The sequence below is a fragment of the Triticum dicoccoides genome, chromosome 1B (genome assembly GCF_002162155.2).
Source record: "Triticum dicoccoides isolate Atlit2015 ecotype Zavitan chromosome 1B, WEW_v2.0, whole genome shotgun sequence".
In the NCBI taxonomy this organism is placed as follows: Eukaryota; Viridiplantae; Streptophyta; class Magnoliopsida; order Poales; family Poaceae; genus Triticum; species Triticum dicoccoides.
Window position 1 is genome coordinate 134633106 of NC_041381.1, and position 72089 is coordinate 134705194.

Below are 72089 nucleotides of genomic sequence, written 5' to 3' on the forward strand. Positions count from 1 at the left end.
CCTCTAGTTGACTAGCTCGTTGATCAACAGATAGTCATGGTTTCCTGACTATGGACATTGGATGTTATTGATAACGGGATCACATCATTAGGAGAATGGTGTGATGGACAAGACCCAATCCTAAGCGTAGCACAAAGATCGTGTAGTTCGTTTTGCTAGAGCTTTTCCAAATGTCAAGTATCATTTCCTTAGACCATGAGATTGTGCAACTCCCGGATACCGTAGGAGTGCTTTGGGTGTGCCAAACGTCACAACGTAACTGGGTGACTATAAAGGTGAAGGAAATATGCCCTAGAGGCAATAATAAAGTTATTATTTATTTCCTTATATCATGATAAATGTTTATTATTCATGCTAGAATTGTATTAACCGGAAACATAATACATGTGTGAATACATAGACAAACAGAGTGTCACTAGTATGCCTCTACTAGACTAGCTCGTTAATCAAAGATGGTTATGTTTCCTAGCCATGAACAAAGAGTTGTTATTTGATTAATGAGGTCACATCATTGATTGAATGATCTGATTGACATGACCCATTCTATTAGCTTAGCACCCGATCGTTTAGTATGTTGCTATTGCTTTCTTCATGACTTATACATGTTCCTATGACTATGAGATTATGCAACTCCCGTTTACCGGAGGAACACTTTGGGTACTACCAAACGTCACAACGTAACTGGGTGATTATAAAGGAGTACTACAGGTGTCTCCAATGGTCGATGTTGGGTTGGCGTATTTCGAGATTAGGATTTGTCACTCCGATTGTCGGAGAGGTATCTCTGGGCCCTCTCGGTAATACACATCACATAAGCCTTGCAAGCATTACAACTAATATGTTAGTTGTGAGATGATGTATTACGGAACGAGTAAAGAGACTTGTCGGTAACGAGATTGAACTAGGTATTGGATACCGACGATCGAATCTCGGGCAAGTAACATACCGATGACAAAGGGAACAATGTATGTTGTTATGCGGTCTGACCGATAAAGATCTTCGTAGAATATGTAGGAGCCAATATGGGCATCCAGGTCCCGCTATTGGTTATTGACCAGAGACGTGTCTCGGTCATGTCTACATTGTTCTCGAACCCGTAGGGTCCGCACGCTTAAGGTTACGATGACAGTTATATTATGAGTTTATGCATTTTGATGTACCGAAGGTTGTTCGGAGTCCCGGATGTGATCACGGACATGACGAGGAGTCTCGAAATGGTCGAGACGTAAAGATTGATATATTGGAAGCCTATATTTGGATATCGGAAGTGTTCCGGGTGAAATCGGGATTTTACCGGAATACCGGGAGGGTTACCGGAACCCCCCGGGAGCTATTTGGGCCATAGTGGGCCTTAGTGGAAAAGAGAAGGGGCTGCCCTAGATGGGCTGCGCGCCCCCCCTTCCCCTAGTCCTATTAGGACTAGGAGAGGTGGCCGGTGAAGGAAATATGCCCTAGAGACAATAATAAAGTTATTATTTATTTCCTTATTTCATGATAAATGTTTATTATTCATGCTAGAATTGTATTAACCGGAAACATAATACATGTGTGAATACATAGACAAACAAAGTGTCACTAGTATGCCTCTACTTGACTAGCTCGTTAATCAAAGATGGTTATGTTTCCTAACCATGAACAATGAGTTGTTATTTGATTAACGAGGTCACATCATTAGTAGAATGATCTGATTGACATGACCCATTCCATTAGCTTAGCACCCGATCGTTTAGTATGTTGCTATTGCTTTCTTCATGACTTATACATGTTCCTATGACTATGAGATTATGCAACTCCCGTTTACCGGAGGAACACTTTGGGTACTACCAAACGTCACAACGTAACTGGGTGATTATAAAGGAGTACTACAGGTGTCTCCAATAGTCGATGTTGGGTTGGCGTATTTCGAGATTAGGATTTGTCACTCCGATTGTCGGAGAGGTATCTCTGGGCCCTCTCGGTAATACACATCACATAAGCCTTGCAAGCATTACAACTAATATGTTAGTTGTGAGATGATGTATTACGGAACGAGTAAAGAGACTTGCCGGTAACGAGATTGAACTAGGTATTGGATACCGACGATCGAATCTCGGGCAAGTAACATACCGATGACAAAGGGAACAACGTATGTTGTTATGCGGTCTGACTGATAAAGATCTTCGTAGAATATGTAGGAGCCAATATGGGCATCCAGGTCCCGCTATTGGTTATTGACCAGAGACGTGTCTCGGTCATGTCTACATTGTTCTCGAACCCGTAGGGTCCGCACGCTTAAGGTTACGATGACAGTTATATTATGAGTTTATGCATTTTGATGTACCGAAGGTTGTTCGGAGTCCCGGATGTGATCACGGACATGACGAGGAGTCTCGAAATGGTCGAGACATAAACATTGATATATTGGAAGCCTATGTTTGGACATCGAAAGTGTTCCGGGTGAAATCGGGATTTTACCGGGTTACCGGGAGGTTACCGGAACCCCCCCGGAGCCATATGGGCCATCATGGGCCTTAGTGGAAAGAAGAAAGGGGCAGACCAAAGGGGCTGCGCGCCTCCCCCCTTCCCCTAGTCCTATTAGGACTAGGAGAGGTGGCCGGCCACCCCTCTCCCTCTTTCCCCCTTGGGAATCCTAGTTGGAATAGGATTGGGGGGGGGAGTCCTACTCCCGGTAGGAGTAGGACTCCTCCTGCGCCTCTCTCTCTTGGCCGGCGCCCCCTCCCCCCTTGGCTCCTTTATATACTGAGGTAGAGGCACCCCATAGACACATAAGTTGACACAAGTTGATCCACGTGATCGATTCCTTAGCCGTGTGCGGTGCCCCCTGCCACCATATTCCTCGATAATACTGTAGCGGAGTTTAGGCGAAGCCCTGCTGCTGTAGTTCATCAAGATCGTCACCACGCCGTCGTGCTGACGAAACTCTTCCCCGACACTTTGCTGGATCGGAGTCCGGGGATCGTCATCGAGCTGAACGTGTGCTCGAACTCGGAGGTGCCGTAGTTTCGGTGCTTGATCGGTTGGATCGAGAAGACGTACGACTACTTCCTCTATGTTGTGTCATCGCTTCCGCAGTCGGTCTGCGTTGGGTACGTAGACAATACTCTCCCCTCGTTGCTATGCATCACATGATCTTGCGTGTGCATAGGAAATTTTTTGAAATTACTACGAAACCCAACAGTGGCATTAGAGCCTAGGTTATTTATGTTGATGTTATATGCACGAGTAGAACACAAGTGAGTTGTGGACGATACAAGTCATATTGCCTACCAGCATGTCATACTTTGGTTCGGCGGTATTGTTGGACGAGACGACCCGGACCAACCTTACGCGTACGCTTACGCGAGACCGGTTCCCTCGACGTGCTTTGCACAGAGATGGCTTGCGGGCGACTGTCTCTCCAACTTTAGTTGAACCAAGTATGGCTACGCCCGGTCCTTGCGAAGGTTAAAACGGAGTCTATTTGACAAACTATTGTTGTGGTTTTGATGCGTAGGTGAGATTGGTTCTTACTTAAGCCCGTAGCAGCCACGTAAAACATGCAACAACAAAGTAGAGGACGTCTAACTTGTTTTTGCAGGGCATGTTGTGATGTGATATGGTCAAAGCATGATGCTGAATTTTATTGTATGAGATGATCATGTTTTGTAACCGAGTTATCGGCAACTGGCAGGAGCCATATGGTTGTCGCTTTATTGTATGCAATGCAATCGCGATGTAATGCTTTACTTTATTACTAAACGGTAGTGATAGTCGTGGAAGCATAAGATTGGCGAGACGACAACGATGCTATGGAGATCACAAGCACAAGATGATGATGACCATATCATATCACTTATATTGATTGCATGTGATGTTTATCTTTTTATGCATCTTATCTTGTTTTGATTGACGGTAGCATTATAAGATGATCTCTCACTAAAATTATCAAGAAGTGTTCTCCCTGAGTATGCACCGTTGCCAAAGTTCGTCGTGCCCAGACACCACGTGATGATCGGGTGTGATAAGCTCTACGTCCATCTACAACGGGTGCAAGCCAGTTTTGCACACGCAGAATACTCAGGTTAAACTTGACGAGCCTAGCATATGCAGATATGGCCTCGGAACACGGAGACCGAAAGGTCGAGCGTGAATCATATAGTAGATATGATCAACATAACGATGTTCACCATTGAAAACTACTCCATCTCACGTGATGATCGGTCATGGTTTAGTTGATTTGGATCACGTAATCACTTAGAGGATTAGAGGGATGTCTATCTAAGTGGGAGTTCTTAAGTAATATGATTAATTGAACTCAAATTTATCATGAACTTAGTCCTGGTAGTATTTTGCAAATTATGTTGTAGATCAATAGCTCGTGTTGTTGCTTCCCTGTGTTTATTTTGATATGATCCTAGAGAAAATTGTGTTGAAAGATGTTAGTAGCAATGATGCGGATTGGATCCGTGATCTGAGGTTTATCCTCATTGCTGCACAGAAGAATTATGTCCTTGATGCACCGCTAGGTGACAGACCTATTGCAGGAGCAGATGCAGACGTTATGAACGTTTGGCTAGCTCAATATGATGACTACTTGATAGTTTAGTGCACCATGCTTAATGGCTTAGAATCGGGACTTCAAAGACGTTTTGAACGTCATGGAACATATGAGATGTTCCAGGAGTTGAAGTTAATATTTCAAGCAAATACCCGAGTTGAGAGATATGAAGTCTCCAACAAGTTCTATAGCTAAAAGATGGAGGAGAATCGCTCAATTAGTGAGCATGTGCCCAGATTGTCTGGGTACTATAATCGCTTGAATCAAGTGGGAGTTAATCTTCCAGATAAGATAGTGATTGACAGAATTCTCTAGTCACCATCACCAAGTTAGTAGAACTTCGTGATGAACTATAATATGCAAGGGATGACAAAAGTAATTTCCAAGCTCTTCGTGATGCTGAAATCAACGAAGGTAGAAATCAAGAAAAACATCAAGTGTTGATGGTTGACAAGATCACTAGTTTCAAGAAAAGGGCAAAGGGAAGAAGGGGAACTTCAAGAAGAACGGCAAGCAAGTTGCTGCTCAAGTGAAGAAGCCCAAGTCTAGTCCTAAGCCTGAAACTAAGTGCTTGTACTGCAAAGGGACTGGTCACTGAAAACGGAACCACCCCAAGTGATTGGCGGATAAGAAGGATGGCAAAGTGAACATAAGTATATTTGATATACATGTTATTGATGTGTACTTTACTAGTGTTTATAGCAACCCCTCAGTATTTGATACTAGTTCAGTTGCTAAGATTAGTAACTCGAAACGGGAATTGCAGAATAAACAGAGACTAGTTAAGGGTGAAGTGACGATGTGTGTTGGAAGTGGTTCCAAGATTGATATGATCATCGTCGCACACTCCCTATACTTTCGGGATTAGTGTTGAACCTGAATAAGTGTTATTTGGTGTTTGCGTTGAGCATGAATATGATTTGATCATGTTTATTGTAATACGGTTATTCATTTAAGTAAGAGAATAAATTGTTGTTCTGTTTACATGAATAAAACCTTATATGGTTACACACCCAATGAAAATAGTTTGTTGGATCTCGATCGTAGTGATACACATAATCATAATATTGAGACCAAAAGATGCAAAGTTAATAATGATAGTGCAACTTATTTGAAGCACTGCCGTTTAGGTCATATTGGTGTAAAGCGCATGAAGAAACTACATGATGATGGGCTTTTGGAATCACTTGATTATGAATCAGTTGATACTTGCGAACCATGCCTCATGGGCAAGATGACTAAGACTCTGTTCTTTGGAACAATGGAGCGAGCAAAAGATTTGTTGGAAATCATACATACTGATGTATGTGGACCGATGAATATTGAGGCTCGCGACAGGTATCATTATTTTCTGATCTTCACAGATGATTTGAGCAGATATGAGTATATCTACTTGATGAAACATAAGTCTGAAACATTTGAAAAGTTCAAAGAATTTCAGAGTGAAGTGGAAAATCATCGTGACAAGAAAATAAAAGTTTCTATGATCTGATCGCGGAGACAAATATTTGAGTTACGAGTTTGGTCTTCAATTAAAACAATGTGGAATAGTTTCACAAACTCATGCCACCTGGAACACCACAGCATAATGGTGTGTCTGAACGTCATAACCGTACTTTATTGGATATAGTACAACCTATGATGTTTCTTACCGACTTACCACTATCGTTTTGGGGTTATGCATTAAAGACAGCTGCATTCACGTTAAATAGGGCACCATCAAAATCCGTTGAGACGACGCCTTATGAACTGTGGTTTGGCAAGAAACCAAAGTTGTCGTTTCTTAAAGTTTGGGGCTGCGATGCTTATGTGAAAAAGTTTCATCCTGATAAGCTCAAACCCAAATCGGAGAAATATGTCTTCATAGGATACCCAAAGGAGACTATTGGGTACACCTTCTATCACAAATCCGAAGGCAAGACTTTTGTTGCTAAATTCAGAGTTTTTCTAGAGAAGGAGTTTCTCTCGAAAGAAGTGAGTGGGAGGAAAGTAGAAAACTTGATAAGGTAATTGTACCTTCTCCTTTATTGGAAAGTAGTTCATCACAAAATCTGTTCTTGTGACTACTACACCAATTAGTGAGGAAGCTAATGATGATGATCATGTAACTTCAGATCAAGTTACTACCGAATCTCGTAAGTAAACCAGAGTGAGATCCGCACCAGCGTGGTACAGTAATCCTGTTCTGGAAGTCATGTTACTAGACCATGACGAACTTGCGAACTATGAGGAAGCGATGATGAGCCCAGATTCCGCGAAATGGTTTGAGGCCATGAAATCTGAGATATGATCCATGTATGAGAACAAAGTATGGACTTTGATGGATTTGCCCGATGATCAGCAAGCCATAGAAAATAAATGGATCTTCAAGAGGAAGACGGACGCTGATAGTAGTGTTACTATCTACAAAGCTAGAATTGTCGCAAAAGGTTTTCGACAAGTTCAAGGTGTTGACTACGATGAGAGCTTCTCACTCGTATCTATGCTTGAGTCTGTCCGAATCATGTTAGTAATTGCCGCATTTTATGAAATCTGGCAAACGGATAAACAAAACTGTATTCCTTAATGGATTTATTAAAGAAGAGTTGTATATGATGCAACCAGAAGGTTTTGTCAATCCGAAAGGTGCTAACAAAATGTGCAAACTCCAGCGATCCATCTGTGGACTGGTGCAAGCATCTCGGAGTTGGAATATACGCTTTGATAAGTTGATCAAAGCATATAGTTTTATACAGACTTGCGGTGAAGCCTGTATTTACGAAAAAGTGAGTGGGAGCACTACAGCATTTCTGATAAGTATATGTGAATGACATATTGTTGATCAGAAATAATGTAGAATTATTCTGTAAAGCATAAAGGAGTGTTTGAAAGGAGTTTTTCAAAGAAAGACTTCGGTAAAGCTGCTTACATATTGAGCTTCAAGATCTATAGAGATAGATCAAGACGCTTGATAAATTTTTTCAATGAGTACATACCTTGACAAGATTTTGAAGTAGTTCAAAATGGAGCAGTCAAAGAAAGAGTTCTTGCCTGTATTACAAGGTGTGAAGTTGAGTAAAGACTCAAAGCCCGACCACGGCAGAAGATAGAAAGAGAATGAAAGTCATTCCCTATGCCTTGGCCATAGGTTCTATAAAATATGTCATGCTGTATACCAGATCTATTGTATACCCTGCATTGATTTGGCAAGGGAGTACAATAGTGATCTAGGAGTAAATCACTGGACAGCGGTCAGAATTATCCTTAGTGAAATAAGGATATGTTTCTCAATTATGGACGTGACAAAAAGGTTCGTCGTAAAGGGTTACGTCGATGCAAGCTTTTGACACTGATCCAGATGAATCTATAGTCTCAATCTGGATACATATTGAAAGTGGGAGCAATTAGCTAGAGTAGCTCCGTGTAGAGCAATGTAGACATAGAACTTGCAAAATACTTACGGATCTGAATGTGACAGACCCGTTGACTAAAAATTATCTCACAAGCAAAACATGATCACACCTTAGTACTCTTTGGGTGTTAATCACATAGCAATGTGAAATAGATTACTGAATCTGGTAACCCTTTGGGCGTTGGTCACATGGCGATGTGAACTATGGGTGTTAATCACATGATGATGTGAACTATCGATGTTAATCACATGGTGATGTGATCTAGATTATTGACTCTAGTGCAAGTGGGAGACTGAAGGAAATATGCCCTAGAGGCAATAATAAAGTTATTATTTATTTCCTTATATCATGATAAATGTTTATTATTCATGCTAGAATTGTATTAATCGGAAACATAATACATGTGTGAATACATAGACAAACAGAGTGTCACTAGTATGCCTCTACTAGACTAGCTCGTTAATCAAAGATGGTTATGTTTCCTAGCCATGAACAAAGAGTTGTTATTTGATTAATGAGGTCACATCATTGATTGAATGATCTGATTGACATGACCCATTCTATTAGCTTAGCACCCGATCGTTTAGTATGTTGCTATTGCTTTCTTCATGACTTATACATGTTCCTATGACTATGAGATTATGCAACTCCCGTTTACCGGAGGAACACTTTGGGTACTACCAAACGTCACAACGTAACTGGGTGATTATAAAGGAGTACTACAGGTGTCTCCAATGGTCGATGTTGGGTTGGCGTATTTTGAGATTAGGATTTGTCACTCCGATTGTCGGAGAGGTATCTCTGGGCCCTCTCGGTAATACACATCACATAAGCCTTGCAAGCATTACAACTAATATGTTAGTTGTGAGATGATGTATTACGGAACGAGTAAAGAGACTTGCCAGTAACGAGATTGAACTAGGTATTGGATACCGACGATCGAATCTCGGGCAAGTAACATACCGATGATAAAGGGAACAACGTATGTTGTTATGCGGTCTGACCGATAAAGATCTTCGTAGAATATGTAGGAGCCAATATGGGCATCCAGGTCCCGCTATTGGTTATTGACCACAGACGTGTCTCGGTCATGTCTACATTGTTCTCGAACCCGTAGGGTCCGCACGCTTAAGGTTACGATGACAGTTATATTATGAGTTTATGCATTTTGATGTACCGAAGGTTGTTCGGAGTCCCGGATGTGATCACGGACATGACGAGGAGTCTCGAAATGGTCGAGACATAAACATTGATATATTGGAAGCCTATGTTTGGACATCGAAAGTGTTCCGGGTGAAATCGGGATTTTACCGGGTTACCGGGAGGTTACCGGAACCCCCCCGGAGCCATATGGGCCATCATGGGCCTTAGTGGAAAGATGAAAGGAGCAGCCCAAAGGGGCTGCACGCCTCCCCCCTTCCCCTAGTCCTATTAGGACTAGGAGAGGTGGCCGGCCACCCCTCTCCCTCTTTCCCCCTTGGGAATCCTAGTTGGAATAGGATTGGGGGGGGGGGGAGTCCTACTCCCGGTAGGAGTAGGACTCCTCCTGCGCCTCTCTCTCTTGGCCGGCGCCCCCTCCCCCCTTGGCTCCTTTATATACTGAGGTAGAGGCACCCCATAGACACATAAGTTGACACAAGTTGATCCACGTGATCGATTCCTTAGCCGTGTGCGGTGCCCCCTGCCACCATATTCCTCGATAATACTGTAGCGGAGTTTAGGCGAAGCCCTGCTGCTGTAGTTCATCAAGATCGTCACCACGCCGTCGTGCTGACGAAACTCTTCCCCGACACTTTGCTGGATCGGAGTCCGGGGATCGTCATCGAGCTGAACGTGTGCTCGAACTCGGAGGTGCCGTAGTTTCGGTGCTTGATCGGTTGGATCGAGAAGACGTACGACTACTTCCTCTACGTTGTGTCATTGCTTCCGCAGTCGGTCTGCGTTGGGTACGTAGACAATACTCTCCCCTCATTGCTATGCATCACATGATCTTGCGTGTGCGTAGGAAAATTTTTGAAATTACTACGAAACCCAACAAAAGGTGCACTACGGGTATCTCCGAAAGTGTCTGTTGGGTTGGCACGAATCGAGACTGGGATTAGTCACTCCGTATGACGGAGAGGTATCTCTGGGCCCACTCGGTAATGCATCATCATAATGAGTTCAATGTGACCAAGTGTCTGGTCATGGTATCATGCATTACGGTATGAGTAAAGTGACTTGCCGGTAACGAGATTAAATGAGGTATTGGGATACCGACCATCGAATCTCGGGCAAGTAACGTACCGATTGACAAAGGGAATTGTATACGAGATTGATTGAATCCTCGACATCGTGGTTCATTCGATGAGATCATCGAGGAGCATGTGGGAGCCAACATGGGTATCCAAATCCCGATGTTGGTTATTGACCGGAGAGTCGTCTCGGTCATGTCTGCATGTCTCCCGAACTCGTAGGGTCTACACACTTAATGTTCGGTGACGCTAGGGTTGTTGAGATATTAGTATGCGGTAACCCGAAAGTTGTTCGGAGTCCGGATGAGATCCGGGATGTCACGAGGAGTTCCGGAATGGTACGGAGGTGAAGATTTATATATAGGAAGTCCAGTTTCGGCCATCGAGAAAGTTTCGGGGGTCACCGGTATTGTACCGGGACCACCGGAAGGGTCCCGGTGGTCCATCGGGTGGGGCCACCTATCCCAGAGGGCCCCATGGGCTGAAGTGGGAGGGGAACCAGCCCCTGGTGGGCTGGTGCGCCCCCCTTGGGCCTTCCCCTGCGCCTAGGGTTGGAAACCCTAGGGGTGGGGGCGCCCCACTTGGCTTGGGGGGCAAGCCACCCCCCTTGGCCGCCACCCCCCATCTAGATGGGATCTAGAGGGGCCGGCGCCCCCCTGGACCCCTATATAAAGAGGGGGGAGGGAGGGCTGCGCACCGTAGCCCCTGGCGCCTCCCTGTCCCTCCCGTGACACCTCTCCCTCTCGGTGTGCTTGGCGAAGCCCTGCCGAGATCGCTGCTGCATCCATCACCACACCGTCATGCTGCTGGATCTCCATCAACCTCTCCTTCCCCCTTGCTAGATCAAGAAGGAGGAGACGTCTTCCCAACCGTATGTGTGTTGAATGCGGAGGTGTCGTCCGTTCGGCGGTAGGATCTCCGGTGATTTGGATCACGACGAGTACGACTCCCTCAACCCCGTTCTCTTGAATGCTTCCGCACGCAATCTACAAGGGTATGTAGATGCACTCCTCTCTCTCGTTGCTAGATGACTCCATAAATTGATCTTGGTGAAGCGTAGAATTTTTTTATTTTCTGCAACGTCCCCCAACAGTGGCATCATGAGCTAGGTCTATGCGTAGTTTCTATGCACGAGTAGAACACAAGTTGTTGTGGGCGTTGATTTTGTTCAATATGCTTACCGTTACTAGTCCAATCTTGTTTCGACGGTATTGTGGGATGAAGCGGCCCAGACCGACCTTACACGTACACTTACGTGAGACAGGTTCCATCGACTGACATGCACTTGTTGCATAAGGTGGCTAGCGGGTGCCAGTCTCTCCCACTTTAGTCAGATCAGATTCGATGAAAAGGGTCCTTATGAAGGGTAAATAGCAATTGGCATATCATGTTGTGGTTTTTGCATAGGTAAGAAACGTTCTTGCTAGAAACCCATAGCAACCACGTAAAACATGCAAACAACAATTAGAGGACGTCTAACTTGTTTTTGCAGGGTATGCTATGTGATGTGATATGGCCAAAAATAATGTGATGAATGATATGTGATGTATGAGATTGATCATGTTCTTGTAATAGGAATCACGACTTGCATGTCGATGAGTATGACAACCAGCAGGAGCCATAGGAGTTGTCTTAATTTATTGAATGACCTGCGTGTCATTGAACAACGCCATGTAATTACTTTACTTTATTGCTAAACCGTTAGCCATAGTAGTAGAAGTAATAGTTGGCGAGACAACTTCATGGAGACACGATGATGGAGATCATGATGATGGACATCATGGTGTCATGCCGGTGACGATGATGATCATGGAGCCCCGAAGATGGAGATCAAAAGGAGCAAAATGATATTGGCCATATCATGTCACTTTTTGATTGCATGTGATGTTTATCATGTTTATGCATCTTATTTGCTTAGAACGACGGTAGTAAATAAGATGATCCCTCATTAAAATTTCAAGAAAGTGTTCCCCCTAACTGTGCACCGTTGCGAAAGTTCGTTTTTTGAAGCACCACGTGATGATCGGGTGTGATAGATTCTAACGTTCACATACAACGAGTGTAAGCCAAATTTACACACACGAAACACTTAGGTTGACTTGACGAGCCTAGCATGTACAGACATGGCCTCGGAACACAAGAGACCGAAAGGTCGAGCATGAGTCGTATGGTAGATACGATCAACATGAAGATGTTCACCGATGATGACTAGTCCGTCTCACGTGATGATCGGACACGGCCTAGTTGACTCAGATCATGTAATCACTTAGATGACTAGAGGGATGTCTATCTGAGTGGGAGTTCATAAGATGAACTTAATTATCCTAAACATAGTCAAAAGGTTTTTGCAAATTATGTCGTAGCTCGCGTTTTAGTTCTACTGTTTTAGATATGTTCCTAGAGAAAATTTAGTTGAAAGTTGATAGTAGCAATTATGCGGACTGGGTCCAAAAACTGAGGATTGTCTTCAATGCTGCATAGAAGGCTTATGTCCTTAATGCACTGCTCGGTGTGCTGAACCTCAAACGTCGTCTGTGGATGTTGCGAACATTTGACATACACGTTTTGATAACTACGTGATAGTTCATTAATGTTAAACGGTTTAGAATTGAGGCACCGAAGACGATTTCGAAACGTCGCGGAACATATGAGATGTTTCGAGGGCTGAAATTGGGATTTCAGGCTCGTGCCCACGTCAAGAGGTATAAGACCTCCGACGATTTTCTTAGCCTGCAAACTAAGGGAGAAAAGCTCAATCGTTGAGCTTGTGCTCAGATTGTCTGAGTACAACAATCACTTGAATCGAGTGGGAGTTGATCTTCCAGATGAGATAGTGATGTTTCTCCAAAGTCATTGCCACCAAGCTGCTAGAGCTTTGTGATGAACTATAACATATCAGGGATAGATATGATGATCCTTGAAATATTCACGATGTTTGACACCGCGAAAGTAGAAATCAAGAAGGAGAATCAATTGTTGATGGTTAGTGAAACCACTAGTTTCAAGAAGGGCAAGGGCAAGAAGGGATACTTCATGAAACGGCAAATCAGCTGCTGCTCTAGTGAAGAAACCCAAGGTTGAACCCAAACCTGAGACTAAGTGCTTCTGTAATAAGGGGAACAGTCACTGGAGCAGAATTACCCTAGATACTTGGTAGATAAGAAGGCAGGCAAGGTCGACAGAAGTATATTGGATATACATTATATTAATGTGTACTCTACTAGTACTCCTAGTAGCACCATGGTAATCGATATCGGTTCGGTTGCTAAGTGTTAGTAACTCGAAATAAAAGGCTACGGAATAAACGGAGACTAACTAAAGGCAAGGTGACAATATGTGTTGGAAGTATTTCCAAGGTTGATGTGATCAAACATCGCACGCTCCCTCTACCATCGGGATCAGTGTTAAACCTAAATAATTGTTATTTGGTGTTTGCGTTGAGCATAGACATGATTGGATTATGTCTATCGCAATACGGTTATTCATTTAAGGAGAATAATGGTTACTCTGTTTATTTGAATAATACCTTCAATGGTCTTGCACCTAAAATGAATGGTTTATTGAATCTCGATCGTAGTAATACACATGTTCATGCCAAAAGATATAAGATAGTAATGATAGTACCACCTACTTGTGGCACTGCCATGTAAGTCATATTGGTATAAAACGCATGAAGAAGCTCCATGTTGATGGATCTTTGGACTCACTCGGTTTTTTGAAAAGTTTGAGACATGCGAACCATGCCTATTGGTATGTAAGCATGAAGAAACTCCATGCAGATGGATCGTTTGGACTCACTTGATTTTGAATCACTTGAGACATACAAATCATACGACATGGGCAAGATGACTGAAAAGCCTCGTTTTCAGTAAGATGGAACAAGAAAGAAACTTGTTGGAAGTAACACATTTTGATGTGTGCAATCCAATTAGTGCTGAGGCATGCAATGGATATTGTTATGTTCTTACTTCACAGATGATTTGAGTAGATGTTGAGTATATTTACTTGATGAAACACAAGTCTGAATTATTGAAAGGTTCAAGTAATTTCAGAGTGAAGTTGAAGATCTTCGTGACAAGAGGATAAAATGTCTATGATATGATCATAGAGATGAATATCTGAGTTACGAGTTTGGTACACAGTTGAGACATTGTGGAAATTGTTTCACAACAAACACCGCCTAGAACACCATAGTGTGATGGTGTGTCCGAACATCATAGATGCACCCTATTGAATATGGGGCATACCATGATGTCTCTTATTGAATTAACACTATCATTCATGGGTTAGGCATTAGAGACAACCGCATTCACTTTAAATAGGGCACCACGTAATTCCGTTGAGATGACACCGTATGAACTATAGTTTAGAGAAACCTAAGTTGTCGTTTCTTAAAAGTTTGGGGCTGCGACGCTTACGTGAAAAATTTTCAGGCTGATAAGCTCGAACCCAAAGCGGATAAATGCATATTCATAGGACACCCAAAATAGTTGGGTATACCTCCAGTCTCAGTTCCGGAAGCAAAAGGGATTGTTTCTAGAATCAGGTCCTTTCTCGAGGAAAAGTTTCTCTCGAAAGAATTGAGTGGGAGGAAGATAGAACTTGATGAGGTTGTCGAACCCTCACTTCAATCGGAGAGTAGTGCAACACAGAAAGATGTTTCTGTGGAATCTACGACTATTGAAGAGGAAACTAATGATAGTGATCATGAAGCTTCGTATCAAGTTGCTATCGAACCTCGTAGGTCGACAAGGATACGTACTACTCCTGAGTGGTATGGTGATCCTGTCTTAGAGGTCATGTTGTTGGACAACAATGAACCTACAATCTATGGAGAAGCGATGGTGGGCCCATATTCCGACAAATGGTTAGAAGCCATGAAATCCGAGATAGGATCCATGTATCAGAACAAAGCATGGACTTTGGTGGACTTGCCCGATGATCGGCAAGCCATTGAGATAAATGGATCTTTAAGAAGAAGACATACGTGGATGGTAATGTCACCGTCGATGAAGCTCGACTTGTGGCGAAGAGTTTTTCACAAGTTCAAGGAGTTGACTACGATGATATTTTCTCATCTGGTAGCGATGCTTAAGTCCGTTGGAATCATGTTAGCATTAGCTGCATTTATGAAATCTGGCAGATGGATGTCAAAACAAGTTTCCTTACCAGTTTTTGTAAGGAAAGGTTGTATGTGATAAAATCAGAAAGGTTTTGTCGATCCTAAGGATGCTAAAAGGTATGCTAGCTCCAGCAATCCTTCCATGGACTAGAGCAAGCATCTCGGAGTCAGAATATACGCTTTGATGGAGTGATCAAAGTTTTTGGGTTTATACAAAGTTTGTTAGAAACTTGTATTTACAATAAAGTGAGTGGGAGCACTACAACATTTCTGATAAGTATATGTGAATGACATATTGTTGATCCGAAATGACGTAAAATTTCTGGAAAGCATAAAGGGTTGTTTGAAAGGAGTGTTTCAAAGGAAGACCTGGATAAAGCTGCTTACATATTGGGCATCAAGATCTATAGAGATAGATCAAGACGCCTGATGATACTTTCAAAAGAACACACACCTTTGACATGATTTTGAAGGAGTTCAAAATAGATCAGTCAAAGAAGGAGTTCTTACCTGAGTTATAAGGTGTGAAGTGGAGTAAGACTCAAAGCTTGACCGCGGCAGAAGAAAGAGGAAGGACGAAGGTCGTCCCCTATGCTTTTGTCATAGGCTCTATATGATATGCCATGCTGAGTACCGCACCTGATGTGTGCCTTGCCACATGTCTGGCAAGAGGGTACAAAGGTGATCCAGGAGTGGATCACTAGATAGCAGTCCAAATTATCCTTAGAGGAATAAGGAAATGTTTCTCGGTTATTGAGGGAGTTCCGGACTAGGGGGTGTCCGGATAGCCGAACTATCATCATCGGCCGGACTCCAAGACTATGAAGATACAAGATTGAAGACTTCGTCCCATGTCCGGATGGGACTTTCCTTGGCGTGGAAGGCAAGCTTGGCGATACGGATATGTAGATCTCCTACCATTGTAACCGACTTTGTGTAACCCTAGCCCTCTCTGGTGTCTATATAAACTAGATGGCTTTAGTCCATAGGACGGACAACAATCATACCATAGGCTAGCTTCTAGGGTTTAGCCTCCTTGATCTCGTGGTAGATCTACTCTTGTAACCCACATCATCAATATTAATCAAGCAGGACGTAGGGTTTTACCTCCATCAAGAGGGCCCGAACCTGGGTAAAAACATCGTGTCCCTCGTCTCCTCTTACCATCCGCCTAGACGCACAGTTCAGGACCCCCTACCCGAGATCCGCCAGTTTTGACACCGACATTGGTGCTTTCATTGAGTTCCTCTGTGTCGTCACCGATAGGCTCGATGGCTTCTTCGATCATCAACGATGATACAGTCCAGGGTGAGACCTTCCTCCCCGGACAGATCTTCGTATTCGGCGGCTTCGCACTGCGGGCCAATTTGCTTGGCTAGCTGGAGCAGATCGAAGGCTACGCCCCTGGCCGTCAGGTCAGATTTGGAAGTTTGAACTTCACGGCTGACATCCGCGGGGACTTGATCCTCGACGGATTCGAGCCACAGCCGAGCGTGCCGTACTGTCACGATGGGCATGATTTAGCTCTGCAGCCGGATAGTACCCTGGAGGCCGCACTCGAACCCGCTCCGATCTTCGACTCGGAGCCGGCTGCGCAGACCAAGGATGGATGGCTAGACACCACCTCGGGGGCTGCAACCTCTGCGGCGATAGAGCCGAACACCGATCTTGTCCCCCATGAAGCTCGTGACTCAGAGGTGCCGGACTCCTTGCCGGACTCCGAACCTCCCGCGCCCCCTCCAGTCGAATCCTATTGGGCGCCGATCATGGAGTTCACCACGGCGGACATCTTTCAACACTCACCTTTTGGCGACATCTTGAGTTCGCTAAAGTACCTCTCGTTATCAGGAGAGGCCTGGCCGGACTGCGGCTAGGACGGTTGGGAAGCGGACGACGAAGAGATTCAGAGCCCACCCACCACCCACTTGGTAGCCACTGTCGACGACCTAACCGACATGCTAGATTACGACTCTGAGGACATCGACGGTATGGACGACGATGCCGGAGACGACCAAGAACCAGCGCCTAACGGGCGCAGGAGCCACCCCATCCCACAAGGTATGCATGGTGGACACACCAAAAGGAAGCGACAATGAGGAAAAACGGGACGTGGCGAAGGACAACTCCCCCAACAGACAAACAAAGCGGCGACGCAAGCGCCGCCCGAAGACCGGCATCGACAAAAACGGTACCCATATGGACCCGGCCCTAGAGCAGGGCGAAGCAGTGGACGACGCACATGTCAACAAGCATCCAGCCAGACATGAACCGGACAAGCAACCCATCCCCGGCGAAGATGATCTCACATCACCAGAGCATACGAATCTCCATAATAGGCTCGTCTCCACTGCAAGAAGTTTGAAGAAGCAAAAGCGGAAGCTCAAAACAGCGGAAGACACACTCAGAATGAGATGGAGCAAAGTACTCAACACCGCAGATAAATATGGCACTAGTCACCACACAAAGAGCTACCCGAAGCGCAAGCTGTTGCCCGAATTTGACGAGGAGGCCTTCGAGCCCCTGCAGTAAAAAAATAAAGGGGCCGCCTGGCCGGATAGACGATCAGATGACAGGCCAAGAGCAACACGGGGCGCCACACACAAGCCGGCACATGATCAGCATAAAGATCTTCAGAAAAAGGATAACCCGGCCAGGTCTATCTATGGGCCAAAAAAGAAGAATCCAGGAAGTAACACAACCAGCCGAGCATTTGAAGACAATGGCACACCCAAATACAGGGGCGCCGCACACCCACTATGTTTTACCGACGAGGTACTGGATCATGGATTTCCAGCGGGATTTAAACCCATAAACATAGAGGCATACGACGGAACAACAGACCCCGGAGTCTGGATTGAGGATTATATCCTACACATACATATGGCAAGAGGAGACGATCTCCATGCCATAAAATACCTACCCCTCAAGCTCAAAGGGCCGGCTCGACATTGGCTTAAAAGCCTCCCAGAAAATACGATTGGAAGTTGGGAAGAGCTTGAGGATGCGTTTCGAGCAAATTTTCAGGGGACTTATGTTCGGCCTCCGGATGGCAGACGATTTAAGCCACATAACTCAACAGCCCGGAGAATCAGCACGCAAATTCTGGAACAGGTTCCTCACTAAAAAGAACCAAATAGTCGACTGTCCGGACGCTGAAGCCTTAGCAGCCTTTAAACACAACGTCCGAGACGAATGGCTCGCCAGACACCTCGGCCAGGAAAAACCAAGAACAATGGCCGCACTAACAAGCCTCATGACACGCTTTTGCGCAGGGGAAGACAGCTGGCTGGCTAGATGCAACACCAGCGACCCGAGTACATCCGAAATCAGGGATGGAAATGGGAAATCACGATGCAGAAAAGATCAGCGCCGGAATAAGGAAAATGGCCCAAATAGTACGGTTGTCAACGCCAGATTCGAAAGCTCTCGGCCGAACAACAAAACACTGCCCCTCAAGGACAACAGTGACGAGCTATCCAACCTAAACAAGATTCTGGACAGACTGTGCCAAATACGTGGTACCTCCGGAAAGCCTGCAAACCATACCCACAGAGATTGTTGGGTCTTCAAGCAGTCCGGCCGACTTAACGCCGAACACAAGGGGCTCGACACACCAAGTGAAAGTGACGAAACCAAAAAGCAGCGCTCTGGAAACCAAAAGACTTTCCCACTAGAAGTCAAAACAGTGAACTCACTTCACGTGATAACACGCAGCGCGGCACCTGCCATACCAGGACACCGTCCGCAGACTGGGGACAGAACCCACCAAAATTTCGCTATAGCAGCACTTCCTTCAAAGGAGTGACGCCAGGCCTCTTCAGCCAATTTTACAGGCTCTGTACCACTAGAGGTTGTGTTCGGTTCATCCGACAACGTCCGTCGCGAAAAGCTCGCTCTCCATCGCCCCATTTAACAGTAGCCCTTAAGCACTACTGGGGCATGCAGCTTTCGCGCGCTTTAATGCAATACCACATTACGCGTCTCTTACGCTTAAAAATGCCCGGTCCACGTGGCATATTCTTAAAACTCCAGATGTCTCTCGACCACGGAGAATGTGTGGCTGCCTAGACAGCCACACATTATTCCGACCTTGCAGGTCAAAGCCCCTACAAACAGGTCATTTAGACCTCGGATATGGTTAGACGAGTCCGGCAAGGGGCTTCCCATCCGCATACCCCCCCCCTTTTTTTAGGGGGCCACGCGCAGAAATGATGAAAGCCAATAAAGCTCAACTTTCTTCATCCTCCAAATTATAATCTATTTTGATACACTTTTTGCACGATATTTCTTAGAAACTAAGTCCTTCTCTTTTACAGATGAAGCACGTGCTACACCCGTCCAGGATACAGCACAACAGAGACACAGGCGCAGCCGTGCAGTAGGGACCCGTTGCAAGGATTCTTTTCAGATTAAGACCCTGCGTAAACCTTTCTCACTGTCTCTTGTTGATACACATCCCCTGGTTTCCTACCAGAGCCGAGGAGGAGGCTGGCGTTTTGGCATCGGCCGCGTTAGAAGTTCCCGCCTATACTTGGACACTAGGGGCTTAGGGCTTTATTCTGCCCAATATTATAAAGACCGAACATCTCGGGGAGTGTTCGGCGTCTCGAGTTAGGCCTTATGTGCATCAGCTCCGAATCATGTCTTTGGTCAAATGTTGGGTTTGCCCGGCTCCTGTGTTTTGTTGCCTTACGTTCCGTATCATCGGCTAACGCAGCACCAGGAGAACTACTATGATTGTGCCCCGGTTCGGCCGGGAGAGCACCTCAGTAGAGAAAGCCGAAAACTGACTGTCATGATATAGCGAGAGACTGGTCAACCACTCGATCGACCATTGGAATGTTTAGAATTCCTCCGCTTTGACGAAGGACCGCTTCTCGGTCAGGCACATACGCGCCCCAAGTTCGGAGAAGCGCGGTGCCATCAGGGGCTATATAGTAGCCCCACATTCGAGCTCCTATGGCTAGGTGAAAGTGATAAAGCATTATAGTCCAGTTGCCTAGTTTGCTATGCTATCACCTCCTTAAAAGGACCAAGACATTGGATTAAGTGTGAAAAAGCGTTTTTCTTTTTGCAAACACCCCCGCACCATGTGCGTGGGGGCTGAAGCCAAAGACTGCCATCTTTCAGATTATACATACATATACGGCCGCACAGTAGATAGTTCAATACTTGAACACACAAGTATAAAAAGTCATTGCATTATAAACATGATCTTAGAAATCATACATGTCATTCAAACATAACATCTTTCGAGCACTGCGACTCTATTATACGAGCGCCCTGCAGGACTTCCTCAAAGTAATGCTCGGTGGGGAATCGGCTTTTGTCCGAACCCCGGGATGCAACAGCGGTGGCATCCATCTCCGCCCAGTATGTTTTACCACGGGCAAGAGCCATCCGCGCACCTTCTATGCATGCCGACCGCTTCATCGCCTTAATATGCGGCACTGCCCCAAGGAATTGCTGCAACAAGCCAAAATAACTCTTCGGCTTGGGCCTTTTCGGCCACAGATGAGTTACCACATCCGTCATGGCCGGTCCGGACAATCTATTCAGCTCATCCCACTCAACCAGCCGATCACTCAACGGAAGTGGACGCTCCGGACTATGGAATTGAGACCAAAAAAGCTCTTCCATTTCATGATCCTCCTGGCTTCGAAAGTGCACGACTGCGTCAGCCGCACTCGCCGCCAAGTCCAGATAAGGATCCTCCGCACCGTACAATCGGCACAGCTGAGCATACTTCGGATCTGTGAACTTCCTACGCAGCATAAAGGGCTTTCCAGCCACAATGTCTCTGACCTGACGCAGTTCCTCCTTCATAGCCCGCATTGCACTACGGGCATCCTTGGCTTCGGAATCGGCCTTCTTCAGGTCCTCTTGCTCCGCTCGGCGTTCTCCTTTAAGAACCTCCAGGCGGTCGGTAGCAACTTTTAATTTCATGGCCATTCCGGCCATCTCCTCCCTGCTTCGGCAGTGAGCAGCCTTCTCGGCTTCTAGCTCTTCCACTGCCTTCAAGGCAGCCGCCTCGCTTTTTCTGGGTTGCTCCTTGGCCCGAGCAAGCTCTGCTCGAAGGTCTTCCACAGCAGCAGCACCATCTGCATCAAGCATACAACTTGTAAGGAATGAGCATCAGCTCCCTTACTAAGCGACCGCGGCGCAATCACATACCTTGTGACTCATCAAGTCGTTTATTGACCAGCGAGATGTCCGCATCAGCAGCGTCGAGTTGCTTCTTCAGCTCGACGAATCCATCCGTCCGGCTAGCCACTGAACGTTCCGCCACCTGTATAGGAAAGGCGACAGTTAATAACTGCATGATCCTAGGCACGCTGCTGTTTTCGATAGCATACCAAGTCTCAGGGGCTACTATACAGGGCGCACTTCATGTGCAAAACTGTCAACAGGTATGTCATTTTTTGCGTACCTCAAATCCCGTCAGTAAACTTCCGACGGCCTCATACAACCCGCTTTCGGCGGACGAGATCCTCTCAATCACATTACCCATTAATGTGCAGTGATCTTCTGAGATGGACGCCCTCTTAAGCAAATCCTGCAGCTCCACCGGCCGTACTCCAATGGGTGCCGAACTCTCCGGCCCCGCCGGACTCGGGGAGACCCTCCACGACGACACCTCAGGGTCGTCCGCCCGTGCGATGGGGCGGCAGATGGAGGCGTTTCGCTCTCCATCATCTCTGGACGAAGGTCTCCCGAAGATGAGCTGTGCTGAGATGGGCTGAGATCCGAACTACAAGGTAAAAACTTCGGTTACCTTTAGACATTAAGCAGGGGTGTCTAATAATTATAAAATCCCCATTTTTACTTACGGCTCGTTAGAGGGCTGATTCCTCCAAGGAGACAGTACGGCCGGGGCGCTTTCTGGTGCAGGACCTTCCGGTACAGATTTCTTTCCCCGCTTTGAGGCCTTGGCCTCCGGGTCTTCGGAAGCGTTCCGTTTCTCCCCTGGAAGGAGGGACTCTCGATTCCTCCCTTACTAAACGCCTCCTTGGCAGAGGTGACAATTTCCCCATGCCCCCCTTCGCCCTCATTTGAAGGTGCAACCTCCAACATTTTGATTAACACGGGATCCTGCATGGTCTCAGGGAGGGGGGCCGGACACCGTATCAGTTTTGCTTGCGCTATCCACTCCTGTTCAGGGATAGCTGGTTAAAAGGCGAGCTCACGATAAATAAATGGATGGTGTGTCTGGACACAGGGTTACTTACTTGAGTATCCGGGCGATTGCAGCTTAGACCAGCGTCCTCGGTTAATTCCGGATGCGTCTCTTGCGATCCGAAGAACAGTTTATACATCTCCATGGGAGTCAAACCCATGAAGTGTTGAAGAGCTCGCGGCCCCTCCGGATTAAATTCCCACAGGCGGAGGGGGCGACGTTTGCAGGGAAGTAGGCGCCGGATCAACATGACCTGCACCACCGCGACCAGATTGATCTCCCTTTCTTGGAGGACTCGAATCCGGTCCTGCAATAGGGGGACGTCTTTGGGCGACCCCCAGTCACGCCCCTTGTTGACCCAAGACGTCAGCTGCTGTGGAGGGCCCGAGCGAAAGACGGGCGGCGGCTTCTGCCTGCTGCCCCGGGGAGCGGTGATATAAAACCACTCCTGTTGCCACAAGCCGAGCTCCTCTTGGAAGGAGCCCTTGGGCCATGGAGCTCCGACCCTCTTGCTTATAACCGCCCCGCCGCACTCTGCCTGATGCCCCTCAATCATCTTCGGCTCCACGTTGAAGGTTTTGAGCCATAAGCCGAAGTGAGGGGTAGTGCGGAGGAAGGCTTCACAAACGACAATGAATGATGAGATATGGAGGATGGACTTCGGAGCCAGGTCGTGGAATTCCAGCCCATAGTAAAACATGAGCCCCCTCATGAAGGGATCCATCGGGAAGCCTAAACCCCGACGGAAGTGAGACATGAACACGACGATCTCGCCAGGCTCGGGAGTTGGGATAACTTGCCCTCGGGCAGGCAGCCTATGCAAAATCTCATAGGTTAAATACCTGGCATCTCTCAGCTTTAGCACGTCCTCCTCCGTGACGGAGGAGGGCATCCACCGGCCTTGTAGATCAGGACCGGACATTGTCGAGGATCGAAGGTACCTGAATTTGGAGCCCTGGGTGTTGGAACTCAGGGAGAGGGGCGGATTCGATAGAAGATTGAATAAAAAGAACGGGCCTTGGTCTCATTATAAAGAGGAAGAATACCAAGAGCCGTCCCCATGACCGTTTGGAACCCGCCTTCGATGGAGGGGGCGTGGCAACGGACGCGGTTGGGTTACCCACATCCGTATTGATGGGAATCCCGAATAAGGGGAGCACGATCTCTGCTTCGACAGGACGTGCCAAGGAAACCGCTTAGCTAAACGCGCTGAGGTGGTACAATAAAAACGTTTCAAATAAAGGCTTGGTTGTGGTGTGACATCACGCCATGGAATACGTCAGCAGATTGAACTTGTGTGAATATTATTCTCTCTATGGTGGTATGTGGAAATTATTTTGCAGAGCCGGACACTATCCTGGTGTTCGCAATCTTCTATAAATTATTCGGAGGAGGAACCCGCCTTGCAATGCCGAAGACAATATGCGCGTTAGACTAATCGTCATTGAAGCCTGGTTCAGGGGCTACTGAGGGAGTTCCGGACTAGGGGGTGTCCGGATAGCCGAACTATCATCATCGGTCGGACTCCAAGACTATGAAGATACAAGATTGAAGGCTTCGTCCCATGTCCGGATGGGACTTTCCTTGGCGTGGAAGGCAAGCTTGGCGATACGGATATGTAGATCTCCTACCATTGTAACCGACTCTGTGTAACCCTAGCCCTCTCCGGTGTCTATATAAACCGGATGGCTTTAGTCCATAGGACAGACAACAATCATACCATAGGCTAGCTTCTAGGGTTTAGCCTCCTTGATCTCGTGGTAGATCTACTCTTGTAACCCACATCATCAATATTAATCAAGCAGGACGTAGGGTTTTACCTCCATCAAGAGGGCCCGAACCTGGGTAAAAACATCGTGTCCCTCATCTCCTGTTACCATCCGCCTAGACGCACAGTTTGGGACCCCCTACCCGAGATCCGCCGGTTTTGACACCGACAGTTATGGAGGTGATAAAGAGTTCGACGTAAAGAGTTACGTCGATGCAAGCTTAACACCTATCCGGATAGCTATGAGTAGAGATACCGGATACATATAATGGAGCAACAATTTGGAATAGCTCCAAGTGGAACGTGCTAGCAGCATCTACGATATGACATAAGGTTTTGCAAAATACATAGGGATCTGAATGTTGCAGACCCGTTGACTACAACCTCTCTCACAAGCATAACATGATCAAACCCAGAACTCATTGAGTGTTAATCACATAGTGATGTGAACTAGATTGTTGACTCTAGTAAACTCTTTGGATGTTAGTCACATGGCGATGTGACCTGTGAGTGTTAATCACATGGTGATGTGAACTAGATTATTGACTCTAGTGCAAGTGGGAGACTGTTGGAAATATGCCCTAGAGGCAATAATAAATTGGTTATTATTATATTTCCTTGTTCATGATAATTGTCTATTGTTCATGCTATAATTGTGTTATCCAGAAATCGTAATACATGTGTCAATATATATAGACCACAACACGTCCCTAGTGAGCCTCTAGTTGACTAGCTCGTTGATCAACACATAGTCATGGTTTCCTGACTATGGACATTGGATGTTATTGATAACGGGATCACATCATTAGGAGAATGATGTGATGGACAAGACCCAATCCTAAGCGTAGCACAAAGATCGTGTAGTTCGTTTTGCTAGAGCTTTTCCAAATGTCAAGTATCATTTCCTTAGACCATGAGATTGTGCAACTCCCGGATACCGTAGGAGTGCTTTGGGTGTGCCAAACGTCACAACGTAACTGGGTGACTATAAAGGTGCACTACGGGTATCTCCGAAAGTGTCTGTTGGGTTGGCACGAATCGAGACTGGGATTTGTCACTCCGTATGACGGAGAGGTATCTCTGGGCCCACTCGGTAATGCATCATCATAATGAGCTCATGTGACCAAGTGTCTGGTCACGGGATCATGCATTACAGTACGAGTAAAGTGACTTGCCGGTAACGAGATTAAACGAGGTATTGGGATACCGACGATCGAATCTCGGGCAAGTAACGTACCGATTGACAAAGGGAATTGTATACGGGACTGATTGAATCCTCGACATCGTGGTTCATCCGATGAGATCATCGAGGAGCATGTGGGAGCCAACATGGGTATCCAGATCCCGTTGTTGGTTATTGACCGAAGAGTCGTCTCGGTCATGTCTGCATGTCTCCCGAACCCGTAGGGTCTACACACTTAAGGTTCGGTGACGCTAGGGTTGTTGAGATATTAGTATGCGGTAACCCTAAAGTTGTTCGGAGTCCCGGATGAGACCCCGGACGTCACGAGGAGTTCCGGAATGGTCCGGAGGTGAAGATTTATATATAGGAAGTCCAGTTTCGGCCATCGGGAAAGTTTCGGGGGTCACCGGTATTGTACCGGGACCACCGGAAGGGTCCCGGGGTTCCACCGGGTGGGGCCACCTATCCCGGGGGGCCCCATGGGCTGAAGTGGGAGGGGAACCAGCCCTTGGTGGGATGGTGCGCCCCCCTTGGGCCTTCCCCTGCGCCTAGGGTTGGAAACCCTAGGGGTGGGGGCGTCCCACTTGGCTTGGGGGGCAAGCCACCCCCTTGGCCGCCGCCCCCCCATCTAGATGGGATCTAGAGGGGCCGACGCCCCTCCTGGACCCCTATATAAAGAGGGGAGAGGGAGGGCTGCGCACCCTAGCCCCCGGCGCCTCCCTCTCCCTCCCGTGACACCTCTCCCTCCCGCTGTGCTTGGCGAAGCCCTGCCGAGATCGCTGCTGCATCCATCACCACGCTGTCGTGCTACTGGATCTCCATCAACATCTCCTTCCCCCTTGTTCTATCAAGAAGGAGGAGACTTCTTCCCAATCGTACGTGTGTTGAACGTGGAGGTGCCGTCCATTCGGCACTAGGATCTCCGGTGATTTGGATCACGACGAGTACGACTCCCTCAACCCCGTTCTCTTGAACGCTTCCGCGCGCGATCTACAAGGGTATGTAGATGCACTCCTCTCTCTCGTTGCTAGATGACTCCATAGATTGATCTTGGTGAAGCATAAATTTTTTTTATTTTCTGCAACGTTCCCCAACAATGGGCACTCCCCTTGGCAACTGCCAAGCTTGGGGGAGGTGCCCCGGTATCGTATCACCATCACACTCCTATCTTTACCATTTTATTTAGTTCGATCCTTTTAGTAGTATCTTGATCTAGTAGATTGAAGTTTTGATATCAAGTAGTTTTGAGTTTTGCTTTGTGATCTATTTTTGTAGTCGAGTCAGTGAGCTATCTATAATAAAGATTAGTGTTGAGTCAAGGGCTTTTCTATGTTGCTATGATCTTGAGGAAGTAGAAAGAATAAAAGAGTTCATATTGATCTTATGGTTAGTGATGACTTCACACATAGAAAGTATGAGGCATAAAAATTGTTGAGAGTTGATAAACGTAGTTTTGGTCATCGTTGCAATTAATAGGAAGTGATAAGGAAAGAGAGGTTCACATATAAATATATTATCTTGGACACCTTTTATGATTGGGAGCACTCATTAAGTATGACATTCTAAAAGAGTTGACGTTGGACAAGGAAGACAACGTAATGGTTTATGTCTTCTCACATCTCAGTTAAGGTATATTGTCATTGACCTTCCAAACATGTTGAGCTTGCCTTTCCCCCTCATGCTAGCCAAATTCCTTGCACCAAGTAGAGATACTACTTGTGCTTCCATATATCCTTCAACCCAGTTTTTCCATGAGAGTCCACCATACCTACCTATGGATTGAGTAAGATCCTTCAAGTAAGTTGTCATGTTGCAGGCAATAAAAATTGCTATCTAAATATGTATGACTTATTAGTGCAGAGAAAATAAGCTTTGTACGATCTTGTTGTGGAAGTGATAAAAGCGATGGACTGCATAATAAAGGTCCACATACAAGGGGCAATATAAAGTAATGTTCTTTTGCATTAAGATTTTGTGCATCTAACCCTAAACGCACATGACAACCTCTGCTTCCCTCTGCGAAGGACCTATCTTTTACTTTATGTTTTTACTTTATGCTTGAGTCAAGGTGATCCTCACCTTTCCCTTTTTCATTTTATCCTTTAGCAAGCTCCTCGTGTTTGAAAGATCATGATATATATGTATCCAATTGGATGTAAGTTAGCATGGGCTATTATTGTTGACATCACCTAAAGGTGAATACATTGGGAGGCAACACAATAAGCCCCTATCTTTCTCAGTGTCCGGCTGAAACTCCATAACCACAAGTATTGCGTGAATGTTAGCAATTATAGAAGACTACAAGATAGTTGAGTATGTGAACTTGTTGAAAAGCTCTATTGTTGACTCTTTCTGATGTTATGATAAATTGCAATTGCTTCAATGACTGAGATTATAGTTTGCTAGTTCTCAATGAAGTTTTTGAACCATACTTGACATTGTGAATTGATTGTTACTTGAGCATAAGAAATCATATGATAAAATCTATATATGTTGCTCTTATAAGAATGATCATGATGCCCTCATGTCTGTATTTTATTTTTATCGACACCTCTATCTCTAAACATGTGGACATATTTTTCGATATCGGCTTCCGCTTGAGGACAAGCGAGGTCTAAGCTTGGGGGAGTTGATACGTCCATTTTGCATCATGCTTTTATATCAATATTTATTGCATTATGGGCTGTTATTACACATTATATCTCAATACTTATGGCTATTCTCTCTTATTTTACAAGGTTTACCATGAAGAGGGAGAATGCCGACAACTGGAATTCTGGCTGGAAAAGGAGCAAACATTGGAAACCTATTCTGCACTGCTCCAAAAATCCTGAAACTCCACGAAACCTATTTCTGAAATTAATAAGAATTATTGAGCGGAAGAAATACACCAGGGGGCCCACACCCTGTCCATGAGGGTGGGGGCGCCCCCCCCCCTCTGGGCGTGCCCTTCTGTCTCCTGGGCCCCCTGGTGGCCCCCCGGTGTCCATCTTCTGCTATATGAGGGCTCTTACCCTGGAAAAAATTGTGGGCAAGCTTACGGGACAAAACTCCGCCGCCACAAGGCGGAACCTTGGCAGAACCAATCTAGGGCTCCGGTGGAGCTGTTCTGCCGGGGACACTTCCCTCCGAGAGGGGGAAATCATCACCATCATCATCACCAACTATCCTCTCATTGGGAGGGGGTCAATCTCCATCAACATCTTCACCAGCACCATCTCCTCTCAAAACCCTAGTTCATCTCTTGTATCCAAACCACAAATTGGTACCTGTGGGTTGCTAGTAGTGTTGATTACTCCTTGTAGTTGATGCTAATTGGTTTACTTGGTGGAAGATCATATGTTCAGATCCTTAATGCATATTATTACTCCTCTGATTATGAACATGAATATGCTTTGTGAGTAGTTCCGTTTGTTCCTGAGGACATGGCTGAAGTCTTGCTATTAGTAGTCATGTGAATTTGGTATTCGCTCAATATTTTGATGAGATGTATGTTGTCTTTTCCTCTAGTGGTGTTATGTGAACGTCAACTACATGACACTTCACCATTATTTGGGCCTAGAGGAAGGCATGGGGAAGTAATAAGTAGATGATGGGTTGCTAGAGTGACAGAAGCTTAAACCCTAGTTTATGCGTTGCTTCGTTAGGGGCTGATTTGGATCCATATGTTTAATGATGCGGTTAGGTTTACTTTAATACTTCTTTTGTAGTTGCGGACACTTGGAATAGGAGTTACTCATAAGTGGGATGCTTGTCCAAGTAAGGGCAATACCCAAGCACCGGTCCACCCACATATCAAATTATTAAAGTACCGAACACGAATCATATGAACGTGATGAAAACTAGCTTGATGATAATTCCCATGTGTCCTCGGGAGCTCCTTTCTCATTATTAGAAATTGTCCAAGCTTATCCTTTGCTACATAAAGGATTGGGCCACCTTGCTGCACTTTATTTACTTCATTTACTTGTTGCTCGTTACTATTTATCTTATCACAAAACTATCTATTACCCATAATTTCAGTGCTTGCAGAGAAAACCTTACTGAAAATTGCTTATCATTTCCTTCTGCTCCTTGTTGGGTTCGACACTCTTACTTATCGAAAGGACTATGATAGATCCCCTACACTTGTGGGTCATCAGGGGCCAAGGCTCGGAGCCCCCTGGCCCCAGTGTCGGCATCGGCAGCCAGAGCGGGCGGCGCGTTGTCCGCCATGAGGGCAAAGCGCGGTGTTGATGGAGAGCGGGTTGACGGAAGGGAGAGCTCTGGCGTACCCCTACCTGGCGCGCCAAATGTCGGATATCGGGTTCCGGCAAAACCCTTAAGGTTCGAACTCTGGGGTACGCACGAAGATCTTTCCCCTGCCGATCCACGTCCCAATGCCTCGCTAAGAATCTAAGCTACCCGATGAACAACACAAGGGACACAAGGTTTATACTGGTTCGGGCCACCGTTGTGGTGTAATACCCTAATCCAGTGTGTGGTGTTGTGGATTGCCTCAGGGGCTGATGATGAACAGTACAGAGGAAGAACAGCCTCGTGAGAGGTGTTCTTGGGCTGGTGCGATGCTCCACTTGTTGGAAATATGCCCTAGAGGCAATAATAAAAGTATTATTATATTTCATTGTTCATGATAATTGTCTTTTATTCATGCTATAACTGTATTATCCGGAAATCGTAATACACGTGTGAATACATAGACCTCAATATGTCCCTAGTGAGCCTCTAGTTGATTAGCTCGTTGTGATCAACAGATAGTCATGGTTTCCTGACTATGGACATTGGATGTCGTTGATAACGGGATCACATCATTAGGAGAATGATGTGATGGACAAGACCCAATCCTAAGCATAGCATAAAAGATCGTGTAGTTCGTTTTGCTAGAGCTTTGCAAGTGTCAAGTATCTCTTCCTTCGACCATGAGATCGTGTAACTCCCGGATACCGTAAGAGTGCCTTGGGTGTATCAAACGTCACAACGTAACTGGGTGACTATAAAGGTGCATTACAGGTATCTCCGAAAGTAGCTGTTGGGTTGACACGGATCGAGACTGGGATTTGTCACTCCGTATGACGGAGAGGTATCTCTGGGCCCACTCGGTAATGCATCATCATATTGAGCTCAATGTGACCAAGGTGTTGGACACGGGATCATGCATTATGGTACGAGTAAAGTGACTTGCCGGTAACGAGACTGAACAAGGTATTGGGATACCGACGATCGAGTCTCGGGCAAGTAACGTACCGATTGACAAAGGGAATTGCATACAAGGTTTGATCGAATCCTCGACATAGTGGTTCATCCGATGACAACATCGAGGAGCATGTGGGAGCCATCATGGGTATCCAGATTCCGCTGATGGTTATTGACTGAGAGCGTCTCGATCATGTCTGCATGTCTCCCGAACCCGTAGGGTCTACACACTTAAGGTTCGGTGACGCTAGGGTTATGAACATATGGATATGCAGAAACCCGAATGTTGTTCGGAGTCCCGGATGAGATCCCGGACGTCACGAGGAGTTCCGGAATGGTCCGGAGGTAAAGAATTATATATAGGAAGTGCTATTTCGGGCATCGGGACAAGTTTCGGGGTTATCGGTATTGTACCGGGACCACCGGAAGGGTCCCGGGGGTCCACCGGGTGGAGCCACCTGTCCGGGGGGGCCACATGGGCTGTAGGGGGTGCGCCTTGGCCATCATGGGCCAAGGGAACCAGCCCCTATAGGCCCATGCGCCTAGGGTTTCCCCCTAGGAGGAGTCCTAGTGGTGGAAGGCACCCCTAGGTGCCTTGGGGGGGAGGGAAACCTCCCCTAGGCCGCCGCCCCCCCTAGTAGATCTCATCTACTAGGGCCGGCGCCCCCCCCTTGGCACCCCTATATATAGTGGGGGAGAGGAGGGACTTCACACACCAGCCCCTGGCGCCTCCTCCTCCCCCCGTTACGTCTCTCCCTCGTAGTCTCGGCGAAGCCCTGCTGCTGTGACGCCCTGCATCCACCACCACGCCGTCGTGTTGCTGGATCTTCATCAACCTCTCCTTCCCCCTTGCTGGATCAAGAAGGAGGAGACGTCTCCCGTCCCGTACGTGTGTTGAACGCGGAGGTGCCGTCCGTTCGGCGCTGGTCATCGGTGATTTGGATCACGTCGAGTACGACTACATCATCACCTTGCAAGCTTCCGCACGCGATCTACAAGTGGTATGTAGATGCAAACTCTCTCCCTAGACTCGTTGCTTAGATGAACTCATAGATGGATCTTGGTGAAACCGTAGGAACAATTTTAATTTTCTGCAACGTTGCCCAACAGTGGCATCATGAGCTAGGTCTATGCGTAGTTCTCTTTGCACGAGTAGAACACAACTTTGTTGTGGGCGTGGATTTTGTCATCTTACTTGCCTCTACTAGTCTTTTCTTGCTCAACGGTATTGTGGGATGAAGCGGCCCGGACCAACCTTACACGTACTCTTACGTGAGACCGGTTCCACCGACTGACATGCACAAGTTGCATAAGGTGGCTGGCGGGTGTCTGTCTCTCCCACCTTAGTTGGAGCGGAATCGATGAACAGGGCCCTTATGAAGGGTAAATAGAAGTTGACAAGATCACGTTGTGGTGATTCGTAGGTAAGAAAACGTTCTTGCTAGAACCCAATTGCAGCCACGTAAAAGATGCAACAACAATTAGAGGACGTCTAACTTGTTTTTGCAGCGATTGATCATGTGATGTGATATGGCCAGAAGTTGTGATGAATGATGAATTGTGATGTATGAGATCATGTTCTTTGTAATAGGATTCACGACTTGCATGTCGATGAGTATGACAACCGGCAGGAGCCATAGGAGTTGTCATTATTTTTTGTATGACCTGCGTGTCATTGAATAACGTCATGTAAACTACTTTACTTTATTGCTAAACGTTAGTCATAGAAGTAGAAGTAGTCGTTGGCGTGACAACTTCATGAAGACACGATGATGGAGATCATGATGATGGAGATCATGGTGTCAAGCCGGTGACAAGATGATCATGGAGCCCCGAAGATGAAGATCAATGGAGCTATATGATATTGGCCATATCATGTCACAACTATATAATTGCATGTGATGTTTATTATGTTTTATGCATCTTGTTTACTTAGGACGATGGTAGTAAATAAGATGATCCCTTATAAAATTTCAAGAAGTGTTCTCCCCTAACTGTGCACCGTTGCTACAGTTCGTCGTTTCTAAGCACCACGTGATGATCGGGTGTGATGGACTCTTACGTTCACATACAACGGGTGTAAGACAGTTTTACACAGCGAAAACACTTAGGGTTAACTTGACGAGCCTAGCATGTGCAGACATGGCCTCGGAACACGGAGACCGAAAGGTCGAACACGAATCGTATAGAAGATACGATCAACATGAAAATGTTCACCGACGATGACTAGTCCGTCTCACGTGATGATCGGACACGGGCTAGTCGACTCGGATCGTGTAACACTTAGATGACTAAAGGGATGTCTAATCTAAGTGGGAGTTCATAATTTGATTAGAACTTTATTATCATGAACTTAGTCTAAAACCTTTGCAAATATGTCTTGTAGATCAATGGCCAACGCTAATGTCAACATGAACTTCAACGCGTTCCTAGAGAAAACCAAGCTGAAAGATGATGGCAGCAACTATACGGACTGGGTCCGGAACCTGAGGATCATCCTCATAGCTGCCAGGAAACAATATGTCCTAGAAGGACCGCTAGGTGACGCTCCCGTCCCAGAGAACCAAGACATTATGAATGCTTGGCAAACTCGCGCTGATGATTACTCCCTCGTTCAGTGCGGCATGCTTTACAGCTTAGAACCGGGGCTCCAAAAGCGTTTTGAGCATCACGGAGCATATGAGATGTTCGAAGAGCTGAAACTAGTTTTCCAAGCTCATGCCCGGGTCGAGAGATATGATGTCTCCAACAAGTTCTACAGTTGTAAGATGGAGGAGAACAGTTCTGTCAGTGAGCACATCCTGAAGATGTCTGGGTTGCACAACCGTATGACCCAGCTGAACATTAACCTCCCAGATGAGGCGGTCATTGACAGAATCCTCCAGTCGCTCCCACCAAGCTACAAGAGCTTTGTGATGAACTACAACATGCAGGGAATGGAAAAGACCATTCCTGAAGTGTTCTCGATGCTGAAGTCAGCAGAGGCTGAAATCAAGAAAGAACATCAAGTGTTGATGGTCAATAAGACCACTAAGTTCAAGAAGGGCAAGGGTAAGAAGAACTTCAAGAAGGACGGCAAAGATGTTGCCGCGCCTAGTAAGCCAGTTACCGGGAAGAAGTCAAAGAATGGACCCAAGCCTGAGACTGAGTGCTTTTATTGCAAGGGGAAGGGTCACTGGAAGCGGAACTGCCCCAAATACTTAGCGGATAAGAAGGCCGGCAACACCAAAGGTATATTTGATATACATGTGATTGATGTGTACCTTACCAGTAATCGTAGTAACTCCTGGGTATTTGATACCGGTGCCGTTGCTCATATTTGTAACTCACAGCAGGAGCTGCGGAATAAACGGAGACTGGCAAAGGACGAGGTGACGATGCGCGTCGGGAATGGTTCCAGAGTCGATGTGATCGCCGTCGGCACGCTGCCTCTACATTTACCTACGGGATTAGTTTTGAACCTCAATAATTGTTATTTAGTGCCAAGTTTGAGCATGAACATTGTATCTGGATCTCGTTTAATACAAGATGGCTACTCATTTAAGTCTGAGAATAATGGTTGTTCGATTTATATGAGAGATATGTTTTATGGTCATGCTCCGATGGTCAATGGTTTATTCTTAATGAATCTCGAGCGTAATATTACACATGTTCATAGTGTAGATACCAAAAGATTTAAAGTTGATAACGATAGTCCCACATACTTGTGGCACTGCCGCCTTGGTCACATTGGTGTCAAGCGCATGAAGAAGCTCCATGCCGATGGACTTTTAGAGTCTCTTGATTATGAATCGTTTGACACGTGCGAACCATGCCTCTTGGGCAAAATGACCAAGACTCCGTTCTCCGGAACAATGGAGCGAGCAACCAACTTGTTGGAAATCATACATACCGATGTGTGCGGTCCAATGAGCGTTGAGACTCGCGGAGGATATCGTTATGTTCTCACTCTCACAGATGACTTGAGTAGATATGGGTATGTCTACTTAATGAAACACAAGTCTGAGACCTTTGAAAAGTTCAAGGAATTTCAGAATGAGGTGGAGAATCAACGTGACCGAAAGATAAAATTCTTATGATCAGATCGTGGAGGAGAATACTTAAGTCACGAATTTGGTACACACTTAAAGAAATGTGGAATCGTTTCACAGCTCACGCCGCCTGGAACACCTCAGTGAAACGGTGTGTCCGAACGTCGTAATCGCACTCTATTGGCTATGGTGCGGTCTATGATGTCTCTTACCGATTTACCGCTATCATTTTGGGGATACGCTCTAGAGACAGCTACATTCACTTTAAATAGGGCACCGTCTAAATCCGTTGAGACAACACCGTATGAATTATGGTTTGGAAAGAAACCTAAGCTGTCGTTTCTAAAAGTTTGGGGATGCGAAGCTTATGTCAAGAAACTTCAACCTGAAAAGCTCGAACCCAAGTCGGAAAAATGCGTATTCATAGGATACCCTAAGGAAACTGTAGGGTATACCTTCTACTTAAGATCCGAAGGCAAGATCTTTGTTGCCAAGAACGGATGCTTTCTGGAAAAAGAGTTTCTCTCGAAAGAAGTAAGTGGGAGGAAAGTAGAACTCGATGAAGTACTACCTCTTGAGCGGGACAGCGACGCAGCACAGGAAACCGTTCCTGTGATGCCCACACCAACTGAAGAGGAAAACCATGATAATGATCAAGGTACTTCGGATCAAGTTACTGCAGAACTTCGTAGGTCCACAAGGACACGTTCCGCACCAGAGTGGTACGGCAACCCTGTCCTGGAAATCATGTTGTTAGACAACAATGAACCTTCGAACTATGAAGAAGCAATGGCGGGCCCGGATTCCAACAAATGGCTTGAAGCCATGAAATCCGAGATAGAATCCATGTATGAAAACAAAGTATGGACTTTGACAGACTTGCCCGATGATCGGCGAGCGATAGAAAACAAATGGATCTTTAAGAAGAAGACGGACGCGGATGGTAATGTTACCATCTATAAAGCTCGACTTGTCGCTAAGGGTTATCGACAGGTTCAAGGGATTGACTACGACGATACTTTCTCTCCCGTAGCGAAGCTAAAGTCCGTCCGAATCATGTTAGCAATTGCCGCATACTATGATTATGAGATATGGCAGATGGACGTCAAAACAGCATTCCTTAACGGGCATCTTAAGGAAGAACTGTATATGATGCAGCCGGAAGGTTTTGTCGATCCTCGGAACGCTAACAAAGTATGCAAGCTCCAGCGATCCATTTATGGACTGGTGCAAGCATCTCGGAGTTGGAACATTCGCTTTGATGAGATGATCAAAGCGTTTGGGTTTATGCAGACTTATGGAGAAGCCTGCGTTTACAAGAAAGTGAGTGGGAGCTCTGTAGCATTTCTCATATTATATGTAGATGACATACTCCTGATGGGAAATAATATAGAATTTCTGGACAGCATTAAGGCCTACTTGAATAAGTGTTTTTCAATGAAGGACCTTGGAGAAACTGCTTATATATTAGGCATCAAGATCTATAGAGATAGATCGAGACGCCTCATAGGTCTTTCACAAAGCACATACCTTGATAAGATTTTGAAGAGATTCAGAATGGATCAGTCCAAGAAGGGGTTCTTGCCTATGTTACAAGGTATGAGACTGAGCTCAGCTCAGTCACCGACCACGGCAAAAGATAAAGAAGAGATGAGTGTCATCCCCTATGCTTCAGCCATAGGATCTATTATGTATGCCATGCTGTGTACCAGACCCGATGTAAACCTTGCCGTAAGTTTGGTAGCAAGATACCAAAGTAATCCCGGCAAGGAACACTGGACAGCGGTCAAGAATATCCTGAAGTACCTGAAAAGGACAAAGGACATGTTTCTCGTTTATGGAGGAGACGAAGAGCTCGTCGTAAAGGGTTACGTCGACGCTAGCTTCGACTCAGATCTGGATGACTCTAAGTCACAAACCGGATACGTGTATATGTTGAATGGTGGAGCAGTAAGCTGGTGCAGCTGCAAGCAGAGTGTCGTGGCGGGATCTACGTGTGAAGCGGAGTACATGGCAGCCTCGGAGGCAGCACATGAAGCGATTTGGGTGAAGGAGTTCATCACCGACCTAGGAGTCATACCCAATGCGTCGGGGCCGATCAAACTCTTCTGTGACAACACTGGAGCTATTGCCCTCGCAAAGGAGCCCAGGTTTCACAAGAAGACCAGGCACATCAAGCGTCGTTTCAACTCCATCCATGAAAATGTTCAAGATGGAGACATAGAGATTTGCAAAGTGCACACGGATCTGAATGTCGCAGATCCGCTGACTAAACCTCTCTCGCGTGCAAAACATGATCAACACCAGAACTCTATGGGTGTTCGATTCATCACAATGTAACTAGATTGGTGACTCTAGTGCAAGTGGGAGACTGTTGGAAATATGCCCTAGAGGCAATAATAAAAGTATTATTATATTTCATTGTTCATGATAATTGTCATTTATTCATGCTATAACTGTATTATCCGGAAATCGTAATACACGTGTGAATACATAGACCTCAATATGTCCCTAGTGAGCCTCTAGTTGACTAGCTCGTTGTGATCAACAGATAGTCATGGTTTCCTGACTATGGACATTGGATGTCGTTGATAACGGGATCACATCATTAGGAGAATGATGTGATGGACAAGACCCAATCCTAAGCATAGCATAAAAGATCGTGTAGTTCGTTTTGCTAGAGCTTTGCAAGTGTCAAGTATCTCTTCCTTCGACCATGAGATCGTGTAACTCCCGGATACCGTAAGAGTGCCTTGGGTGTATCAAACGTCACAACGTAACTGGGTGACTATAAAGGTGCATTACAGGTATCTCCGAAAGTAGTTCTTGGGTTGACACGGATCGAGACTGGAATTTGTCACTCCGTATGACGGAGAGGTATCTCTGGGCCCACTCGGTAATGCATCATCATATTGAGCTCAATGTGACCAAGGTGTTGGACACGGGATCATGCATTACGGTACGAGTAAAGTGACTTGCCGGTAACGAGACTGAACAAGGTATTGGGATACCGACGATCGAGTCTCGGGCAAGTAACGTACCGATTGACAAAGGGAATTGCATACAAGGTTTGATCGAATCCTCGACATAGTGGTTCATCCGATGACAACATCGAGGAGCATGTGGGAGCCATCATGGGTATCCAGATCCCGCTGATGGTTATTGACTGAGAGCGTCTCGATCATGTCTGCATGTCTCCCGAACCCGTAGGGTCTACACACTTAAGGTTCGGTGACGCTAGGGTTATGAAGATATGGATATGCAGAAACCCGAATGTTGTTCGGAGTCCCGGATGAGATCCCGGACGTCACGAGGAGTTCCGGAATGGTCCGGAGGTAAAGAATTATATATAGGAAGTGCTATTTCGGGCATCGGGACAAGTTTCAGGGTTATCGGTATTGTACCGGGACCACCGGAAGGGTCCCGGGGGTCCACCGGGTGGGGCCACCTGTCCCGGGGGGCCACATGGGCTGTAGGGGGTGCGCCTTGGCCATCATGGGCCAAGGGCACCAGCCCCTATAGGCCCATGCGCCTAGGGTTTCCCCCTAGGAGGAGTCCTAGTGGTGGAAGGCACCCCTAGGTGCCTTGGGGGGGAGGGAAACCTCCCCTAGGCCGCCGCCCCCCCTAGTAGATCTCATCTACTAGGGCCGGCGCCCCCCCCCTTGGCACCCCTATATATAGTGGGGGAGAGGAGGGACTTCACACACCAGCCCCTGGCGCCTCCTCCTCCCCCCGTTACGTCTCTCCCTCGTAGTCTCGGCAAAGCCCTGCTGCTGTGATGCCCTGCATCCACCACCACGCCGTCGTGTTGCTGGATCTTCATCAACCTCTCCTTCCCCCTTGCTGGATCAAGAAGGAGGATACGTCTCCCGTCCTGTACGTGTGTTGAACGCGGAGGTGCCGTCCGTTCGGCGCTGGTCATCGGTGATTTGGATCACGTCGAGTACGACTACATCATCACCTTGCAAGCTTCCGCACGCGATCTACAAGTGGTATGTAGATGCAAACTCTCTCCCTAGACTCGTTGCTTAGATGAACTCATAGATGGATCTTGGTGAAACCGTAGGAAAAATTTTAATTTTCTGCAACGTTCCCCAACACCGCTTGGGTGGATCTCTCTAGGCTCTAGATGAAGGGACCCCCTCTCTGGTGGTGGCTATCTCTATATATAGAGGCCCTGGTCCTCTTCCCAAATATTGAGCGGGAAGGGAGCCAACAACGACCATTTTGAAGGGGAACATCTAGTACACGTTATCCTGACTAAAGTTGGTCTTCGGCTGCCAAAGGCACTGGCGATGACGCCGTCTTGGGCTCCACGGTGACCTCCGTCGTGCCGCTCTGTTGGTCTCGGTCTCGTTGCACCGAAATGGTAACCTTTGCTTGATTCCTCGGTACTCTGCGCCTGCGCTTGCCCCCTTTGCACCAAAGAGGAAACAAGGACACTACGCAGGCCGGCGCCCGCCTAGTCTCGATCGTCATGGCTTGCGTCACGAGCACCTCGCGAGGTACCCCTGCCTTGATCTCTCCGCCTCCTCGCGAGCCTGCCTGGTGAGGCCGTTCCTGAGGAAGCCTTGCGTCGTCCGCCCCGCAAGGCTTGGCCCTTCGCGAGGGTCTTGAGCTTGAGTTGATGAAGATGGGCCGTACTGGGCCACCACTTGAGCCACGCCGCAGGCCGCAGGCAGGCAAGTCTGGGGACCCCCGTTCCCAGAATGCCGACAGCAAGAAAGATCAATCTAGTAAGCCAAACCAAACTGATAATTCGAAGAGACTTGCAAAGATAACCAATCATACATAAAAGAATTCAGAGGAGATTCAAATATTTCTCATAGATAAACTTGATCATAAACCCACAATTCATCGGATCTCGGCAAACACACCGCAAAAAGCGTTACATTGAATAGATCTCCAAGAAGATCGAGGAGAACTTTGTATTGAGATTCAAAGAGAGAGAAGAAGCCATCTAGCTAATAACTATGGACCTAAAGGTCTGTGGGAAACTACTCACAACTCATCAGAGAGGCCTTGGAGATGATGTAGAGGCCCTCCATGGTCGATTCCCCCTCCGGCGAAGCGCCGGCGAAGGCTCCAAGATGGGATCTCGCGGATACAGAAGGTTGTGGCGGTGGAAATAGTTTTTCGTGGTGCTCCTGGATGTTTTCGGGGTACATGGATATATATAGGCGAAGGAGGTAGGTCAGGGGAGCCACGAGGGGGCCACAAGGGTGGGGGGCGCACCTACCCCCCTAGGGCGCGCCCTCCTGCCTCGTGGCTGCCTCGACTACTTCTTGACATCCACTCCAAGTCTCCTAGATTGCATTTGTTCCAAAAAGACCGCTCCTGAAGGTTTCATTCCGTTTGGACTTCGTTTGATATTCCTTTTCTTCGAAACACTGAAATAGGCAAAAAAACAATTTGGGTTGGGCCTCTGGTTAGTAGGTTAGTCCCAAAAATGATATAAAAGTGTAAAGTAAAGCCCATAAACATACAAAACGGGTAATATAATAGCATGAAACAATCAAAAATTATAGATACGTTGGAGACGTATCAAGCATCCCCAAGCTTAATTCCTGCTCGTCCTCAAGTAGGTAAATGATAAAAACAGAATTTTTGATGTGGAATGCTACCTAGCATATTTCTCAATGTAATTTTCTTTATTGTGGCATGAATGTTCAGATCCAAATGATTCAAGATAAAAGTTCATAAAACATAAAAATAGTAATACTTCGAGCATACTAACAAGTACTCATGTCTTATCGAAATAGCATAGCCAAAGAAAGCTCATCCCTACAAAATCATATAATAGGTCATGCTTCATTTTCATCACACAAAGTACTCCCATCATGCACAACCCCGGTTTAAGCCAAGCAATGGGTTCATACTTTTTAACGTGCTTCAGCTTTTTCAACTCTCACGCAATACATGAGCGCAAGCCATGGACATAGCACTATATGTGGAACAGGGTGGTGGTGACAAAAAGGGAGAAGATAGTCTCACATCAACTAGGCGTATCAAGGGGCTATGGAGTTGCCCATTAATAGATATCAATGTGAGTGGGTAGGGATTGCTATGCAATGGATGCACTTAGAGCTATAAATATATGAAAGCTCAACAAAAGAAACTAAGTGGGTGTGCATCCAACTCGCTTGCTCACAAAGACCTAGGGCATTTTTGAGGAATCCCATCATTGGAATATACAAGCCAGGTTCTATAATGAAAAATTCCCACTAGTATATGAAAGTGACAACATAGGAGACTCTCTATCATGAAGATCATGGTGCTAATTTGAAGCACAAGTGTGGAAAAAAGATAGTAACATTGTCCCTTCTTTCTTTTATCTCATTTTTTTATTTGTGGGCTTCTTTGGCCTCTTTTTTTATTATTATTTGGGCTTATAAAGTCCGAAGTATCATCCCGACTTGTGGGGGAATCATAGTCTTCATCATCCTTTCCTCACTTGGGACAATGCTCTAATAATGAAGATCATCACACTTTTATTGATTTACAACTCAAGAGTTACAACTCAATACTTAGAACAAAATATGACTCAACGTGAATGCCTCCTACAGTGTACCAGGATATGTAATGAACCAAGAGTGACATGTATGAAAAATTATGGAGGTGGCCTTGCCACAAATACGATGTCAACTACATGATCATGCAAAGAGCAATATGACAATGATGGAGCGTGTCATAGTAAACGGAACGGTGGAAAGTTGCATGGCAATATATCTCGGAATGGCTATGGAAATGCCATAATAGATAGGTATGGTGGTTGTTTTGAGGAAGGTAAATGGTGGGTGCATGATACCGGCGAAAGTTGTGCGGCATAATAAAGGCTAGCAATGGTGGAAGGGTGAGAGTGTGTATAATCCATGGACTCACATTAGTCATAAAGAACTCATATACTTATTGCAAAAGTTTACTTGCCCTCGAAGAAAAGTACTACTACGCATGCTCCTATGGGAAGGGTTGGTAGGAGTTAACCATCGCGCGATCCCGACCACCACACATAAGGAAGACAATTAAAAGAGCACCCCATGCAACAAATTTGTCACATAACTTTTACCATACGTGTATGCTAGGGACTTGCCAACCTTAACACAAGTATTTCTCAATTTCATAATTACCCAACTAGCATGAATCTAACATCACCACCTTTATATCTCAAAACAATTATCAAGCATCAAACTGATCATAGTGTTTAATGCACTTTATATGATAGTTTTTATTATACCCAACTTGGATGCTCATCATTCTAGGACCAATTTTATAACCATAGCAAATACCGTGCTGTTCAAAAATACTCTCAAAATGATATAAGTGAAGCATGAGAGATCAATAATTTCTACAAAATTAAGCCACCGCTGTGCTCTAAAAAGATATAAGTGAAGCACTTGACCAAAGGTTGTCTAGCTCAAAAGATATAAGTGAAGCACATAGAGTATTCTAATAAATTCCAAATCATGTGTGTTTCTCCCAAAGGGTGTGTACAGCAAGGATGATTGTGGTAAACTAAAAAGCGAAGACTCACATCATACAAGACGCTCTAAGCAAAACACATATCATGTGGCGAATAAAAATATAGCTCCAAGTAAAGTTATTGATAGACGAAGACGAAAGAGGGGATGCCTTTCGGGGCATCCCCAAGCTTAGGCTTTTGGTTGTCCTTGAATTATTTTGGGGTTCCATGGGCATCCCCAAGATTAGGCTCTTGCCACTCCTTATTCCATAGTCCATCAAATCTTTACCCAAAACTTGAAAACTTCACAACACAAAACTCAACAGGAAATCTCATGAGCTCCGTTAGTGTAAGAAAGAAAAACCACCACATAAGGTACTGTAATGAACTCATTCTTTATTTATATTGGTGTTAAATCTACTGTATTCCAACTTCTCTATGGTTCATACCCCCCCCCCCCGATACTAGCCATAGATGCATCAAAATAAGCAAACAACACACGAAAAACAGAATCTGTAAAAAACAGAACAGTCTCTAGCAATCTGTAACTTTCGAATACTTCTGGAACTCTAAAACTCCTACCAAAATAGGAAGTCCTAGGCAATTTTTCTATTGATCTACTTAAAAAATAATCAACTAAAAATCATGTTTCTGTGACTTATTAAAATTATTCTCGTGCGTGCAAAAGTTTCTGTTTTTCAGCGGAATCAAATTAACTATCACCCAAGATGATCCTATAGGTTCTACTTAGCACAAACACTAATTAAAACATAAAACCACATCTAAACATAATCTAGATGAATTATTCATTGAATAACAGCAAGGAAAAATATTGGGTTGTCTCCCAACAAGCGCTTTTCTTTAAAGCCTTTTTAGCTAGGCATTGAGATTTCAATGATGCTCACATGAAAGACAAGAATTGAAGCATAAAGAGAGCATCATAAAACATGTGAGAAACACACTTAAGTCTAACATACTTCCTATGCACAGGTTTTTTATAAGCAAACAAATTATCAAGGCAAGCAAAAACTAGCATATGCAAGGAAGAAGACGATAGCAATCTCAACATGAAGAGAGGTAATTTAGTAACATGAAAATTTCTACAACCATATTTTCCTCTATCATAATAATTACATGTAGAATCATAAGCAAATTCAACAAAATAGCTATCACATAACATATTCTCAACACGATCCACATGCATGCAAAGTTGACACTCTTCCAAAATAGTGGGACTAACATTAACTAAAGTCATGACCTCTCCAAACCAACTTTTATCAATAATACCGTAAGATTGAACATACTCCAAATATGTGGGATCTAAAGTTGACACTCTTCCAAACCAACTTTCAATATTATTGCAAACACTATTATCAATCTCATATTCATCATGGGGCTTAAATAAATTTTCAAGATTATAAGAAGAATCACCCCAATCATGATCATTGCAACAAGTAGTAGACATAGCAAAACTAGCATCCCCAAGCTTAGGGTTTTGCATATTTTTAGCACAACTAACATCAAGAGAATTTATAGTAAAATCATTGCAATCATGATTTTTATTCAAGGAGTTATCGTAAATATCTTCATAAATTTGTTCATCATAATTTTTAGATTCACGAATTTCGAGCAAAGCTTTATAAAGATAATCTAGTGCACAAAACTCACTAGCAATTGGTTCATCATAATTGGATCTCTTAAAAAGATTAGCAAGCGGATGAGGATCCATAGATCTTAGGTTCTCTGTTTAGCAATAAATAAACAACTATTCCAACCAAATGAGCAAACGAGCCAAGTAAGACATCAAGGCAAACGAAAATACGAACGGGAAAGAGAGGGCGAATAAAACGGCAAGGATGAAGTGGGGGAGAGGGAAACGAGAGGCAAATGGCAAATAATGTAACGCAAGGGAGATGAGTTTGTGATAAGTACTTGGTATGTCTTGACTTGTGAGAAGACCTCCCCGGCAACGGCGCCAGAAATCCTTCTTGCTACCTCTTGAGCACTGCGTTGGTTTTCCCTTGAAGAGGAAAGGGTGATGCAGCAAAGTAGCGTAAGTATTTCCCTCAATTTTTGAGAACCAAAGTATCAATCCAGTAGGAGGCACCTCAAAAGTTCCTCGTACCTACACAAACAAACAAGAACCTCGCAACCAACGCGATAAAGGGGTTGTCAATCCCTTCACGGTAACTTGCAAAAGTCAGATCTGATAGAGATAATAAGATAAGATAAATTCTTTTGGTATTTTTATGATATAGATTGGAAAGTAAAGATGCAAATAAAAGTAGATGGGAAACTTATATGATAAAAGATAGACCCGGGGGCTATAGGTTTCACTAGTGGCTTCTCTCAAGATAGCATAAGTATTACGGTGGGTGAACAAATTACTGTCGAGCAATTGATAGAAAAGTGCATAGTTCTGAGAATATCTAGGCATGATCATGTATATAGGCATCACGTCCGTGACAAGTAGACCGACTCCTGCCTGCATCTACTACTATTACTCCACACATCAACCGACTCCTGCCTGCATCTAGAGTATTAAGTTCATGAAGAACAGAGTAAGGCATTAAGTAAGATGACATGATGTAGAGGGATAAACTCAAGCAATATGATATAAACCCCATCTTTTTATCCTTGATGGCAATAATACAATACATGCCTTGTTGCCCCTGTTGTCACTGGGAAAGGACACCGCAAGATTGAACCCAAAGCTAATCACTTCTCCCATTGCAAGAAAGATCAATCTAGTAGGCCAAACCAAACTTATAATTCAAAGAGACTTGCAAAGATAACCAATCATACATAAAAGAATTCAGAGGGGATTCAAATATTTCTCATAGATAAACTTGATCATAAACCCACAATTCATCGGATCTCGACAAACACACCGCAAAAAGAGTTACATCGAATAGATCTCCAAGAATATCAAGGAGAACTTTGTATTGAGATTCAAAGAGAGAGAAGAAGCCATCTAGCTAATAACTATGGACCCGAAGGTCTGTGGTAAACTACTCAGAACTCATCGAAGAGGCCTTGGAGATGGTGTAGAGGCCCTCCGTGGTCGATTCCCCCTCCGGCGGAGCGCCGACGAAGGCTCCAAGATGGGATCTCGCGGATATAGAAGGTTGCGGCAGTGGAAATAGTTTTTCGTGGTGCTCCTGGATGTTTTGGGGTACGTAGATATATATAGGTGAAGGAAGTAGGTCAGGGGAGCCACGAGGGGCCCACGACGGTGGGGGGGTGCGCCCAACCCCCTAGGGCACGCCCTCCTGCCTCGTGGCCGCCTCGGCTGCTTCTTGACGTCCACTCCAAGTCTCCTGGATTGCGTTTGTTCCAAAAGATCGCTCCCGAAGGTTTCATTCCATTTGGACTCCGTTTGATATTCCTTTTCTTCGAAACACTGAAATAGGCAAAAAAAAACAATTCGGGCTGGGCCTCCGGTTAGTAGGTTAGTCCCAAAAATGATATAAAAGTGTAAGTAAAGCCCATAAACATCCAAAACGGGTAATATAATAGCATGGAACAATCAAAAATTATAGATACGTTGGAGGCGTATCACCAAGCTATAGAGGACACATTGGTAACACACATGTAAGCAGCGGCTGGGTGACATAGATGTTGCAGAATCAGAAGCACATACACCTTGATCTTCTCAGTTGTGTGCCGAGGATGTGTGGCTTCAGAGTTGTTCCGGACATAGTTTTTAGGCCTCCCAGTTGTGCCAAAAGGTCACCGCCAAAACTGTGTGATCATGATCCGAAGAACGAGCTAGGAAATCAAACAACCACAATTTAGGGGAGAAGAAATCATAGCACCTGAGCCTACTACCATAAGTATCTTTGATTGCATCCAAAACATCTCTAGCGTACGGGAAAAATATATAGGAGAGCATGTTCAACTGGTCGGGCACAAAAGCAACATTGCTCAGATGTAGATACTGGCGACGTAAAAATTGAGCTCCAGTTGGTAAACAATCACGAGCAAAACACCACAAGACAATCTTCATTTTATCAGGAACCTTGACCGCCTATATGGATTTCTATTGCTTCTCTTCGGTAGCTAGGTCCAAACACTGGCCCTACCCATTCTTACTATGAACCAACATAAAACTTCTAGTGCGAGCCATATTGTACGCCGACCGAACTGAATAGTCGCCAAAGTTCATCTATGGCCACCTAACACAATCCTCGCCATGATGGTTGATGAGAATTATCAATATTGCAGAGGCGACCTCATCATTGAAGAAAGCATGTGATAGTCTCAACATTCCATGTACTACTGTACTGACCAATCAAGCAATGTACCTTAGCATCTGCAGGAATAGGAGAAATTGGTTGAAGAGCACCCTAAGGAATAGATGGGATCCAATGGTCAGAAAGAATGTGAACTTGTTTGCCATCACCAATCCCCCATTGCACACTATTAAGCTCTTACACACCATGTTTGAGCAGCTAACGACCAACAAGGATGCTATGCCATGTAGCAGAAACAGATCTTGGAGCCTGAGCATTCCAAAAGTCAGTGTTAGGGAAATATCGCCCCTTAAGCACACGAGCACATAATAATGGAGTTTCTTTTTACCATCTTCTTTGCCCCACCATTCGTCAACAATAATCTGCCTAAATTTCTCATAAATCCCCTTGGAAAGCTGGAAACAACTCATGATGTAGGTCGGGATCGCCTGTATGATAGATTTTAACAATGTTTCTTTTCCATCAGAGAGACAGGCCGACCAGACCATCCATGAATACATCGCCAAGCCCAATCAGGTAGGAATTTCAGCATGCTAGTTGGAGACTTGCCCACCTCTGTAGGCATGCCTAGACAAGTATCACTGAAGGACTCATTAGAAATCCCCAACCCAAACTTCACTCTCTATTTAACACTCTTTGGACAACTATGGCCAAAAACCAAAGAAGACTTGTTCTTATTAATCAACTGACCGGAACCAGAACAATAGAGGTCGAGAGTAGACTCCAAGGCATCCGCACTACGCATATCGCTTCTTAAACAGAAACTGCAGTCATCGGCAAACAAGAGATGTGAGATGGGTGGACCGGAGTGACCGTTCGTAATACCATGTAGTACGTCAGAATTCTCCTTCTGTGGTAACAAACTTGACAGACCTTCAATGCATAGAAGAAACATGTAGGGGTTGATCAGATCACCCTGGCGGATACCTCTTGACGGCACAACAGTTTCAGTGAACTCTTCATTGACCCCGATAGCATAACGAACATTGGTAACACACCACATTACTGAGCTGATCCATGCAGGGGCAGAACCAAGTTTTGACAGGCAGCCATGAAGATAATTCCACTCAACACGATCATATGCTTTCATCGTATCAATCTTCATGGCAAAGAACGGTTGCTTAGCCTGTTGTTTTCTGATAGTATGTACAGACTCATGAACAATGAGATCATTGTTTGTAATCGATCTGCGAGAGACAAAAGCACTTTGAAATTTAGGAATGACGACAGGTAAAAGCAACTTCAAACAATTAGTCAAAAACTTAGAGGCAATCTTGTAAAGAACGCTGCAAAGGCTAATAGACCAAAAATTCTTGAGCTGTTTGGGTCTTGCAACTTTCGGAATGAGAACAATAACTTAATCACAAAAACCATCAGGAGTACGTCTCCCTTCCAAAAATCTCCTGACGGCTTGATAAATCTCCTCTCCCAAAAAATCCCAGTGTGTCTAGTAGAAGAGGGCCGGGAAACCATCCGGGTAGGAGCTTTAGTGGGTCTCATCTAAAAAGGTGCAGCCTTCATCTCCTCCTTGGTATAAGGTTTACATAAGTCATCATTCATCACATCAGTAACTTTGTGAGGGATAACATCAAGAAGAGTATCTACAGCATCGCTAGGTTCAGAAGTAAATATATGCTCAAAAAACTTATGCACCAGCATTAAGGATATCTTTGTTTTGCAGGATTTCAAAAATATTGAAATACGGAAAACATAGGAATTGGTATCATGTCTTTCTGTATCATATAGAATTACAAAACTATGCACTATATCCCAAAAGTTACTAAGGATTCCAATCGTGCGAATCAAATGATCATTGTAGGGAAAATTCATAAGGACCCAAACCCTCCAGAAGTCCTACGAGATCCTTTGAATCAAAGGAGCTTTAACTGGTTTAAAGGGAGAACACAATCATGAAGTGTGTAAACCAACGCATTCACTGCAACCCATGTTGTCCCTAGCGCTCTATCAAACATCTTAAAGCAAGGGTAACCCCCTCCACGAGGGCAAAGTCGATGACGATGTTCAGTAGGAGGCCATCGTCATCACCGGCTATCATGGGAATCAATTTTACTCGGTAAACATTTCGAATGTTCACACTATATTCAAATGAAGTGGCAGATGCGACAACAACATCACCACAATTGAAGAAGAAGGTTTGGCGGTGAGGCAGGGATCTGTCACGCGTACGGTGAGGGTGGTGAGGAGAGATATGTGTCAAATGAGGGAGTTACTAAGAATAAATGAACAAACGACCGAAGAGAATGGAAGATGCCGTGGAAGCAAATGTAGGAAGACATTATTTGTCGTTTTGATGTCTGAATTCAACTTCGTGTAGTATTTATGCCACGTTGCTTGTCAAATAAAACACTCAACCTTACGTACTCCCTCCGTAAACTAATATAGGAGCGTTTAGATCACTACTTTAGTGATCTAAACACTCTTATATTAATTTACAGAGGGAGTAGAATTTATGTTGCAGCTCAAGGAAACGACAATCCCACTTCGGTTTAGTTGCAGCTGCTAAATTTGTATGCGACAAAATAGTCATAATAATAAAAATCATTAATAGCCAAATGAAATAACAGAAACAACTAATACATAAAACAAGACTATCGTGCCAAACGTGACCTTAAGCCACAAAAGGCATCTTCCACGCACATAATCGATGTCAAATCTGTGCACGACAATCTTTCCTAACACAAAGGCATTGCAAATTTCATGTTGCTTCTCTACAGCAGAATCTTTCCTACACAAAATCATTGCAAATTTCATGCTGCTTCTCTACATCAGAGTCAAATATGAAGACACCTGCCTGCCATATCACCAAATTTCATGTTGCTCTATTCACTTTTGTTAACTCCAACACCCAAATCAGAAAGAGAGAGAGGGGGAGAGGCGAAATGAATCATGTGCTGAGGTCGGCATCCACGTGTCCGTGCATCAGCCGCGTGCACCCCCACCGCCACGCACCGGTCGCCCGCCCGCCCACTCACCGGTCGCCGCCGGTCCCCCTCCACACAGGGGCAAGCAAGTAGCACGGGATAAAAGCCAACCACCCTCGTCCTCTCTACCCATTTCTTCTTCCCCCCCTGCCCAGATCAAGAAACCGTGTCCTAGAATCCACCGAGATCGCTGGAAAGGCGACATCCTCCGGAGACTCTCTCGCTCCCCTCGTCGGCACGGATCGAGCGGTTGTTTTTGTTGGAAGATTTCTCCTTTCTTTTCCTTCTGGTCGCTGGCCGGAGAGACAGCGTGTCCTGGTGCCCGGAGATGGTGGCCGAGGCGGAGGTGATGCATCAGCAGCCGGCGCCGGTTCTGGAGGTGCAGTACCGCGCGTGTGTCGCCAAGGGGGTCGGGATGTCGGCGGTCGCCGTGCCGGAGGTGGGGGTGGAGGTCGAGGTCGCCGTCGAGCTGCCTCGCATGGTGAGTTCCGCCGCTAAGACTCCTCCCTCTCTTTGCTCCTATGCTAGTTCTGAGACCGTATATCGCTAAAGAGATCGGGGAATTTTATCAACGGATCAGCTGTAGCTGCTGTATGCTTTCTTGTCTGTTCTTTAGAACAGATTTGAGGACGCAGTCAGCTCAAAATTCCATGTATTGTTGTGAATGAATTATTATGGCCATACTATTCTTGAAGTTGGCTTATACAGTAGTACTGGTTAGGGAAGTTTGGTTTCTCTTCCTCTTGCAAGGAATGGTTATCTGCTCGTGGATGCAAAAGTCTGACACCCTTTCATAGAAAAAGTAGCTCCCTTTTAGGTGGTTGTAGGCCACAGAGAAGGTGGGTGCTCTAATTATTGGAGCCATTTGTGTAGTGTGTAGAGTTGTTGAATCGTAGCATATGTGCTTTTGCAAAGTGCTGTTTGTTCTCAATCAAGTCAGAAAATATCAGGTTTTTGCTGCAAATATGTGTAGTCTGACGAAACGATTGAGACCATTTTGGTACACAAGTAGTCCCGGCTTTTAATCATGTTGTTTAGCAGGCTATGGGGAAAAGCTTATCTTGTTTGTATTTGTTTCGAATGCAAGAAACAAGGTGGTAATGTTTCACGTTTGGTATAGGGATTAGCGAACACCGATGGTGCGACGAGCGTGTCCGCTGAAACACTACAGTTTGTGCCCAACATTCGGTCTGGAAGCTTTGCTGATATCGGACCTAGGAGGTACATGGAAGATGAACACATCCGGATAGATGATCTTTCAGCTCATCTTGGCTCGCTGTTGGTGTGCCCACTACCTAGTGCCTTCTATGGGGTAAGTCAGCAAGTGATTATTGTATATTGCTTGCTGCATTTTAGCATATATGGTTCTATAACCAAAGCATTTTTGATGCTTCATTTTGAGCCAATAAAGTCCATCCTTTGTCAAAAAATATAACCACACAACTGTGCCTAAATGGATTGTCTTGTTTCCTCTGCTTGTATGTAGGTGTTTGATGGCCATGGGGGTCCTGATGCTGCAGCCTACATGAAAAGACATGCCATGAGGTTCTTGTTTGAGGATAGAGAGTTCCCACAAGCATTGCAAGTGGATGATATATTCCTTCAATCCGTTGAGGAATGTATTCGCAGCGCGTTCCTGCAAGCCGATCTTGCGCTGGCTGATAATCTAGACATCAGCCGCTCCTCCGGAACTACAGCACTCGCAGCATTAATCTTTGGGAGGTAAGATGTGCTTTACTAGAAGCAGTCTCAAGTCTGTAGAACTGATCTCAATTTTCTTGCTTCAGCGTGCATGCTCAGTCGAGTGTCTGACCTGACTTGCAGGCAACTGTTGGTTGCGAACACCGGCGACTGCCGAGCGGTCCTTTGCCGGAGAGGCATAGCGATGGAGATGTCCCGAGACCACAGGGCAAACTACGCCGAGGAGTGCGAGAGGGTGGCCGCCTCCGGCGGGTACATCGAGGACGGGTACCTCAACGGGGTGCTCTCGGTGACGCGTGCCCTGGGCGACTGGGACATGAAGATGCCCGACTGCTCCACGTCGCCCCTCATCGCGGAGCCCGAGTTCCAGCAGGCGACGCTGAGCGAGGACGACGAGTTCCTCATCATGGGGTGCGACGGGATCTGGGACGTGATGACGAGCCAGCACGCGGTGAGCGTGGTCCGGCGGGGCCTGCGGCAGCACGACGACCCCGAGCGGTGCGCGCGGGAGCTCGTCATGGAGGCGAAGCGGCTCGAGACGGCCGACAACCTCACCGTCATCGTGGTGTGCTTCGGGTCGGAGCTCGGCTCCCCGCCGCCGCCCCCCGCTGCGGCGGCGGCGAGGCCGAGGAGCTGCAAGGGCCTGTCGGCGGAGGCCCTGTGCAACCTGAGGAGCTGGCTGGAGACTGACCGCTAGCTCTAGCTTGCTTGAGATGCCTGCTCTGCTGCTCCCTACCTAGTGCTGCTGGTCGGTTCGTTCCCACGCTGTAAATATGCTGACATCGGTCGAGGAATCGTAACTACCACTTCCCTTTTAGTTCCCTACCATTTTTTCAGGCGGTAGCCCGGCAGTTTTGTAGGGGCATTCTCTCATTGTTTCCTGTTCCTTTTCTCTCTCTGTTGCTGTTATTGCTCACGCCATTGCTGTTGTACATAGTACATGGTACATCCGTTGCGCCCACGGATGGACCTGCTCTGCTATTGAACGGAAATATCCGGTGGGTTCTGGTCAACTCGATTCAGAGAAGTGTGAGTGTTATTTAACGCGGCGTCTGTTGCCACGTACGGTTCGACAAAAATAAAATTAATCGTTTTTTTCACAAAATGAAAAAGAGAAATAAAATTAACTCATTATGAAAAAGTAGGATCGATGCTTCGTCCATAGCCAGGGATCATAGGTGGTCAAGAAATCTGAATGCAATTTAAGAAATCTGAATGTAATTTTTATTATGTCTAGTATTTTTTGTACTATCATGATTGATCGAGTAGATTGAAAGGTTTTTCTCGTAGAAAACACCAAAAAGACTAGGGTCATAGAGTAGCAGGTGCCGTGGTGAATGAAGCCAAAGAAGACTTAGCGGTAGTGGTAAATTTAGCTGAACATACCACTATCTCGATCCGCGCCGGCAAGTTAGCCATGGTGGTGGAATGGCTGGCACCAGCACCACCAAACACGCCCCCTTGCTCACCTAACCCACATCTCCCTTTTTTCCGAACCCCAATCCCTAGTCGTCAAGAAGAATTCTACCTTTCCGGAGCCTATATTTCATAAAAATCTGTCGAGACACCTAAAAATCAGCTGCAGCGATAGCAGGTGGGTTCAATGCACCTGCACCACCCACGCGCGCGCGCGCGCACACACACACACACACAGCTGCAAAGTCCAGAAAACGAGAGCTAGAAGAAAGAGCCGCTGCATTTGACCACGGAAGGGAAGGTGATAAGGCAAATGCACAAATGTATTGAGCCATACAGCGACGGCGGTCCGCCGTCGGCATCGACCAGTCACTGGCCTGCAGGAACCCTGCCCCAGCACTCGGCCAGTCAGGTGACACACGGATGGGCCAGGCCGCCAACCCACAAGAGTCAAATGGTTGCAGGTAACAACAGCTACAGACGCACTACGATGAGTGAGAACGCGAGTCCGTGGTGATATGATACACTACGATGTGACGCTGCTATCCACAGCTCTCGTGGCAGTTATCTTTTGCTCTCTCTCCTCCGGGCTAAAGGTGAAATCCACGAGTGCGACATGAAACAAGCCTGCCCTGCACCCGCAACATAGCTGACAGCAACGGGAGAGAAACATACAACAAGCAATGGTAAAGCAGCAAGATTTGTGATGTTCTAGATAGCGAGCCAAATGGGGGCTGTCACTGTGGCGGTATTTGAGTCGTATGTCATGCTGCTGATGCTGATATGGGACGACTTCTATCTACTCGGCTGAGTGGGGATATATATCCGGAATCCTGGTAGAGGATTGTTACTGTTCCGCCAGATACTGTGATGATGAACTTCTTCCACGGGTTAACTTGACATGTGCGTCTCGCCAGATCTCCCAAAAGGGAGGATGAGGTCGACCATGGAGTCGTACTCCTCTCTGCTAACCTGAGCCGAGTTTAGGATCTGCAGTATGCACAAGGAAAAACAATCAAGAAACACACAGGCATCCTTGTATTTGCATACCAGAGAGGTACGGGAAAGAAACGCCACCTTCTGCACAAGCTTTGAGTCTGAGATCACTGGAGCAAGAGCAGGAAGCCGGTGCACAGAGAGTGCATCGAGCAGAACAAGAACCAGCAGCTGCCATTGCCTTGATCTCAGAGCAGGCAGTGCGTCAACAAGTGACATTGTGTCAATCAAGTATCCCTGTAGTGGCAACCAGATACTCTCATTAGATTATCCAAAAGCATGGTGCAAGCAGAAACAAATGGCTCTGCATGTGAGGGCCAAAATAGTTATCAGATGCTAGCATCAAGCTAACCTAAACCTTTTCTTTTTCGCTGAGTTGATGTTAGCCAGGAAAAGTATGCAGCAGAGGTTCCAGGTATAGGAGAAGACAGATACAAACAAACACTAGCCAATGAGGACATACACATGTGCCACTAGTCTTATATCTATCTAGTAGAGAAATGTGCACATTCTACCCTTTTTATATTGTATAAAGAAATATGGGATCCCAAGTCTACCAGAGTAATTTCTCAAATGTACTGGACTGTTGTTTGCCGATAGTAGTGATCGGTGTTCTGTTCCAGCTAGTAAGCCGAAAAACATTGATATGCAAGTAAGTTTAGGACTTTAGGCAGCAAAGTATATATTTGGACCAACTGTAAATCAGGCAATAAACTCACTCAGAGTATATTAACTCATACCAGAGTAGTCTCCAACTTTGAAACTGGGGTATGCATCCTCATGTTTGATACAAGTACCGGCAGTGCATTAGAAATGCAAGAAGCTAAAGCTCTTTTAATTTCAGATGATTGGCTATCTTTCGAAACTCGCTTCTCAGGATACTCTCTCCCTTTAGAAATCAACATTTCTTCCACAGAACTGTCATCAAGCATGTATACATAGGCCAAAGATGACCGGGATATCCATCCAAATATTGTGGTCCACATTGTTGCAAAAGCAGACAGCTGAAAAGATATGCATGTCATTGCAAAATTTCAAAATGAATTAAAAGAAACAAAACTACCACTTTTTCCTCAAAAATGCTTACTGTTAAACTGAAACCTTCTGGTGGTGTGTCGTGCCAAGAATCATCGACTTCAAACATGTCAGTGTCCAGAAGCACAGTCTTTGTTGGCCACTTCACAACATCACCATCTGTTTCAGATACTACCTTTTCCACTGTATCTTCGCCATGGACATTCTTGAACTGTTTCTGGTGAAGCATGTCAGGCAATATGATGATCCCTGCCTTGGAAACTGTATTCAGGAAGCTTCAGGTCAGTATATCAACCACATAAGAGTATATTGCATATTAAAGGACCACAAGGTTACAGAAAATATGTTCACCTGCATCTTCCACTTCTGATGTGCCTGAAGAAATAGCTCCTGCAGCTTCAATAAGGGCAGCTGCGCAAGCCTCTGCGGATTCACGCCTTAGTGAACTGTCAATGTCCTCCATAGATAGATTTTTAGCATCTGAATCGATGTCATATGCTTTGCTTGCTTCTAAGATGCTCCCATTATCATCTGCCCATGTCACAGACTGACTTCTGTTCTTAGACCCTACAGCCTTCAGTGAAGATTTTAGTGCAGCACTAACTTTCTCGTCACTTGTCTCATTTTTTTCAAGGTCCACTGCTTTACTGAATTCTTTGTGTAGTTGTTCAGTGTAAGTATGCATTGAATCTCTTACTGTGTATTGAGATGATGAGGGCTGATTATCTATGAGGATGGAACTTGCAAAGTCATATTGACCCAAAGCCCCTTGATCCATCTTTACCGAAGCAGGATCCCCCATAATGATTGTACTAGTAAAGCCTACTTCATGGCCATTACTTCCAGCAGGTTTTCTTGTAGGCTTACTCTTGCATGCCCTTGATGATGCTCTAGTTGATTTCTTTTTCTTCTTGTCACTTCTCTCTTCCAAAATTACATGCTCTAGTTGCTTCGCAATGGAATCAGTTATGCAAGGCAATAACATATCTGTATCTTCATCCTGTTGGAAAATCTTTGATAGGGTTTTATCTGCGTCTTTTTTCTTCATTTTTGTGTTCTCATGAAGGACCATGCCATCAATTTTTTTAGCTATATCTTCAGAGCCCACTTGTGCTTCAACTGAAGAAGATGAAACTTCCATGCTATGTTCGCCAAGAACAGCAGCCCCAGAATCCACATTCTTATTCCCAGACAGCTCAGCTCTACTAGCTTTGCCCTGTTTAGCCTGTGGCATTGGCCCTGAAATACAGAACACAAGCTCACAGTTTCTTCAATTGTTCGAAACTTAAGACAAGCCGAACAAAGGGAAAGAGATAAGCATCCTTTCACGTACAGTAATGTGCCTGCAAGTTAAACTACTGTCACTATTATAACATTTATTACACCAGTTTCTACAGCATTATTGAATAGTAGAACCAACCAACAGGATGCACCACTAACAAAAACTGATTTTATATCTTGTCTTCAATTTGTAAGAACCTGAAATTTCTAAAGAAGACCGCTCCAAGTCACCTCTTCCTCTAAATTCCTATATAAAGGTGGTTGCGGGGTAGGTTTGGCCCATTGGACCAGCGACCTGTCCCACAAAAAGGCCTTGATGGTTGTAATAACCAACAAGCTCTCACTTCGTTTTATTGTAGACACAGCATAATTTGAAAATATTTCCAGGATTGCATGTATTCAGTTGGTTGGAGGCTAATTCTACATTCTAATATCACATAACCCGTATATTCCAAAATTGCAATGGCTTGCCATACATCCACATAGAATGACAGAACTCTATGCACCCTGAGACGATAATATATCTAGCTTATTCAGATCAATCCACATAAAACTCCCAGCACACAAAGACAGTAAATGCCTCAGCTATTCTCAACAATCCTAGTGTCCTCCAGTCAACCAATGGCAACATAATCAAATGCAAGAATAAACATCTAGACTACAACACTGTCAAAGTAAATAACAGAGTTCAGCATGAAACAATCACCTTCATGAATGGGGTGATGGCGGGGCACATAGCCCTCAATGGCGCCCGACGGCCCAATCCACTCCTGCAGCGTCACCTCCCCAGGCCCAGGCGTCTCCTTCTCCACAATCTCCACCTTCCTCCCTTCGTCCTCCTTCTTCCCGCTGTCCGCACGAAACCCTAGCCCCGGCCCGTCCCCGCTGCCTTCGAAGAGCGCGACCAGGGCGTCCAGCCTGTTGGGCGGGATCCCGAAGGGGCGGTCGGGCGGGAGCGACGCCGCGAAGGCCGCGGAGGCGACGAGGCAGCGCTCGGAGCAGAACTTGCGGGCCTCCTCGAGGTCGTAGACGCGGTGCTCGCGGAGGGAGATGTGGAACCGCGGCGCCGCCTTGGGGTTGGCGGGGTCGGGGAGGGAGCTGGTGCACGCGGGGTGGCCGCACGCCTCGGCGATGGAGCGCTCGGTGACGACGTCGTCGTAGTCGGCGCGGGAGAGGACCGCGGCGGCCGCGTGGAGTAGGGGCTCGTTGGAGGCCGCCGCGCCGTCGAGGAGGGCCAGCTGCACGCGGTACACGGCCCTGGCCACGTTCACCGTCGTCCTCGCCGCCGGCTTTGCGGCGGCGGCCGTCGCCATGGGGAGGGGTTGTGGTGGGGACTAGAGAGAGTTTGGAGATTGGGGAGGAAGACAAAGCGTGGGTCGGCGCAGACGCAGACAGCAGATTATTGCGCATGCGTTTTTCGTTGGGCTATTTTGGGGGCGACGGCGGGGTATGGCGGTTCTTGTAGTTGGGCCCACAGGATGGTGTTCTTGTGGGCTGGGGGCTGTGTGGCCGGGTAAGATGATGATTGGCCCATGCAATTTGGGTTTGCGGTCTAGTAAGTTTATGTCAGTGCATCGTGTTATTTTGTCTAAAAAAATAGTGTATCGTGTTTTTTTATTAGTTTGATTCTCGTTTCTCAAAAAAAAAAGTTGGTTTGATTCTCTGTGGAGTTGAAATCTTTCTTCGATATTATGGTGATCTTGTAGTTCAATGGCCTGCACTCCTAGAGGATTGTTCCATGCTGAAGTACATTCATAGCTCAAAGTTTTCCATCTTTTTGGAAGGGCGACTCCAGGGGCTCTCAAAGACCTTTATATTTTTTAGGGAACTTTAGAAACCTTTATCAGTTGTAAAGTTCGTGTGGGCAAACGGGAACATCATCATTGCTGCGGTCCATTGGCAGTTTTGAAGTCTTGGCAATATTTTGTGTTGCAGGGATTGATAGTTTGATATTACAGAGAGGACGACTCCAGAAGGCCTCATTGTAATTTTTAATTACATAGTAGCTACTTTGTAGTTTCCTAAATTTTGGATCCAAAGCACTGTACTTGTAATCGTTGCGGATATGAACAAATCTACATATATTTTAAGGAACAAGGACTACAACCAGGGACCTATTTGATGTTTATTGCGATACATCCTATTCGACGACTTGTTTCATTAACTCGAGGAAAAGTGCGCATGGTGTCACAACCGGGTCGCTTCATTGGAGCTAGGGCTGTAGCGAGTGGAGTTAGCATACGGGTGATTTTCTTTCTGTTACTTTGATTATCTAGCAGATATTTTCCCTAGTTTAGTGATTTTCAATCAGCTTTTTGTATTCCAAAAGACATGAATGTTTTTTTAGATTAAAAAATGTACACTTTTAAAAATTTAGGAATTTTGTTTAGAAATTGTGAATACTATTGAGGTGAAAAATTCCAAATTAATGAACATTTTTAAATCTATGAGCTATTGTGTAAATTTTGGAGGGGAACACACAAGGTGCATGCCAGTGGGTCGAAGGAGTCAGTGCCTTTGGACGGTCTTCTTCAAGAAAACGGCTGCAACAATATAAACAAATATTCCCAAAAGTTAAATAACTAATCTACTTTTAAAAGAAGTTTTAAAAAACAAAAAAATGTTCAAGAAAGTTGTTTATTTTTTAAATCCAGAACGTTCACAAAAGTTTTAAAAGTGTATATTACGAATAAAAATTATCAAATTTTAAAATTGTGTGTGTAGTTTTATAAAATACTCATAAAGTATTTTAAAAACTGATTTAACAAATTTTTAATATATAAAAATTCTCCACAAATTTTAAAACTTTCATGGATCAATTTATTTTTCAACTTTTTGAAACATTTTCTATTTTCTAAAAATGTTGGAAAACTGAAAAGAGCAAAAAGAAAATAAAATAAAAAACGAATCCCGGCATTTGGCACACAGAGCATCAAATGGGGTTCCTCTACGCACCATGAAAAATTCATCTCTTTGTGTGACTGTTTTGCCAGGCAAGTGTGTAGGGTGGCGATACACTGGGCCTATGCTTGTTCCCAAATTTCTTTCGTTGCTTTTCCACTTTCTCATTTTTTCTCCAGGTCAATTTTTTCGAATTTCTTTTCGTTATTCAGGTTCCATTATGTTTTCTTCGGTTTTTTCCACTATTTGGTTCCTTTTTCCTGATTTTCTTTATTTTATCGTTTCCCTAATTCATGAACATTTTTTAATATATGTGAACATTTTTTAAAATACAAAAAAATCTGTTTAAGAACATTTTTTAAATTCATAAATACATTTTAAACTCAGGAAATATTTAAAAAATATCGGTTTTAAATTTGAGAACGTTCCTACATTCATGAAAGTTAAAAAAATCATGAACATTTTATAAAATTTGAGAACATTATTTTCCGTGTGTGAACTCTTTAAGAAAATCCTGAACATTCAAGGAAAAATATTTCTTGTTTAATGTGAAAGAAATGGCTAAAACAAAACCAACAGAAAAATAAAAAAAGAAAGAAAAAACACGCACGAGCAGCACTCTGTGTATCGTCGATTGGGCCTACCCAGTACTGCGGCCTTTTTGTGCTTCTCCGTCATTTTGACGCAGAGAGCGTCAAATTGAATCTCTGACACACCATAGAATCCTATATTACTGATGAAAAATACTACCCGTGTTCCGAAATAATTGAAGTTATGGGTTTGTTTGAAGTCAAACTCGTTGAAGTTTGATTAAAACTATAAAAAATATAAACTTCTCAAAGACCAAATTTGTCCCTTGAAAGTCTTTGTAAAATATACTTGTGTGCTATGTGTATTCGACATTGTAGACCTTATTAGTCCCGCTGATCAATATTAACTGTCGTTGCTATAGCACGATATTAAAGTAGCGGCAATTAACTTGGATCGGAGCGAGTAGCATATCTTATATAAAGTTGATCAAACTTAAATAAGTTTGACTCAAGATAAACTTAGAATTTCAATTATTTTAAGATAAAAAAGTAAAAATGGACAAGGTAAAAGGATAAAAGAAAAGAAGGCCGACTGAGTGGATCCCCATTTGACAAGCGGTCTCTTACAAAATGAGTGGTGTGAGGCCTTTTTCTTTGAACATCAGTACAGACACAAGTGCTCATATACACGCACATACACTCACCTATGAACGCACACACGCACACTCTACCCCTATGAGCACATCAGAAAGACTGAGCCGGCATATCATCTTGAGATTTACGAAGTCGCTGTAGGCACCTCGTCGTCGACGGGAACGTCCCCTCCCACTGAATGCGCTTTGCCGGAAATCCTGAAATAAATCCCGAAATAAATGCGAGCACCAGGATTTGAACCCTGGTGGGCTGGGATACCACATTCCCTCTAACCATCCAACCACAGGTTGGTTCGCAAGTGGTGCGAGGCCTTGTAGAATATTCTATTATTGGTAGAGTGCACCGATAAACAAATTGCGTGTTCACTCGAATTGGCGGCCACGACAATATGTAATTTCACCATGATCCCTAATTTTTCAAACCTCATAATTAATTAAAGTCTTCAATTTAAAATTCGGCCATCTAATATTATCTGGATCAATAATTTCTTGAGAAGCTCTCTCATAGTTCACTATGCTCCTTAATTTTGGAGCTTTTTTCATTTAATTGAGCTATTCAAATTTGAATTTGGTTCATGATTCTGACCGGAGCAACGATTTTAAAAACAACCGCGACCAACCGGCCTAACTGACCTATAAAAATATATCAATCGTTGTATCACGGTTGTTTTTAAAATCGTTGTATCGGATATCTCATATTAGATTCTTAAATCCATACAAAGACATGCAAACGAAATAACCTACGTACCACGTCGATCACCTAGCTACTCATCATCGGAGATGTTGACGATCTCCGTGCCCGACTCCGACAAGATTGGCAGTAGTTGCAGCTCTAGCTCCTCCGACGCCTCCGGCTGCTCTGCTCCGATCTCCTCCGTCTCTATCTCCGAGTCGAGTTCAGCGAAGAGCGCGTCGGACTCTGCCTGCTCCCGCCGGATGAACGCCCGGTTGGCCTCCACATAGGCCTCATCCTGGATGGATTCCAGGATGGCCTGCTACTCCGCCATCTCTTCGGACTGGGCAACAACAAATTATCTTTCTACCAAACTATCTATTACCGATAATTTCAGTGCTTGTAGAAAATACCTTGCTGAAAACTGCTTGTCATTTCCTTCTGCTCCTCGTTGGGTTCGACACTCTTACTTATCAAAAGGACTGCGATTGATTCCCTATACTTGTGGGTCATCAGGTCCTCTAGACTACGTGGAGGGCTCGGCCTTCGATCGTCCTCGCGCAGATGCATGTCACCATAAAGCTGGTGCTGTATTTTTGGGAAACGTAGCATGCAATTCCAAAACATTTCCTACGCTCATGCAAGATCTATCTAGAAGATGCATAGCAACTGTTGGAAATATGCCCTAGAGGCAATAATAAAATGGTTATTATTATATTTCTTTGTTCATGATAATTGTCTGTTATTCATGCTATAATTGTATTATCCGGAAATCGTAATACACGTGTGAATACATAGACCACAACATGTCCCTAGTGAGCCTCTAGTTGACTAGCTCGTTGATCAACAGATAGTCATGATTTCCTGACTATGGACATTGGATGTCATTGATAACGGGATCACATCATTAGGAGAATGATGTGATGGACAAGACCCAATCCTAAGCATAGCTCAAAGATCGTGTAGTTCGTTTAGCTAAAGCTTTTCCAAATGTCAAGTATCATTTCCTTAGACCATGAGATTGTGCAACTCCCAGATACCGTAGGAGTGCTTTGGGTGTACCAAACGTCACAACGTAACTGGATGACTATAAAGGTGCACTGCGGGTATCTCCGAAAGTGTCTGTTGGGTTGGCACGAATCGAGACTGGGATTTGTCACTCTGTATGACGGAGAGGTATCTCTGGGCCCACTCGGTAATGCATCATCATAATGAGCTCAATGTGACCAAGTGTCTGGTCACGGGATCATGCATTACGGTATGAGTAAAGTGACTTTCCGGTAACGAGATTAAACGAGGTATTGAGATACCGACGATCGAGTCTCGGGCATGTAATGTACCAATTGACAAAGGGAATTGTATGCGGGGTTGTTTGAATCCTCAACATCGTGGTTCATCCGATGAGATCATTGAGGAGCATGTGGGAGCCAACATGGGTATCCAGATCCCGCTGTTGTTTATTAACCGGAGAGGTGTCTCGATCATGTCTGCATGTCTCCTGAACCCGTAGGGTCTACACACTTAAGGTTCGGTGACGCTAGGGTTGTAAAGATATGAGTATGCAGTAAACCGAAAGTTGTTCGGAGTCCCGGATGAGATCCCGGATGTCACGAGGAGTTCCGGAATGGTCCAGAGGTAAAGAATTATATATAGGAAGTCAGGTTTCGACTATTGGGAAAGTTTCGGGTGTTACCGGTATTATACCGGGACCACCGGAAGGGTCCCGGGGGTCCACCGGGTGGGGCCACCTATCCCGGAGGGCCCCATGGGCTGAAGTGGGAGGGGATCCAGCCCCTGGTGGGCTGGTGCGCCCCCCTTGGGCCCCCCTGCGCCTAGGGTTGGAAACCCTAGGGGTGGGGGCGCCTCCACTTGCCTTGGGGGCAAGCCACCCCCTTGGCCGCCGTCCCCCTTAGGAGATTGCATCTCCTAGGGTCGGCGCCCCCCTAGGGGCCCTATATAAAGAGGGGGAGGGAGGGCAGCCGCACCCATGCTCTTGGCGCCTCCCTCTCCCTCTGCTACACCTCTCCCTCTCGCAGACGCTTGGCGAAGCCCTGCCGAGATCGCTGCTGCATCCACCACCACACCGTCGTGCTGCTGGATCTTCATCAACCTCTCCTTTCCCCTTGCTGGATCAAGAAGGAGGAGACGTCTCCCTAACCGTACGTGTGTTGAACGCGGAGGTGCCGTCCGTTCGGCGCTAGGATCTCCGGTGATTTGGATCACGACGAGTACGACTCCCTCAACCCCGTTCCCTTGAACGCTTCCGCTCGATCTACAAGGGTATGTAGATGCACTCCTCTCTCTCGTTGCTAGATGAACTCATAGATTGATCTTGGTGAAACCGTAGGAAATTTTTTATTTTCTGCAACGTTCCCCAACAGTGGTATCAGAGCTAGGTCTATGCGTAGTTCTCTTTGCATGAGTAGAACACAATTTTGTTGTGGACGTAGATGTTGTCAACTTTCTTGCCACTACTAGTCTTATTTTGCTTCAGCGGTATTGTGGGATGAAGCGGCCCGGACCGACCTTACACGTACGCTTACGTGAGACAGGTTCCATCGACTGACATGCACTAGTTGCATAAGGTGGCTAGCGGGTGTCTGTCTCTCCCACTTTAGTTGGAGCGAATTCGATGAAAAGGGTCCTTATGAAGGGTAAATAGAAGTTGACAAATCACGTTGTGGCTTTTACGTAGGTAAGAAAACGTTCTTTCTAGAACCCTATTGCAGCCACGTAAAACATGCAACGACAATTAGGGGATGTCTAACTTGTTTTTGCAGCATATGATTTGTGATGTGATATGGCCAAAAGTTGTGATGAATGATGAATGATATATATGTGATGTATGAGATCATGTTCTTGTAATAGGAATCACAACTTGCATGTCGATGAGTATGACAACCGGCATGAGCCATAGGAGTTGTCTTAATTATTGTATGACCTGCGTGTCAATGTTTCAACACCATGTAATTACTTTACTTTATTGCTAAACCGTTAGCCATAGTAGTAGAAGTAATAGTTGGCGAGCAACTTCATGGAGACACGATGATGGAGATCATGGTGTCATGCCGGTGACGAAGATGATCATGGAGCCCCGAAGATGGAGATCAAAGGAGCTATATGATATTGGCCATATCATGTCACTGTTTAATTGCATGTGATGTTTATTATGTTTATGCATCTTGTTTACTTAGAACGACGGTAGTAAATAAGATGATCCCTCATAATAATTTCAAGAAAGTGTTCCCCCTAACTGTGCACCGTTGTGAAAGTTCGTCGTTTCGAAGCACCACGTGATGATCGGGTGTGATAGATTCTAACGTTCACATACAACGGGTGTAAGACAGATTTACACATGCAAAACACTTAGGTTAACTTGACGAGCCTAGCATGTACAGAAATGGCCTCGGAACACAAGAGACCGAAAGGTCGAACATGAGTCGTATGGAAGATACGATCAACATGGAGATATTCACCGATGATGACTAGTCCGTCTCACATGATGATCGGACACGGCCTAGTCGACTCAGATCATGTATCACTTAGATGACTAGAGGGATGTCTAATCTGAGTGGGAGTTCATTAAATAATTTGATTAGATGAACTTAATTATCATGAACTTAGTCTAAAAACCTTTGCAAATATGTCTTGTAGATCAAATGGCCAACGCTCATGTCCACCTCAACTTCAACGCGTTCCTAGAGAAAACAAGCTGAAAGATGATGGCAGCGACTATACAGACTGGGTTCGGAACCTGAGGATCATCCTCATAGCTGCAAAGAAAGATTATGTCTTAGAAGCACCGCTAGGTGAAGCTCCCATCCCAGAGAACCAAGACGTCATGAACGCTTGGCAGTCTCGTGCTGATGATTACTCCCTCGTTCAGTGCGGCATGCTTTACAGCTTAGAACCGGGGCTCCAAAAGCATTTTGAGCAACACGGAGCATATGAGATGTTCGAAGAGCTGAAAATGGTTTTCCAAGCTCATGCCCGGGTCGAGAGATATGAAGTCTCCGACAAGTTCTTCAGCTGTAAGATGGAGGAAAATAGTTCTGTCAGTGAGCACATACTCAAAATGTCTGGGTTGCACAACCGCTTAACTCAGCTGGGAGTTAATCTCCCGGATGACGCGGTTATTGACAGAATCCTTCAGTCACTTCCACCGAGCTACAAGAGCTTTGTGATGAACTTCAATATGCAGGGGATGGAAAAGACCATTCCTGAAGTATATTCAATGCTGAAATCAGTAGAGGTAGAAATCAAAAAGGAACATCAAGTGTTGATGGTGAATAAAACCACCAAGTTAAAGAAAGGCAAGGGTAAGAAGAACTTCAAGAAGGACGGCAAGGAAGTTGTCGCGCCCGGTAAGCCAGCTGCCGGGAAGAAGTCAAAGAATGGACCCAAGCCTGAGACTGAGTGCTTTTATTGCAAAGGGAAGGGTCACTGGAAGCGGAACTGCCCCAAATACTTAGCGGACAAGAAGGCCGGCAACACTAAAGGTATATGTGATATACATGTAATTGATGTGTACCTTACCAGTGCTCGTAGTAGCTCCTGGGTATTTGGTACCGGTGCCGTTGCTCATATTTGTAACTCAAAGCAGGAGCTGCGGAATAAGCGGAGACTGGCGAAGGACGAGGTGACGATGCGCGTCGGGAATGGTTCCAGAGTCGATGTGATCGCCGTCGGCACGCTACCTCTACATTTACCTACGGGATTAGTTTTAAACCTCAATAATTATTATTTAGTGCCAGCTTTGAGCATGAACATTGTATCTGGATCTCGTTTAATACGAGATGGCTACTCATTTAAATCCGAGAATAATGGTTGTTCTTTTTATATGAGAGATATGTTTTATGGTCATGCCCCGATGGTCAATGGTTTATTCTTAATGAATCTCGAACGTTATGTTACACATATTCATAGTGTGAATACCAAAAGATGTAAAGTTGATAACGATAGTCCCACATACTTGTGGCACTGCCGCCTTGGTCACATTGGTGTCAAGCGCATGAAGAAGCTCCATGCTGATGGACTTTTAGAGTCTCTTGATTATGAATCATTTGACACATGCGAACCATGCCTCATGGGCAAAATGACCAAGACTCCGTTCTCCGGAACAATGGAGCGAGCAACCAACTTATTGGAAATCATACATACTGATGTGTGTGGTCCAATGAGCGTTGAGGCTCGCGGAGGATATCGTTATGTTCCCACTCTCACTGACGACTTGAGTAGATATGGGTATGTCTACTTGATGAAACACAAGTCTGAGACCTTTGAAAAGTTCAAGAAATTTCAGAATGAGGTAGAGAATCAACGTGACCGAAAAATAAAGTTCTTGCGATCAGATCGTGGAGGAGAATATTTAAGTCACGAATTTGGTACACACTTAAGGAAATGTAGAATCATTTCACAACTCACGCCGCCTGGAACACCTCAGCGTAACGGTGTGTCCGAACATCGTAATTGCACTTTATTGGATATGGTGCGATCTATGATGTCTCTTACCAATTTACCGCTATCTTTTTGGGGATACGCTCTAGAGACAACTACATTCACTTTAAATAGGGCACCATCTAAATCCGTTGAGACGACACCGTATGAACTATGGTTTGGGAAGAAACCTAAGCTGTCGTTTCTAAAAATTTGGGGATGCGATGCTTATGTCAAGAAACTTCAACCTGAAAAGCTCGAACCCAAGTCGGAAAAATGCGTCTTCATAGGATACCCTAAGGAAACCATTGGGTATACCTTCTACCTTAGATCCGAAGGCAAGATTTTTGTTGCCAAGAACGGGTCCTTTCTGGAGAAAGAGTTTCTCTCGAGAGAAGTAAGTGGGAGGAAAGTGGAACTTGATGAAGTACTACCTCTTGAACCGGTAAGTAGCGCAGCTCAGAAAGATGTTCCTGTGGTGCCTGCACCGACTGGAGAGGAAATTAATGATGATGATCAAGGTACTTCGGATCAAGTTGCTACTGAACTTCGTAGGTCCACAAGGACACGTTCCACACCAGAGTGGTATGGCAACCCTGTCCTGGAAATCATGTTGTTAGACAACGGTGAACCTTCGAACTATGAAGAAGCGATGGCGGGCCCAGATTCCAACAAATGGCTAGAAGCCATGCAATCCAAGATAGAATCCATGTATGAAAACAAAGTATGGACTTTGACAGACTTTCCCAATGATCGGCGAGCGATAGAAAACAAATGGATCTTTAAGAAGAAGACGGACGCGGATGGTAATGTTACCATCTATAAAGCTCGACTTCTCGCTATGGGTTATCGGCAAGTTCAAGGGGTTGACTACGATGAGACTTTCTCTCCCGTAGCGAAGCTGAAGTCCGTCTGAATCATGTTAGCAATTGCCGCATACAATGATTATGAGATATGGCAGATGGACGTCAAAACGGCATTCCTTAATGGTTATCTTAAGGAAGAACTGTATATGATGCAGCCGGAAGGTTTTGTCGATCCTAAGAATGCTAACAAGGTATGCAAGCTCCAGCGATCCATTTATGGGCTGGTGCAAGCATCTCGGAGTTGGAACATTCGCTTTGATGAGATGATCAAAGCGTTTGGGTTTATGCAGACTTACGGAGAAGCCCGCGTTTATAAGAAAGTGAGTGGGAGCTCTGTAGCATTTCTCATATTATATGTAGATGACATACTTCTGATGGGAAATGATATAGAACTTTTGGACAACATTAAGGCCTACTTGAATAAGTGTTTTTCAATGAAGGACCTTGGAGAAGCAGCTTACATATTAGGCATCAAGATCTATAGGGATAGATCAAGACGCCTCATAGGTCTTTCACAAAGCACATACCTTGATAAGATATTGAAGAAGTTCAATATGGATCAGTCCAAGAAAGGGTTCTTGCCTGTATTGCAAGGTGTAAGATTGAGCTCGGCTCAATGCCCGACCACGACAGAAGATAAAGAAGAGATGAGTGTCATCCCCTATGCCTCACCCATAGGATCTATTATGTATGCCATGCTGTGTACCAGACCTGATGTAAACCTTGCCGTAAGTTTGGTAGGAAGGTACCAAAGTAATCCCAGCAAGGAACACTGGACAGCGGTCAAGAATATCCTGAAGTACCTGAAAAGGACAAAGGACATGTTTCTCGTCTATGGAGGTGACGAAGAGCTCGTCGTAAAGGGTTACGTCGACGCTAGCTTTGACACAGATCTGGATGACTCGAAGTCACAAACCGGATATGTGTATATTCTGAATGGTGGGGCAGTAAGCTGGTGCAGTTGCAAGCAAAGCGTCGTGGCGGGATCTACATGTGAAGCGGAGTACATGGCAGCCTCGGAGGCAGCACATGAAGCAATCTAGGTGAAGGATTTCATCACCGACCTAGGAGTCATACCCAATGCATCGGGGCCAATCAAACTCTTCTGTGACAACACTGGAGCTATTGCACTTGTGAAAGAGCCCAGGTTTCACAAGAAGACCAGGCACATCAAACGTCGCTTCAACTCCATTCATGAAAATGTTCAAGATGGAGACATAGATATTTGTAAAGTACATACGGACCCGAATGTGGCAGATCCGTTGACTAAACCTCTCCCTGGGGCAAAACATGATCAACACCAGAATTCCATGGGTGTTTGATTCATCACAATGTAACTAGATTATTGAACTCTAGTGCAAGTGGGAGACTGTTGGAAATATGCCCTAGAGGCAATAATAAAATGGTTATTAATATATTTCTTTGTTCATGATAATTGCCTGTTATTCATGCTATAATTGTATTATCCGAAAATCGTAATACACGTGTGAATACATAGACCACAACATGTCCCTAGTGAGCCTCTAGTTGACTAGCTCGTTGATCAACAAATAGTCATGATTTCCTGACTATGGACATTGGATATCATTGATAACGGGATCACATCATTAGGAGAATGATGTGATGGACAAGACCCAATCCTAAGCATAGCTCAAAGATCGTGTAGTTCGTTTAGCTAGAGCTTTTCCAAATGTCAAGTATCATTTCCTTAGACCATGAGATTGTGCAACTCCCGGATACCGTAGGAGTGCTTTGGGTGTACCAAACGTCACAACGTAACTGGGTGACTATAAAGGTGCACTGCAGGTATCTCCGAAAGTGTTTGTTGGGTTGGCACAAATCGAGACTGGGATTTGTCACTCTGTATGACGGAGAGGTATCTCTGGGCCCACTCGGTAATGCATCATCATAATGAGCTCAATGTGACCAAGTGTCTGGTCACGGGATCATGCATTACGGTATGAGTAAAGTGACTTGCCAGTAACGAGATTAAACGAGGTATTGAGATACCGACGATCGAGTCTCGGGCATGTAACGTACCGATTGACAAAGGGAATTGTATGCGGGGTTGTTTGAATCCTCAACATCGTGGTTTATCCGATGAGATCATCGAGGAGCATGTGGGAGCCAACATGGGTATCCAGATCCCGCTGTTGGTTATTGACCGGAGAGGTGTCTCGGTCATGTCTGCATGTCTCCCAAACCCGTAGGGTCTACACACTTAAGGTTCAGTGACGCTAGGGTTGTAAAGATATGAGTATGCAGGAAACCGAAAGTTGTTCGGAGTCTCGGATGAGATCCTGGACGTCACGAGGAGTTCCGAAATGGTCCGGAGGTAAAGAATTATATATAGGAAGTCAGGTTTCGACCATCGGGAAAGTTTCAGGTGTTACCGGTATTGTACCGGGACCACCGGAAGGGTCCCGGGGGTCCACCGGGTGGGGCCACCTATCCCGGAGGGCCCCATGGGCTAAAGTGAGAGGGGAACCAGCCCCTGGTGGGCTGGTGCGCCCCCCTTGGGCCCCCCTGCGCCTAGGGTTGGAAACCCTAGGGGTGGGGGCGCCTCCACTTGCCTTGGGGGCAAGCCACCCCCTTGGCCGCCGCCCCCCTTAGGAGATTGCATCTCCTAGGGCCGGCGCCCCCCCTAGGGGCCCTATATAAAGAGGGGGGAGGGAGGGCAGCCACACCCATGCTCTTGGCGCCTCCCTCTTCCTCTGCTACACCTCTCCCTCTCGCAGACGCTTGGCAAAGCCCTGCCGAGATCGCTGCTGCATCCACCACCACGCCGTCGTGCTGCTAGATATTCATCAACCTCTCCTTTCCCCTTGATGGATCAAGAAGAAGGAGACGTCTCCCTAACCGTACGTGTGTTGAACGCGGAGGTGCCATCCGTTCGGCGCTAGGATCTCCGGTGATTTGGATCACGACGAGTACGACCCCCTCAACCCCGTTCCCTTGAACGCTTCCGCTCGATCTACAAGGGTATGTAGATGCACTCCTCTCTCTCGTTGCTAGATGAACTCATAGATTGATCTTGGTGAAACCATAGGAATTTTTTTATTTTCTGCAACGTTCCCCAACAACAACGAGGGGGAGAGTGTGTCTACACACCCTCGTAGACCGTAAGAGGAAGCGCTTCACAACTCAGTTGATGTAGTCGAACTTTCTTCATGATCCGCCGATCGAGTACCGAATGTACGACACCTCCGATTTCTGCACATGTTCAGCTCGGTGACGTCCCTTGCCTTCTTGATCCAGCAAGTCGTCGAGGTAGTAGATGAGTTCCGTCAGCACGACGGCATGATGACAGTGATGGTGAAGTGATCCTTGCAAGGCTTCGCCTAAGCACTATGAAAATATGACCGGGAGTGTAAACTGTGGAGGGGGGGCGCTCCACACGGCTAAGATTATGTCGTGGGTGTCCTAGGCGTCCCCCGCCTCATATATATATATATGTATATATATATATATATAGGTGGGAGGGAGAGGGGAGGCAGCCATGGGGCGCCCCAAGTAGGATCCGAATCCTACTTGGGGTTTTCCCAAGTGCTCCCCCTTTCCATAAATTGCCGGAGGGGGAAGGAATGGGGGAAGAAGGAAGTAGTACTTCCTACTTTTTCTTTTTCCCCTCCCATCTTCCCTTCTCCTATTTGGCCGGCCCATATGGGGGGCGCACCAGCCCCTTGTGGCTGGTGTGTTTCCCCTCTTGGCCCATAAGGCCCGTATCCTTTGCCGGGGGCGCCCGGAACCCCTTCTGGTGACCCGATATGTACCCGGTACCCTCCGAAACACTTTCGGTGTTCGAATACTATCGTCCTATATATCAATCTTTACCTCTCGACCATTTCGAGACTCCTCGTCATGTACCTGATCTCATCCGAGACTCCTAACAATATTCGGTCACCAAATCACATAACTCATATAATACCATATCGTCATCGAATGTTAAGTGTGCGGACCCTACGGGTTTGAAAACTATGTAGACATGACCGAGACACCTCTCCGGTCAATAAATAATAGAGGAAACTGGATTCTCATATTGGCTCCCACATATTGTACGAAGATCTTTATCGGTCGAACCGTTATGACAACATATGTTATTCCCTTTGTCCATCGGTATGTTACTTGGCCGAGATTCGATCGTCGGTATCTTCATACCTAGTTCAATCTCGTTACCGGCAAGTCTTTTTACTCGTTTTGTAATACATCATCCTGCAACTAACTCATTAGTCACTTTGCTTGCAAGGCTTCTTATGATGTGTATTACCGAGAGGGCCCAGAGATACCTCTCTGATACTCGGAGTGACAAATCCTAATCTCGATCTATGCCAACTCAACAAACACCTTCGGAGATACCTGTAGAGCATCTTTATAATCACCCAGTTACGTTGTGACATTTGATGGCACACAAGGCATTCCTCCAGTATCCAGGAGTTGCATAATCTCATAGTCGAAAGAATATGTATTTGACATGAAGAAAGCAGTAGCAATAAAACTGAACGTTCAATATGTGATGCTAACGGATGGGTCTTGTACATCACATCATTCTCCTAATGATGTGATCCCGTTCATCAAATGACAACACATGTCTATGGTTAGGAAACTTAACCATCTTTGATTAACGAGCTAGTCTAGTAGAGGCTTACTAGGGACAAGGTGTTTTGTCTATATGTGTCCACACATGTATCAAGTTTCCGGTTAATACAATTCTAGCATGAATAATAAACATTGATCATGATATAAGGAAATATAAAATAACAACTTTATTATTGCCTCTAGGGCATATTTCCTTCACGTATGTGACATCCCGTGGAGGGGGCATCCGAGTGCGATCATAATCGTTGTGCCTCCGGGGAGGAGTGACCTGGTCACACCTACGATCGCAATATAGATCGCTTGAAGGTGGTGATCTTCGGCTCCTCCCAGAGCCGAGTGGGCTATGAGCCGACTGGACCGTCTCGGTGCGGACCGGCACACTATGAATTTGATCTCGCGACTGCGACACCACCGTGTTTTGTGATAGGACCGTCTTTTGGAGAGCTCAGATGTGGCGGATTCCTTAGCCGACCGTAGAGCCGGAGGGTTGAATGGAAACTGCAATCCTGGTCGCCACTGCTAAGTTCTGCAGCGGGGTGTTGATCACTCGGTAGTTCATACTTCATAGACTGATCACTCGGGAACAATCGATGTTTATGCCGACTAGAACTGGTTTGATGATGGGCGCGGTCGTCCAACTCCTTCTACAGCCGCTCCAAGAGGTCTCACTCGGCTAGGGTGGCCAAGCACACCGAATCCATGACTAGGGTC

At 45.5% G+C, this 72089-nt stretch overlaps 2 protein-coding genes across 2 annotated transcripts; one reads left to right on the plus strand and one right to left on the minus strand.

Annotated features, from left to right (window-relative positions):
* The first annotated feature begins 49412 nt into the window (after positions 1-49412).
* On the plus strand, positions 49413-52008 carry LOC119323520 (probable protein phosphatase 2C 47). The gene is made up of 4 exons (XM_037597200.1): positions 49413-49775; positions 50415-50606; positions 50781-51016; positions 51119-52008. The coding sequence occupies exons 1-4, from the start codon at positions 49623-49625 to the stop codon at positions 51690-51692; spliced, it is 1155 nt and encodes a 384-aa protein (XP_037453097.1). The 5' UTR covers positions 49413-49622; the 3' UTR covers positions 51693-52008.
* Positions 52009-52980: 972 nt separating this feature from the next.
* LOC119323527 (putative RNA polymerase II subunit B1 CTD phosphatase RPAP2 homolog) lies at positions 52981-57112 on the minus strand. The gene is made up of 6 exons (XM_037597212.1): positions 56430-57112; positions 54794-55681; positions 54495-54703; positions 54148-54411; positions 53489-53644; positions 52981-53401 (listed from the first exon to the last, which is right to left on the minus strand). The coding sequence occupies exons 1-6, from the start codon at positions 57034-57036 to the stop codon at positions 53303-53305; spliced, it is 2223 nt and encodes a 740-aa protein (XP_037453109.1). The 5' UTR covers positions 57037-57112; the 3' UTR covers positions 52981-53302.
* Positions 57113-72089: the final 14977 nt, after the last annotated feature.

Bases quoted from the DNA above. Each gene is read 5' to 3' on its own strand.
- LOC119323520 (XM_037597200.1), top strand. From the start codon at position 49,623: ATGGTGGCCGAGGCGGAGGTGATGCATCAGCAGCCGGCGCCGGTTCTG. The intron at 49,776-50,414 runs GTGAGTTCCGCC...CGTTTGGTATAG, and splicing joins CCGTCGAGCTGCCTCGCATG to GGATTAGCGAACACCGATGG. The intron at 51,017-51,118 runs GTAAGATGTGCT...CCTGACTTGCAG, and splicing joins GCAGCATTAATCTTTGGGAG to GCAACTGTTGGTTGCGAACA.
- LOC119323527 (XM_037597212.1), bottom strand. From the start codon at position 57,036: ATGGCGACGGCCGCCGCCGCAAAGCCGGCGGCGAGGACGACGGTGAAC. The intron at 53,645-54,147 runs GTATGAGTTAAT...TTGCCACTACAG, and splicing joins CAAAGTTGGAGACTACTCTG to GGATACTTGATTGACACAAT. The intron at 53,402-53,488 runs GTGGCGTTTCTT...TGCATACTGCAG, and splicing joins ACTCAAAGCTTGTGCAGAAG to ATCCTAAACTCGGCTCAGGT.